The 68814-nt window shown below is 54.1% G+C and overlaps 3 protein-coding genes across 9 annotated transcripts in view; 2 read left to right on the top strand and 1 right to left on the bottom strand.

Moving 5' to 3' along the window:
• The window catches only part of UBE3B (ubiquitin protein ligase E3B), a 50322-nt gene extending 33382 nt beyond the window's left edge, over window positions 1-16940 (top strand). For all 6 annotated transcript variants that reach the window (XM_032847424.1, XM_032847425.1, XM_032847420.1 and 3 more), the window contains 10 exons: window positions 354-473; window positions 4408-4584; window positions 4699-4809; window positions 6976-7113; window positions 7430-7495; window positions 9222-9280; window positions 11647-11829; window positions 12353-12464; window positions 15449-15541; window positions 16517-16940. In XM_032847424.1, coding sequence (XP_032703315.1) covers window positions 354-473; window positions 4408-4584; window positions 4699-4809; window positions 6976-7113; window positions 7430-7495; window positions 9222-9280; window positions 11647-11829; window positions 12353-12464; window positions 15449-15541; window positions 16517-16708 — 1251 coding nt within the window. In that variant the 3' untranslated portion in view covers window positions 16709-16940. The remainder of the gene's footprint in view (window positions 1-353; window positions 474-4407; window positions 4585-4698; window positions 4810-6975; window positions 7114-7429; window positions 7496-9221; window positions 9281-11646; window positions 11830-12352; window positions 12465-15448; window positions 15542-16516) is intronic.
• A 16016-nt stretch (window positions 16941-32956) lies between these two features.
• Window positions 32957-45131, bottom strand: MMAB (metabolism of cobalamin associated B). The gene is made up of 9 exons (XM_032847395.1): window positions 44978-45131; window positions 43774-43835; window positions 40596-40689; window positions 38719-38776; window positions 36637-36709; window positions 36311-36408; window positions 35938-36002; window positions 34505-34564; window positions 32957-33101 (listed from the first exon to the last, which is right to left on the bottom strand). The coding sequence occupies exons 1-9, from the start codon at window positions 45091-45093 to the stop codon at window positions 33002-33004; spliced, it is 726 nt and encodes a 241-aa protein (XP_032703286.1). The 5' UTR covers window positions 45094-45131; the 3' UTR covers window positions 32957-33001.
• A 310-nt stretch (window positions 45132-45441) lies between these two features.
• Window positions 45442-65594, top strand: MVK (mevalonate kinase). 2 transcript variants are annotated; one of them, XM_032847394.1, is made up of 11 exons: window positions 45442-45446; window positions 46361-46452; window positions 47339-47486; window positions 50695-50839; window positions 52729-52884; window positions 56164-56267; window positions 56781-56826; window positions 60180-60270; window positions 60651-60767; window positions 64076-64229; window positions 65343-65594. In XM_032847394.1, exons 2-11 carry the CDS (start codon window positions 46375-46377, stop codon window positions 65492-65494), a joined length of 1191 nt encoding a protein of 396 aa, XP_032703285.1. In that variant the 5' UTR covers window positions 45442-45446; window positions 46361-46374; the 3' UTR covers window positions 65495-65594. The 2 variants fall into 2 exon arrangements, with proteins under 2 accessions (XP_032703285.1, XP_032703284.1); XM_032847393.1 differs by lacking the exon at window positions 45442-45446 and adding an exon at window positions 45475-45588.
• The last annotated feature ends 3220 nt before the right edge of the window (window positions 65595-68814 follow it).

Below are 68814 nucleotides of genomic sequence, written 5' to 3'. Positions count from 1 at the left end.
CAGCTCTGTAAAGCACCCTGGGTGACCTGTCCTGCCGCCAGGTTTTTGTAGTGGTTTATCAACTGAATGAGAACAATGTTCTCTCAGACCATTGTTACATGGACTCTGGCTGCAGCCAGACTGTTCTTTCTGTGACCTTTCTTCCTTGGCATATATTTAGCTATAATTTCTAATTCCCCAGATTTTGGGGGAACGTCTCCTGTTCTCCCAAGACATTCCTAACCTGCAGCACGTATCAGAGAGTCTCATTCCGCTTGCCTCTTACATGACTGGTTTCACTAATCTTGTATAGTGTGTCTACGGGAATCATCAGTTGTTGACCCAGTTTCTGGTCTCACCTTTGCTCATTTCAGAGAGTTCTCCTGTTTCGAAACATGGTCACCAAGGAGAAGGAGAAGCTAGGGCTCGTGGAGACCAGCTCAGCCTCTCCCCACGTAACTCACATCACTATCCGACGGTCCCGGATGCTGGAGGTGAGAAGCCCATCCAGAGAGGTGGACTTTTCAGTGCATGATCTGTAGCCTCCAACCACTCTTATTACTCCTTGATCTGATAGCACTGAAGTCAAGGCTTGGGGTTGGAATGGGGCCGTTGGTCCTGTCGTGTGCTCCAGAGAGCTGCCTGATTAAACGTGACCTCAGTGCTAGGGACCCATAGTATGGTATTTCCCTGCCTTTTCCCCATGAGGGCCCCAGGGCTGGAACATCAGACACTGCGCTCTTTGCAATGAGGACAGGAAGTGCTGCATGTGGGCGTTCTCATGTCTGTGCAAACTCCCTTTGCCCTGGGAGACATCTTGCCCAGACTCCCAACTGTGAATGTGGGGGATGGAGTGTAGGTAGCAGGTTTACTGAGTCATACTGCAGGGGCGGGTGCATTTACTGCACAGCCAGGAGTTCTTTGTAGATGGGAACTTTGGAGAAACAGGGAAGTGGCCTGCCTCAGCCAAACCCAGTGTCCAGTGTGACCTGCCTGTGACAGGTGCCTGTCTTCAGAACACTTTACCTCTTTATGTCAGAAAATCATAATAACTGAATGAATTTTTCAGAACACGACACTGACTACCATCTACTGGAATGTTGTTATAGTAAATGTATTTGCCTATGAGGTTACTATGAGCCATTTCCCAACCCCCCCCCCCAGGGTTGTACAGTGTGGAGCCCACCCAAATGTGCTGAGCCTGCCAGTGGTCAATTGGTGACTGAACCTCAAGTCCACATGTCCAGGAGAGGCTGGACTTGATATAGTTGCCCCTGCTTGCTCTTTGGACCTTCTCTCTGGCTCTAGCCACAGCCCCTCATTAGCACATTTTGCGGCATAAGGCAGTCATGGGATCCCGGGACGGCACATGGCCACATAGCCAGACACCAGCAAATGGCACTGGCAGCAGCCCTTCCTCCCCCTCCCCCACAATTTCATTTACCTCTTGGGGCATTCACACTCCTTCGCTAGAGAGCTGCTTTTAGTTCCCCTGAACCTTGTCGATTGACACAGGGGTCTGCTGGGGAGAGGCAGTGTGTGGTAACCGGAAGTTTTTGACATTCTTAAAGGTAGAGAGAAGAGACTTAAGTGCCTCCAGGGACCCTGCTGGTCATGGGAATGGGTCAGGCTGGCTGAGTGTGTCCGTGCAGGAGCATCTTGTTTGCACGCTGAGCAATACGACTTGCACTGCTCCCTCCTGCTCTTCTTGAAACACAGCCTCAGTTTAGATAACTGCTTAAGGAGGAGCCCTGCTCGTGAGCTGGCCGATGATACCTGACATCCAGCCTCAGAGCTGGCAAGCAGTAGAGAGGGCTGGGCAGCTGGGAAACTCGTGCCCCCACCAAAAGAGACCACCTGCTCCTCCCGTCCCTTACGGTCCCCAGTCCCTTTCAGACGTGGCCGGCACCAACAGGAAGGCTGGGGTGGTAGAGATGGGTGTGTGTCCTGAGAGTGACGGAGTCTCTGGCTCCCTCCTCAAGTGTCGCTGCTTGTGGGAGACTCACCGCATGTCCCGGTTACCCTGGGCCTGCTTCCTCAAACACAGCCCTCAGGGAGTGTCGGTCTGTTCCTGGCCAAGTCTGCTTTTTTTTTTTTTAATATTCCCTGAGAGTCCATCTTGTCATGAAACAGATTACTGTTGTTCCTTTTGAACTAGGAGGGGGGAGGTTCACACACTCAGTTACCCTAGTTCTCGTCACTTGCTGGTTTGGTTGTGAGAGGGGAGCCCAGTGGCATTTGCTTGATTTGGACACAAGGGGGCATCAAAAAACTGATCTTAGATACTCCTGTGTGATTCTGGCCTTTTATCCAGTCTCCTCCTCTGTGTTTTCACTGAAGGTGGTGCTTCCGCACTGTCCGTGCAGGTGTTAGTCTGAAGTCTTGCATGAAGGCTTTCCCTCACAGAGGGTAAACTGGGGCCGGGACCCTGGCATCTCAGGACTGGGAGGAACCATAAACCATCCTCTGCCCAGCCCTGTCCCCGCAGTCATAGGCGGAACTGGGATTCACAGTCACGCTCACGGAGGTCTCAGTGGGAGAGCCAGTCTCATCCCCAGGTCAGAGTCCTCTGCCTCTGCTCTTTGAGGTGCAGGATACCCTCCTCCCACTCACCTTCCAAAAGGAAGGACGCAGATCCAGTTTTCGTGTACTGACGCTCGTGCCCAGAGGGTGCAGCAGGAAATTTTGTCAGAGGAAGCAGCTGGCACATTCTGCTCTACAGCTCTTCAAAGAAAAGGCCAACGTGGGGCTGATAAAGAAGTAGGATTCGACTCCAGTGAACATTCCTTAAGCACCTGCCTTGCATGTGGCCGCGTGCTAAGTGCTTGCACGTAACACCGTCTCATTTAATCGGCGTGATCCTGGCACCCCTGCCAACATGAAGTCAGCTTAGGGAGGCATCATCTCAGAGCAGAATGGAGGAAATCTGCAGGCAAGCAAGAACGTGCTGGAATTCTCCACCCATCCGTGACTCCGTGCCAGGATAATTACCATAAATGCAGGCAGAACGGTTTAACCATTCTGCTGCAGCTGCGTGCTGACATCCTGTGTTCTGTTGCTTTTCCTCTCACTCAGTGGTTCTCAGGCTTCCACTTCTCAGGTGCTTCTCGGGACTGTGCACCCAAAGCCTCTGCCTTCCAGAGTTCGTTATTATGGGCTCTCCACTTGGGAGCTTAACCCCAGGATAAGATCAGAAGCCACCAGGGATAGTCCTTTGCATTACGAGGGGAATATGATCAGCAGCAAGGTGGCAAGAGTTCCCCAAAGCAGTTCTTGCATTCCGGCCCCGTGTGCTTAGTGATAAGGGACCAGGCCAGCAGGCAGGTGGCTGCCGTGGAGATGGTCTGTCTCGTGTTAGCAGAATGTCTGACGGCACCACGGCTGTGACTGGGAGGGAGACCCATGGGGCGGCCTCAGTGGGGTATTGCAGTGGATTTCCTCCTTACACAACAGTATCTAAAGAGCTCGGTTGTACCCCCAAGATAGGGCCTCTCGTCTTGGACCAGAAGGCTCCTCCCTGGCCACGGTCTTGTTCAGCACTGCTTCTGACGGTCACTTCTCAAAAACAAAAACCTAAACTAAGCTTGCTGATGCCAGGAACACGTTAGGTGACAGAACCAGGAGCCCGAAGACCTCAACAGATTAGAATCGGGAGGCGCACTAAACAAGATAATGGAGTGCAAGAACATTAAAGTGTCATCCTAGGGTTCTGTGTGGATGGCTGCGTGCCTTGCGGGCTGGCTGCTGGCCAGGGGCTGTGCGGGGCTCCTCGCTGCTCCCCCTGCCTCATGTGGGCCCAGCATCACTCCCACACCCTTGTCCCTGCCATCTGTTTGCTCTGCTGCCAACAAAGATCTTTTGGAGAAAGTCCGTCACATCTCACCCTGCCTGGACTCTTCTGTGGCCCTCCACTGCCCTCCAGGTGGACCCTGAATTCCTCAGCCTGACTCACTCAGGCCTTTCATGACCTGGGGAAGGCTACCAGGAGTTGATGGGGGGGGGGGGATTTTCATTTTTCATCTTGTAGGGGTTTGACTGAGTTTGACTGATTTTTATCATGAGCTAAATAAGCTAGTCTTTGCATTAAAATGGGTGGGGTCTTGTCCCAGTTACTTCTGTCCTTTGACAGCCAAGAGCTTGTCACAGCTCATCTTGTCTGCCTTACCCACCTCTGTCCTCTGCATTGTCTCAGGGCGGCCTCCCCTTGCCATGGAGCAGTGGAGTCACATCCCCAAAATGAGTTTCCCTTTTAACAGGCTCATTTAAAAGCGGGTGAGAACTGCCTGTGCCCGTACCCTACATCCTGACTCGCGTGTTTAGTAATGATGCCAGGAAGGCTAGACACGGGAGCCAGAGCCTTGGAGCAGCAGCCGTGAGTTGGGCAGAGGGCCTCCCCCTCCTGACGGGTTGCCATTCTGCCCTCGGCAGGACGGCTACGAGCAGCTCCGGCAGCTCTCCCAGCACGCCATGAAGGGCGTCATCCGCGTGAAGTTTGTCAATGACCTCGGCGTGGATGAGGCAGGTATTGACCAGGACGGCGTCTTCAAGGAGTTCTTGGAGGAAATCATTAAGAGGGTGTTCGACCCGGCGCTCAATCTATTCAAGGTACTTAAGGGGCACAGGAGCGGGGCTGACGGCAGCCAAAAGCTCCGTGAGGAATGAGAAGCAAAGCACCAGGCCTGTGGGCTCCCTGCCTCTCTCTGTTCTTCTCCCTTGCAGACAACCAGCGGGGACGAGAGGCTCTACCCCTCGCCCACGTCCTACATTCATGAGAACTACCTGCAACTCTTCGAGTTTGTGGGCAAGATGCTGGGGAAGGCCGTGTACGAGGTAGGCACGCGCAGGAGCGTCGCACCGGGAGGGAAAACAAGATGCTAGAAGTCCCGGGGACTTGGTGCATGGTGTCCTGGCTGGACCCAGCCACATAAAGTCCCTGTCATTAGGATGGAGCCCAAGAAAGAGGACAGGACCCAAGATTACTGAACAGAAACACTGGGAGCTTTCCATGTGCTGTGTCATTTCATCTTGCCCGTCCTGTGGCCTGGCTGCCAGTGTCCCACTTACCTGCCGGTGACAGACGTGAGGCTTCAGGAAGTCACTTGTCTAGAGTATCAGCGCTAGTTAAGTGGTAGAACCCAGATTCACATCCAGGCCAGCATGGTCCCATTGTAGGAGGGCAGCGTTTTGTGGGGTGTGATAGTCGTTACAGCTGTTTTCTTATATCCTTTGTTACTTGGGTGAGTGCTTCTGAGCAAGCCACAGGCATCTCGGTGTTGCCTACGAACCAGAGCAGGACAGCAGGTCGAGACCGGTCTTCCCTGGCTAGCCGGGAACTGTGCGAGTGCGGCCTGTTTATTTCTGTAGGCCCTCGTTCTTGTCAGGAAGTAGGGACAATAAAAGCTGTGTTATTGGGTTGCTGCAGATATAAATGAGTTAAGACACCTCCTGTGCTGCTTGGCTCGTCGGTCTTGTGGGGTCAGGGCTGCGTGGACTCATGTAGGCAGCAGGAGCGGTCCACCCAGGTCCTGATCCCCGTCCATTGCAAGCCAAGCCAGCAGAACTCCCTCCAGGGACGCTTGGTCCCTACCCTAAGGGTCCTGCTCCCCAGGCCAGAAGGAAAGCTGCAGCAGGAGCTTGTGGCCTTCACAGTGGACTCCCAAACTGCCTGAGCAGTACTCCCCACTCACCCGGCACAAATCCTGGGGAAGGCAGAGCTGGTAGCTGGAGCAAATGGAGAGAGGCAGGAAGAGAGGCCATGTGGGGGCAAGCATCTGCATTCTTGGTGTCTGGCCTCAGTCCCTGCTCGGGGTGCTGGCAGATGCCCCATCTGCATCCCTGCCCAGGCTCCCTCAGGCTGCCTCCCGCCCTAGATCGGTTGCAGGGGCCTGGGCTCCTTTTCTGTGCTTCTCTTTCCACATGTGCAAAATGGATGCCATTTCTCAGTTGATTCCCATTTAGAAAAGAAATCCCATGAGGATGTCCCTGGCCATATGCCACATTTCTCTTTTAAACATGTAGCTGTGATATGCCCACAAGAGTAGGACCAGTGACTTCTGTGAATGTCCTCCCCTATTCCCCTGGACCCAGCGTCTGTCTCCTCCCTCTGCAGCAGTAACAGTGCAGAGAAATTAGGACATGCTGGGCACCATGTGAGGAGTAGCATGCATTAACTCACGTAACCCTCGCTGTCCTCTGAAACAGGTCATCATCGAACCTGAGCCCCTGTCCCTTCTAAATCTCTCCGACTTACATGCTTCCCTCCACCTGGAACAGTCTGCCTCTTCTCCCCAGCATTCCACAGTGGTTTCCTTGCTGCATCCCTGCCTCCTATCTTCCTCCTCTGGTCCATTCCCCATGCCAAGTATAACCTGGCACGTCCCTGCCTGGAGCTCTCCTAGGGCTCCCTGCTGCCCTCCAGATAGAATTCAGACTCCAGGAGCCTCAGGAGGCCCCTCCAGATCTGGCCCTGATCCTTCCCTTCCCCTCCCTTGCACGCTGTGCTGTGTGCGGAGAGCTCTGTGTTCCCTCCCCGGGGCATCCCTGTGGGGCTTGTACGAGAGGCCTTGTGCTGCTTAGGTCCAGCTTGGATAGGTCTTTCTCCTGGAGACTACCCTGTCCTGGATCCAATGGAGAGCCAATGCTTTGCATTCCTCTCCACCCTGCTCATTTAAACCTTAAAATTGGGAGGCTGTGCCAGTCCCCATTTACAGATGAGAGATCGACGGCCTGTAGCCAGGCAGCAGCGCAGCTGGCTGGGTCCCTGAGCGGCGCAGCTCCGAAGCCTGTGCCTTTACCTGCTATGCTCTGCTGGCCCCCGTAGGTGCTTGGCAGTGTCCTATAGTTGGGAGGTACTGGTCTCCGCCTTGAAAGTTTAGGAAGCACCCAGCGATGTCCTTGGCACCCTCAGAGCTCCTCTGCAGCCCCAGCCACCCCGACAGGGTCACTGAGATGGGATCCTACATGGCAGACGGCAAGCTCCTATCTCCTCTCTTGTAGGGAATTGTGGTGGACGTGCCCTTTGCATCCTTCTTCCTCAGCCAGCTGCTCGGGCACCACCACAGCATCTTCTACAGCTCTGTGGACGAGCTGCCTTCGCTGGACTCGGAGTTCTATAAAAACCTCACCTCCATTAAGGTCAGTGTGACATGGCAGGTGTAGCTGCAGGCTGATGTCAGCTCGGTCAAGTGAAGGCCTCACGGTTCCCATGTGGTGGGAGCGATTTCCTGCTCTGGTGCAGGGGCCACTCTGTAGCTTCCGGAGACTCCCATGTCCCCTTCTGGGAATTCCTACCTCCTTGCTCACAGTGACGAGCGGCCTTTGCCTTTGCTTCAGGCCCGGTGGCGGCCATGGTGGTCCTGCCCACGCAGTACCGGGTAGGACGGGATGTGGTACAGGCTTCAAGGATATGGCCTGCTGGGTCCCAACACTTGCCCCTTCTCTGTTGCATTAGCGCTATGACGGGGACATTGCTGACCTGGGCCTGACTCTCTCGTACGATGAGGACGTCATGGGTCAGGTAGGTCGGCCTCTATGGCTCAGCAATTCTTTGCCTCCCTCCACTGGCTTCCTGGGACCCACCCCATTCTTGGTTTTCTCCCCGGGAGGTCCACAAACCAGGGCTGCCTGTCCTCTGGTGCCTGTCCCCCTCGCCCATCCCCCAATTCCTGCCTTGCCAGCAAGGGGGCTGTTCCCCCTTTATTCCCAGTTGACCTGGCCTTTGCTTGCTGGGCCCTCAGAGAGCTCCCCACAGAGACCCCGCGTTGCTTAGATTGCATTTAGGGTCATTCCTGATGGGAGCTCTAATTCCCCATTTGTAACATTGCTTTTCGTTGCCATGGTGAGGATTAGCTATCACACATGGAGGCTTGTGATTTGCAGAGGGGAAGAAGCCACTGGAGAAGTGGCTCGAACAGAATCCAGTCCTTGCTCCGGCTCATCCCATAGAGCAGAGCAGGGAGAAAAGACTGTCGACACTGACAGCAGAGGCGTCCCTTCCCAGAGTTTTCCTTTTGGCTTTTACCTGAAGTGCCCTCCGCGCCCTCCAGAGATGTCCCAGCGGACACCTGCATGAGCCTCTGTGCGCCCGTGTTCCGAGCACTGCAAGGAAAATCGGACCTAGAGCTGCATAGTGCAAAGCTGGCTTCTTGGAGCCGAGCCCGCATTGCCTCCAAGAGGTCCGTCAGTCTCCCTGAGCCCTGCTTCTCTGGGACCAGCGTGATGCTGTGAACTCCCGTAGGCCGCACCCTGCAGAGAGCCCCTAGCACGCTGGTGTGGGAGCACTCTGACCGGCCTGTGAGGGAGGAGCCTCAGCCTTCCCCCAGAGTGGTTCTCCGAGGTTCTCCAAGTAATAGCGCATGGACCAGGCGCTCCCTAGAGCCCTGTCTGGGAAACACCAAGCTGGGTCAGAGGCCCCAGCTTCAGAGTCCTCCGATTGCCCCAAGGTGTTCACAGTGGTGGGACTAGAGGCCACGATCGTTCCTTTCTGCATCATCAGAGACCCAGGATATCCTATTAGTAGAATTTCTGCTAAAATTAGCTTTGAAATTATGCATTCTTTGATTTTTTTAGGTGACCCCCAGAAATGCTTGAAGTTGAGGAAAATACTTGAGTCCGCAGTTTTCAAATCTTTAATCAGATTTTGAGCCTTCCTCCTGAGAATTTTCTCTTCTGATGATAGAAACAATGCAAACTGCTAACCACAGATTCCACTATAAGATGAGCACAGTATCTGAAAAAAACAGTTAGAGCACCAGCGCCCAGAGAGCACTGCTGTTAATGTGTCATCTGTGTGTTTTCAGAATTCTCTCCTGGGGCACCTGTGTAACTTTTTTTTCCCAGAAACGGTATCATACCATGCGTGTTATTATAATTTTTTTTCCCCACCTTCTCAACAAATGCACGTTTTCATCATATTTTTTAATAGCTACACATTGCAGGTTACGGTTGTACCAACATTTATTTAACTGTGCTCCTAATGCAAACACGGTCCTCTCCACAACATTTTGAAGCCTCAGTATGAATGTTTTAATGAGGATCAGATGAGAAGAAGGCTTCCATATTGATTGTGCAGGGTCTGCTTGTTGATAGTTAAGCCCTGGCTTCTTGTGAAAATGATTATTCCAAAACATGTCTCATCTTCATTCTGTTATTATGGACATCAGTGGCGGGCCCTTTCATCTTCAGGAAGCCTTATTTCCCCGGTAGAATCCTCTTGACTAATTGCTCCCCATCTTCTCCCCTAGCTTGTTTGCCATGAACTGATTCCTGGAGGGAAGACCATTCCTGTTACGAATGAAAATAAGTGAGTATAGCAATTAGATTTTTAAGGTCAGCACTTGAAAAGACTTCATTCTGGCTTTCCGGTCTTACTTTGAGAATTTATTAAGATAGATAGAAGTAGAAAGAGGCCATAAATATCATAATGGAATTTACTGGTTACAGTTCATAGGCCAAAATTGTATTAAATTCGATTTGCAAAATAAGAATTGACAATTTATTTTTTGCAGTAGCACATCTAAGGTCAGAGGCACCCAGGCCATGGTGTTCCTAGGAATTTAATGACGGCTCGAGAGGCAGACAAATGGATTCTGAGCCGTGCCAGGCACGTAGTCCTGAACCCACAGGGCCCAGAGGCGGAAAGACACCTTGGAGGGGCAGATCATTTTGGAATGATAGCATGTGGCAGTTGTATGAAATGCTGTTCTTGAGAAGACACAGTGATGAATTCAAATGCCACAGACACATCCTTAGATGGGGGGGACTCAGAGGCCCAGCAGCTATTGTCACAGATAACGGGCTTTTAGAAATCTGTCGTAAATGTCAGCCTCTTCCTCTTCGGTACCTAGAAACAAAACTCCTCAGTGCACTGTCTCCTCCCGCACTGTTCTCACCTCATTAAAACAGAAGAACCTGGCATGAGGAGTCGATACTGGCCCTTTTGTCAGTCTATCAGTCTTCTCCTGCCGCCAGGCTCAGCTGAGCATCTGAACTGTTAATCTGAGCGTCACTCTCCCAGTGACAGGGGAGAGCTTAGTCCCACCTGGCGAGTCACTTGGATCAGATGCACGTTGCAGCCCAAGCGTCCCTCTGGGGTCAGGTGGGGGATCAGTCCCGCCTGCTTGCGGAGCTTTCATTTAGATGGTCAGTGTGGTCAGAAGAGCAGGCCTGATTCTCCTCGTGTTGGAAGGACAACAGTTTTGACTCCTAGCCACAGGGCATTAGTTGGACAACTGAGAAAAGAGCCGGGAGCCCAGGTTGGGAGGTGCTGCCTGGGGGTGTCAGCAGGGCCGCGTCCCATTGCTCCCTGCTGTGTGCTTATAACCATCTCTTCAGAGGGCTTCTCTGAGCTCATGAGTATAAAATACCTTTTAGGATGTCTGGTTCAGATGTCTGGTTCTCTAATGAGAGCAGTGAATGTCACCAGTGTCAGCACTGTGACATGTCTCATAGACCCCCATCACCCCCAGATTGGTCGTGTTTCACAGCATGGGTCACGGCCAGAAGCAGCAGGCCGACACAGCCTGTGCTGGAGTGAGACTCCTACCCTGCCTGACCTGTGTGGAAAGCCACTTCACAAACTCTTATATGTTCTCAGCAAAAAAGCTCGGCATAAGGGCAAGGGGATTCAGTTCCACAGAAGGTCTTAAAAGGCCTGTCAGGGCTGGTTCTGCCCTCCTCAGGAGTGATATTTGATCTCACGCTTCCTGGTGGGCATTAAATGGGAAAGCCCTCCAAAGTCCCCCTCTCTCTTCTGGTAAAATGGAACAATAGCAGCACCCTGCCTCGCAGCGTGTATGAAAGGGAAATCTATCATGGAAAAAGTCGTATTTAGTGTTTCAGTGTGCAAGTCTGCTGCTGGATAATTTTTTTTAAATAGATGCATTTTCAAGGTCAGAAACTCAGTTCTGAGCACTTTGGGGTAAAAATTTTTATTTGGACTGTGCTAATTTGGGGTGCTAATTTGGGATTTGGAGAATCATACCTGGGCTGGGCTCATCATCTTTGCTAAGAAATCCGTCATGCTAGCAAAACTGGATTTAACCTGTTCAAAAGGTTTGTGTTGTATTTTACACAGTCGTGGATGAGGTCACTGTGCTCAGAAAAGCAGGCCCAGAAGACCGTCTGCTCAGAACCATTGTTATTGCCCTGACTTCCTGTCTAACTTAAGTGTAAGCCAGCTGCTTTTGGTCACAACTTTTCTCAGGCTTGCTTTTCATGACTTAGAGTCTTGGCCCAGATTAGTATGGCTTTGATGGAGGTTTCCTCATGAAACCATTTTTTTCTCTGTTTTAAAGTTTACTGAAGGCCGAAATTCTCTCTTAATTGGATGATAGTAAATAAGAGTCCAAAAAGCACCCTTTGTACTGAGAAGGGCCCTCTCCTTACCTGGAGAATGTCTCACTTGGGTTCTTGGTATAGGGGGGTGTTTCCTGATGTCTGACCCCCGAGTTTTGGGGGAGGAGTGAATGAGGTAATGCCCTGAACACATTAGGAGGGCTAGCTAGCATCACTGTCATCTTCGTCATCAGCATCATTCTGGTGAAACACCCTGGTACCGTTGGTGTTTCTGTGAAGTGGTCTCAAAATGACTGGACTCCTCTTTCAGCCCACTGGTAACAGCCCAGCCTGGCCTATTAATTCCCACTGTTTTGTTCCTGTTGGCAACAGGATTAGCTACATCCATCTGATGGCGCATTTTCGGATGCACACTCAAATCAAAAACCAGACAGCTGCCCTCATTAGCGGATTCCGCTCCATTATCAAGCCCGAGTGGACCCGGATGTTCTCAACCCCTGAGCTACAGCGTCTCATCTCTGGTGACAATGCTGAGATTGATCTGGAAGATTTAAAGTAAGCAACGAGTGGTTGGTTGGTTGGTTGGTTGGTTGGTTGGGGCCGGGGAGTGGGGGTTGGTGAGTGAAATCTTTGGCCTCCTGGGAAGCAAGCTGTCCCCTTGCTGGGCTCCTTCTATTTCAGGAGCCCACCTCCAAGTGTACTCCTCCCTGATCCCTGGGCGAATCGCTCTGGAACAGAAGCTCCCCCACTTGTCTGCCTAGAGACTCAGAAGTGGAAGCAGAGACTAAGCATGTGTCAGGGACTGCTGGGCTCTCCAGAATTCTGGGAAATGGCAGGGCAGGACCTCCTGTTAGCTCTTGTTTGCGAGTCACAGGAGTGTACAGCTCTGGAGCTCCCCACCTGTTCAGCTTCCAGGGCTGTGGGTCACGAAGGCATGAGCATCTTCCTTTAAGAGAAGTCGGGAGTCACCCAGGCCTGCCAGAGCTGGCTGTTCCACTTGGCTAAAGTCCATCCCTGCCTGGGTCTGTAAGTGCCCATTGGAATGTGTGGCTGAGCACATTGTCTGCATTGTTTTCAGGAAGCACACGGTGTACTACGGTGGCTTTCATGGAAGTCACAGGGTCATCATCTGGCTCTGGGATATTCTGGCCTCTGACTTCACACCCGACGAGAGAGCCATGTTTCTAAAGGTATTTTTTTTTTTTTTAAGATTTTATTTATTTATTTGAGAGAGAGAGAGATCACAAGTAGGCAGAGAGTCAGACAGAGAGAGAGAGAGAAGCAGCCTCCCCGCTGAGCAAAGAGCCCCACGCAGGACTCGATCCCAGGACACTGAGATCATGACCCGAGCCGAAGGCAGCGGCTTAATCCACCGAGCCACCCAGGTGCCCCTAAAGGCATTTTATATGTTACCTACATGTGCATTCATAGATACTCTCATAAACCTAGAGGCCACTTGATGTAAAAATTTACACTGGGAAAAAATAAACCTTACCAAGAGGACCTCCTATCATGAGCGTATCCTCTCGTGTAGGCCACCTCCATGATGGGTCAAGCAGTAACCAGACAGGCCAGAGGTGAGGCTGAGTCACATGGGCCCCAGAGCTGCCGCACACCTCTCTGCAGAGACAGGCCTGCGTGGACGGGAGCTCGTTGGCCTCAGCACTCCGTCTTCCCCTTCGCTGGTGCTGGCCTTGCTCACATCTCGTTTCTTCCTTCCTGTATAGAAGCAAATGGTGTTTACTACCTTAAGATTACAGACAAGCAATTTTTTTAAAGCTTTGTTTTTAAATAATTTCTACACCCAATGTGGGGAGTCAAACTTCTAACGCCAAGATCAAGTCACATGCTCCACCGGCTGAGCCAGCCAGGCATCCTGAGACAGGCACACTTTTGAATCTCTGTTCCTACTGTCCCCGGACTGCCTCTGTGTACCCTTTTTCTGAGTGGTGTAAAACATGCAGTGCCACACATACAGTGTGCCCGTAAAACACACCATGATTGAGTAGGCTGAGAGCAGTGTGTGTTTCTGCAAACAGTGGCTGACATTAACCAGTTCCCTTATACCGGTGTCTTTGAAGTTGTAAACGTTCAGAACATCCCCCCACACCGACGCCACTGTGTTGTTTGCTGTTACGTTGGCGAAGCCTTTCATGGGACGATGCACACTTGTCTGTATTTGTTACACACGTGTACATGTTTATAAAGATGGAATCTTCACTTTGCCACCCGCTCTCCTACTTGATATTTTACCATGAACACTTTGTCATATTCTGGGGGTACATTTAAGTGCCTTGAGCTATTTTCCATTGGACATTTGGGTTTCAAGAGTGGTCTCCGGTGACCTCTGTTGTTGAGTCAACACAAACAGTGTCACCAGTTGAAAAGGCAGCAGGTTTTCTTTCTCCTTTGTTTGTCATTCTGAGGAGAGTTCATTCCCATCAAGGAGGTCCCCACTCGCAGACGCAGAAATGCCCGGCTCGTCCCCATGGGTTTTGAAGGACTTGGGGTAGGCAGGTAGACATAATTCCAAAAATTCTCAAGAGAATCAAGTCTGATTTTCAGCAGCACCTCTTATAGGCAAAACACCCCCGTTGGCCTGTAGAGCCGCTCCTCCGTCTCTCCTAGAAAGAGGAGAGAGCCCGTGGTTCCTGACTGTATGCAGTCTGTCCCACACAGCAGGCATGTTCGTGTCTCTGGAGAGCCGGTCCCCAGACCTGCTGTTCCTGCAACCAGGCCCCGGCGCCAGGTGGAAGACACACCCGCTGTACGGGAGTGGCCCTGACTCTGCTTTCTTCAGATGTCACGCCAGCAGATGGCAGATTGTGCCCTCTGCTCCTGCACCTCCCGCCCCAGGGGGATGAAAGCCGCACTCCCTCCATTGACCAGCCCCGGCTTGCGGCACGTGGCAGGTCTGAGTGGCCTGAACTGGGATAGGCATGGGCTCTTCCGGGTCTATCTCCTCATCCCTGAAACAGCGAATCACTCAGCTCCCGAGGAGTGACGCAATGAGGCCGGGTCCCAGAGCGCTCAGTGCGGAGCTCAGCCCTGCTTTCTTTGTAGGAGCTGCTGCTGTGCTTTGGTTGGTGGAAAGTAAACCCTGCTGGGTAGTAGCATCGGTACTTGGTATAAAAACAGTTTTTGAAACCTGCTGCACAAAAACTCTCTGGTTGCCCTCAGGAATCTCACAGCCATTTAAAACACTGTTTCAGTGGTAATGGTTACATTAAGAGCCAAACACGCAGCTTGCAGTGAAATTTTGAAGCACAGCTTGGCGTTATGTAGTAGGTCCAGTAGTAGGCCCATACATCCCCTGGAGAAGGGAGAGCGTTTCTAGCTGATACTCAGTTCTAAAAAGCGAGTGCTTTCTAAGACTTCCTCTGCAGGTCTGTTGCTCGGATTTCTAAGTCAGTCTGGTTCCCCTGTGTAGACACGAGCTGCACGTGTGGGGAGATAACACAGGTGCTGCCATCTGGAAGATGCAGGGAATCCCAGGAGTGTCGCAAGGGCGCATGACTGGCTGCCCAGAGGCTCCATTCTCGGTGTCTGGGGCATCAGTGCGTCCCCCTCAGCCTTGCTGGTGCCAGACGCCTGATCATTGTCTGCGTGCTGAGAGCAGGTTTGTCTGTCAGGGACAAAGCTCACAGAGACTGCTCCATGACCCAGCAGGCCAGGGTGCTCAGGTGAGCGCACCTGCACACTGTCCCCTGGCTGGCTAGGAAGCCGAGCAGGAAGCCAGGTGTGAGGGGAGCGGGCCCTCTCTCCTGCGCCATCCTTAGGGGCACCACCATCTCCCTCTGCCCAGTGCTCCTGTGCATGGCGTCTCTCTACGCAGGGTCCACGTGCCAGGCCCACTGAGATTGGTCCCGTGAGGGGAGTTTGTGTTGTTTCTGAGCTGTTCAGCTACACGTTCTCTGCCATCGCCTGGGTTGGTGCGCACAAATGACTGGTCACATCTGCTGGTGTGGCTTTCATGTGTTTTAACCTTCAAAAACAACACCCTTAAGGGAGACATGAGACATGTACCAGTTCTTGGGCTGAATGCACGGTCACCTTCCACTCTCCAGTCATACCATGACTGGAGAAAGCAAAAAAGCGCAGCTCGCCTGCCAGGGGCGTGTTGCTGAGGGAGCAAGAGTCCCACTCTGTCCCCTCAACCTGCCTTGTGTTGCAGTTTGTGACCAGCTGCTCCAGGCCCCCGCTCCTAGGATTCGCCTACCTCAAGCCTCCCTTCTCCATCCGCTGTGTGGAAGTGTCAGACGATCAGGTACCACTGCCGGGGGGCGAGGCGCCCGCTCTTCGGGGTGGTTTGCTGTGCGCGCTGTGGAGAGCTTCACACCCGGTCTGGGTCCATAGGGCAGGCCGCGCGGCTCCTGGGAGCCGGGTGAGAAGGTTCCACAACGCTCCAGCCAGGAGAGCAGTTGGGCCCCTAGAGGATGCCCTGGGACTCGGGCTGCTCTGGGGCCTCAGCTCTCTTGGGGTCCCTTTCTCTTTCCTCCCTCAGGAAAGGGTACCTGGGGGGTGGTTTAGTAGCGGGTGGCTTGGCAGGGCTCCAGGCTGAGAGGCAGCTGGGGGAGGAGGTAAGGCTTAGGAATGGGGCAGGCAAGGGCTTGTGTGCTGGCCCTTGCTATCTGGCAGGCCGCATCGTTTCCTTGTCTGCAAGAGAGAATAAACGTCTCGGGTTGTCCTGCCCCATGGAGGGGTGCTTGAAGAGCAGCCGTGGTTCACTGTCTCAGCCCCTCTCCCCCGCCGGCAAAACCCAGCGGCCTCTGCGCATAGCTGCCTCTCAGGATGCTGCAGGCTGGTCTCCAGGTCTCTCGTGTGACGCTAGACAAGGCTCAGTCCTCTTAAGGAAGGCTGCCCCACATTGCAGTCTGCCCCGGGCCACGTGCTGGCAGCAGGAAGTGGGAGGCTGTTTTTGGACCTTAAGAGTGTCTACAGTAGTCTGGCTCTTTGGAAATTGGTTAACCGGTAACTAGCAGTTAACCCGAAGGCCCCCTGAGTGCTTACCTAACACAGGGGTTGCCCGTGCAGGACGGGGCTGCTTCTGTGCGCTCAGCACTCAGGGCCGGGTGCCCTCCGTTGGGGGGCTAGTCTTGGGCGGCAGCGTGCTCTCACCAGCCCAGCCGTTCTGCTCGACGCCAGGGGCTAGCCAGGCCCTCTCCTGGGTCACCCACTCTGGCAGCCCCCTGGGCTCCCTCGACAGGTGCCTCCCAACCGAGGCTGTGGTGTGTGCTTGCAGGACACGGGGGACACCCTGGGCAGTGTCCTCCGGGGCTTCTTCACCATCCGCAAGCGGGAGCCGGGTGGCCGCCTGCCCACCTCCTCCACCTGCTTCAATCTGCTCAAGCTGCCCAACTACAGCAAGAAGAGCGCCCTCCGGGAAAAGCTGCGCTACGCCATCAGCATGAACACGGGCTTCGAGCTCTCCTAGCTCCCGCCCCCACCGCCTGCTCTGGCCGGCTCCTGGGATCCCAAGGACCTTCAGCTCCAGGGGGCAGGGTCGCTCTGGGAGTGGGTGACCCACCCGCCAGGTGACCTCTCACTCTATAGCCATGAGACTCCCCTGTGGCCTCAACTACTTGGGACGCACCTGACAACTCCTTAGCGCTCTCCAGGTGACACTGATGGGAAGGGTGTTGAGAATAAACCTCCGGGTTCCGCCAGCGCTGGTCCTTTTCTCCTGCTTTCTGGGGCCTGAAGCCGAGGCCTGTGGTCACAGAGGGACTTCTCCTTTTGATAGTTTGGTTTTTTGGTGAGTCTTTTCTTTCCTGAACTTTCTGAATGAGCTGTGCATGAACAAGTGAGTGCCCGGAACTCCAAGGGTCCAGAGTGGTTTTCACGATACGGTCCTGAGTACACAGAGCCCACTAGGGCTGAGACGCTCTCCTTCCTTTTCTGAAAACTCTTTACTCAGGTAAGGCCTCGCCAAGCCTCTATGCACTTGACAAAGTCTCTGCCTCCGTCCCGTCCACAGCGGCCCTTCTGCAGACAACCAGGCCTGCCTGCTGCCCAGGGAAGCAGAGTTGCCGGCCAGGAAGGCGGCAGAGCCCAGGAAGTTCGGGGCACTGCCCCCACCTTGAAACCACGCATTCCACGGGCGGCAGTGCCCCCCCCAACGCTCACACACCCAGTCTCGCCTCAGATGCTCTGAGTCCTTAGCAGGTGGGGTTGCTTGGAGGCCCCCCACTGGCTTGATCCCATCTAATGTGTTCACACTGGCGGCCTGGCTTTGGGAGAAAGTACCTCTTGGCCCTTAAGAGCAGCTCTGTTTCCAGAGGGCGCTGGCTGTTCCCCCAAAGCCTGCTGATTCCTAAGGGGACAGCTGCCATCCCCCTGCTTCTTTGCCCTGCTCTTGTCTTGTAAGGAACACTATCTGAGTTACCCAGCCTGTTGGGGCAGTGGCTTCCCTCCACTGATGGTAAAATCCCAAGAAACTTGGGTCTTGCCCCTCATTTTTCTTTAGCACGGGGAATGGGGGCACTTTGCACTGACAGAAGCTCAAAGGGCTGAGGAAACGCTGGGCTGGGTTTTTTGGGTTTGTTTTTTTACTTCATTTTTCTCTTCCAACCCATTGTGCTCCTCTGCCCTTACCATGAGAACTTCATTCTCGATCCAGGGAATTGAGACAGAGGCCGTGTCCATGGTCTGTGTTGACAGCCATCACCCTTGCCCCCCTCGTCAAGCTCCTTAGGCATCCCCACCACCAAGACTGAAGCCAGGAGTGCCTGGTCCCTCCTCTGTTCTGTGGAGCCAGCTGGGGCCTTCCAGCTTTCTACCAAGCAGCAGAACACCTGCTGGCAAAAACCTTCATGTTGACGGCAAAGTAAGCAGGACTGATCTCCGTGGCCTCCCTCAGAGGTTGCCGCTAGGTGCCGTGTCCTGCCCGGGCCCAAGCCTGGCTACGTGAGAGCCCCTGGGCTTCTACAAAACAGAGTTTATGTTTTACTTAGATGGAAGGATGGCAAAGAATTTAAAGACAGGAATTTATTATTATTAAAGATTTGTAAGTAACCTCTGATTCTGTGGATTTGCCACTTTAAACACTCGACTCCTCTGAAGATCTCTGAATGTGTGTGCGCGCGCGCGGAGCGGGCGTTCACATTTATGCGGGGGGCCCAGAGGACCGTCAGCCCGCACGGGTGCTTCCATCTTGACTCCAATCACCTGCAGATCGGCCAGCGTGCTGCTGCGGAGAGCGTGGTTTCTAAGCACCGACACCAACTTCTTTTGTTCTTTTGATGAGGAGGGGTGGTTCGTAATTTCATTTAAATTGTTCTCTTCAGTAGCTGGAAATATTGCACTATCTAAACACTGAATCTATGCTCTTATGGCCGGTGTTTGTTGACACTTCGATGGCTCTTGATGGCTCTAAAAAATTGTGGCGGGGGGGCGGTTTGGTTTCATAGATAACCTAGGGATTAAAACGTGATCAAAGGCTTTATTAAATTTCTACTTCCACACACGATGGCTGTGTTCTGCTTTTTATCTGAAGAAGGAGCGCTTTAGGACCTTGGGCCCGGGCAGCTCACGAGGGGGCGCCTGCAGCTTAAAGGGCACGAGCCTCCCTCAGCGGAAGGGTGATTCAGAGGCAAACACAGCAGACCCCTAAGTCTCGCCGGCGAAGCAGTTGGCAGCTGACAATGTTCTTTCTGTTCACTTCCAGTTCTGTTTTGAGAGGGAGCACATTCCAGATAGAGCCCACGTCACCTCCAGCACCACCAGGCTCTTGTCCCTCCCACCCACTCTGCAGAGGCGGCCACCGCCCCGGATTCCATGTTTTATACCGAAACAGACACAAGCCCTAGATGTGTGTTCATTGAAAACCATCCACATAACTCACAGGCACATGAAGGCAGATTTTCCAGCTGCATCGGGGTCTGTGCGGCTTTGCGCCCTGAGGATTGTAGTGCGGGACACACAGCCCTGTGTCATCCTGTTCAGCCCACCTTTACGCTCAACAGAAAACCCATCTCTGACCGCCCGTGTTTCCAGCTTCGCCCTAGGTGGCTTCTCCCCTCACCCGCCCCTGCCTCTGGCCTGGAGCCCTCGGAGGGTCGGAGCAGGAGGCTGGCCTGTTGAAATCCAGGGACTCAGGAGAGATGGCCCTTTATAACAGAATGCATGGGCACCCAAGGGGAATTCGTGTGTGCTGGGTTTTCTCACGCAGAGCATCTGTACCGCCTCCCCAGAAAACGATAGTAGCGTCCAGTGACACACTCCCGCCTGCAAATCCAGAGCCTCGTTCTGTGACATCTCAGCCTTTCCAAGTTACCACAGCAAAAAGAAAGTTCTTATAACTAGGAAAAACAAGTGGGCTTCTTAAAAATTGGTTTAAATGAAGACGGTTTTAGTGCACTGACAGAACCTGCAAGTGCCTGAGAATATTGAGGTGGAACCCAGTTTGAGAAACACCGGTCTCCACCGTGTTTCAGACAGCGAAGCCGTCTGCATGTCCTTGTCCTGCTGACTTCGCAGAGGTCATGCTGCCAGAGGTGTGCAGCGGGGTTATGGACAGACTGGTTGTCTCTAAGGTTGGTTCACCTGGAGATGCAGGCCCCTAGACCTCAGACCTACTTCCTGGTAACTTTGTAGGTCGGTCAGAGGCGCTGAAGAACCGAACTGTGGTTTGTTCGGTTCAGCGAGGGCACAGGACCGCAGAGACGCCTGTGAAACCTCCCTTCCTGGCTCGGTGCCGGGCTCAGCCTATGCCTCCCGGGAATCTTGGCGCCAGCTTCAGGGGCTGTGGGGATTCCATGAAGCAACATGTGACCTGCACCCCACTCGGTTCCTCACACCAAGTCAGCATCAGACGTCAGTCTTCCTCCTACATTTGCTCACCTGCACCAGAAGAAAACAGAGCTGCCCATGGCCGGTCCGTCAGGCCCTGGCCCAACTTCTAGTAGCTTCCGCTGCCACCACAGTCACAGCACAGCAGTGAGAAATCCTATGGAGAGGTCTTGACCGTGGTCTCCCAGGGAACTTCTGCAGAATGGCAGGAAGGCACACTCCCTCCTCCCCCCTGCCTGCAGGGAACCAGCTGGGGCATTTCCAGGCTGGCATGGCCCCCAGCCACCTCACACTCACGGAGGCCCAGACAGGAGCCGTGGGTCCCTCCAGTCTTCAGAGTCAAGATGAAGTCACTTGCTCATTATAATCATCATGGGAACTAACATGTTTTATAAGCTCATGCTTGTGTCGTGACTGACTGTGGAGCCTGAGCCATCGGGGCTCTGAGCGCACTGGATAGCAGGTTTGGAGCCTCTAGAACGGAGTTCCCTTCCCAGCTCTGGTGCTCGCTGGCCAGGAGGCCGGGGACAATTCCCTGGCATCTCTGGGCTCTACTTCCCTCTTCCATTCAATAGGGATAGGCCACTCAGTGTGGCCTGAAGAGCCCAGCCTGTGCCAGGCCCTTTGTGGACAGTCGATTTGTGGCTAGTGTAATTGTCACCATTATTTTATTCTGGAGACCTAACTGATATCAGTCCTCTCTGGAATTACTTTTGTTTTTCAGGGTCCTTGCAAGGAAGACACCCCAAGGGGCTTCTGCTGGGCTTTACCCTCAGCCCCGGGTTTTTGGCTCCTTTGCCTGAGCCCCCACCATGTCCTGAGCTTCCACCACGCACTTCAACCCAGCCTCTCCCCGAGCCTGGGACCAGCAGCCACATTCCTTACGCGGTTTTCCCTGCCTGTGACAGTTGCGTGGTCTCTGAGCCCTAAGGAGACTCAGAGACTTGGGGAGACCAGGATGGAATCTGTGTCATTTTTCAGACCCTTCACCAAGAGAGCCAGACAGAACACTCAGTGATGGCAGGAGAAACCCCATGGAAGGTGTGACCCACCGCTCTGACCCCAAAGAAGCCTCCAGAGGAAATCAAAACCTGAGCTTCCCAAACATCCACATGTCTACGAGTCACCAGGGAGATGCTGATTCAGCGGGTCTGGGGCGCCCAGGGTAGAATGTAGGATTCCTGACTACTTTGCGCTGTACTGCAGACCACACTCAGGAGTCCGCCAGGGCCCGGTGTTCAGGCAGGTGGGGTAAGACCCTGAACTTGGCATCAAAATCTAGTTCGGGTCAGCTGAGTGACTCTGGACAAGTTTCCAACTCCCTGAACCTTCTTTTCTCATCAGTAAAATTACCTCTAATACTAATAACCCTCCTGATGGCCTCACAGACAGCTGGCAGCGGTGGGGTCACACAGACCTGGGCACCAAGCCCAGCCTCTCACTGGCTGTGGGGCTCTGACGACCTCTCCCAGCCTCGCTGTCATCTGGAAAACAGGCATAAGTCACATCCTAAAATGTGTCTCCATGGTAATGGGACAAGCATTGCTTCCAGGGCAAAAGAGAGGTCCTCTGTGTTCAGGGAGAAGGGGGTCGTAAAGGATGTGTTCATTTTTATCTGGAAAGAGGGTTTGCCCTTTTGAGACAGGAAGGGAGGCATTTGGGACGGAGGAAGCAGCCAGACCCAAGGTGAGGCGGTGAGCCGCGGGAGTCCCATCCCATCTGTCACTGAGGGCAGGAACGGGGGCGACCTACCACAACTAGTGCTCGTTCTCCAGACCTTCACCACAAGCAAAGCACTGTACTTGGCCTTCTGCACAAGTTCTTCACGATCTCCACCTGGGACCCTGGGCACTGGAGTAGAAGTGGTCCCGTTCTGCAGATGAGGATGCGGAGGTTCAGAGAGCTGGTCGCACTGGCATGAGACCACACAGCTAGAAAGCACCAGAGGTCGGATTCGGCTCTGGGTCCCTGTGATGACAGAGGGCCCCCTTCAACCTCCCCTAGCTTCGCTGCTGCGGGGAACCGTCACAGGCATCCCCTGTGGCGGGGAGCGCTAATGTGGAAGAGCTGGGGAGGGCTGGAAGTCATTGGGTGCGAGCCGAGACCAAGGGGGCTGTAAGAGAGGGGTTGGTTCCCCAAGGCAGGCTAGGGGAGACTAAAATTGAAGGCAAAGAGAAACGGGGAAGCGTATGACAGTGACGCTTTGTCTTCTCGACACATTGTCTGCTCTGGGCACCTGAACCAGACATCAGGTTCCATGAACCTCTCCCCAACCTGCTTGTGTCCTCCCAGCGACTCTGTGCGGGGAAGGGAGCGTCACCCTGTGTGGGGCACTGAGGGTCTGCCGTGCAGCCCAGGTGGCCTTGTCACCATCACAGATGATGCCCAATGGACCCAGCAGTTGGCAGTGTCCCAGCCAGCCCAGGGAGCCAGATTGCTAGGGAGTTCGGGCTTGCCTCTCTTCATCCAAAAATAGGCACACAGGCTGCGCCAGGTGCTAGAAGCACAGACAGGAGGAATGCAGACACCTCCCTGCCCCACCGCACTCACTCTCAGGTTGGCCGAAGAGATGCTGGAGCACATACTGTGATCACTCCCCCTAGTGCCACACTGTCCAGATGCCCACTTCCCAGCTCGGCAAACAGATTTGTTGACGACAAGACCCTTGTCCAAGGTCCTAGAGTCTGTCAGTGGCAGAGCCAACATGCAAACCCTGGCTTGCCGCTCACTCCAAAGCCCTGACCAAAGTTTGAACAGGCAGAAGAGGAGTGGGAGAGCCTTCTAGAAAATGGGATCAAGATTGAACAAAGCCCTAGGAGCTGTTCTGTCCCTTCTGCCACTGGTGCTCATCCCTGTCCCCTCTCCCCTTGAGGGGACTGCCAGGAACCCATCCTCATTCCTATCATGCCAGTCTTCAGGGAAAGGGCAGGCAAAGAGGAAAGACTGAGCAAGGCACTGATGTCATTCTCTCATTTATTCATTCAGTAAATGTCGTCAGGCACCTGCTGTGTGCCAAGCCCTAACTAAGCCCTAGGATGCGGTCGACTTTGGGAGAGACAGACACTAACAGGAAACCCATAAGATCATTTCTGATGTGTTGAAAAAAAGAGACATACACACACCCCTGTATCCTATTGGGAAAAGTAAATCCCCAAAAGGGAATTGAGGCATGGCTATGAAGAGAAGAGGGACTGGATGTGGAGATCCCCAAACTTAGCAAATATCCATAAGATGGTTCCTGCCATTTTTAAGACTTCGAAAGCCTGCTCGGGTGCCCAGGGTGGTGGCAAGGATTCGGGTTCTGGAAGTAGATTAGACTTCATATCTGGTCCCAGCCACTTCCTTACAATGACCTGGGGCAAGTCCCCTAAACTTTGCAAGCCTGCAAAATGGGGATGATAGGATCATAGGGTTGCTGTGAGGTCACACGAGGTCAGGCATGCCCCACGCCTGGCATGTAATGAGCACTCAGTTCAGTTTCCCAACCAAATACTCGATCACGTCCCATGTGTGGGATGTGGGGACACACACATGCAAGGTGGGTCGCTAAGCCAGGTCCTTGAGGGTGGGGGCTTTTTTTGCTGACCCTCCAGCATATTCCATCACAGCTTTATTCTTTTAAGTTAGATTGTTGAGTTTAGAGTTTTCTTCTTTTTTAGATTTTTTTTTTTTTCAGTAATCTCTACACCCAATGTGGGTTGTGAACTCACAACCTCGAGATCAAGAGTCAGGTGCTCTGGGGCACCTGGGTGGTTCAGTCAGTTAAGCATCTGCCTTTGGCTCCGGTCATGATCCCAGGGTTCTGGGATGGAGCCCTGCATCAGGCTCCTTGCTCAGCGGGAGCCTGCTTCTCCCCCTGCTTGTGCTCTCTCTTCACTCTCTCTCTCTCTCTTTCTGACAAAAGAATAAAATAAAATTCTCCTCCTGAAACAACCCACGTTTCCCCAGGGCGTGTGTGCGTTCTTGCTGGGAAAAGACCATCTGACGTTCAACTACGGGTGGGCACTTCACAGCCTTCAGTGGGTTGGGGAGGGGCATTGTGAACCATAAACCCCGAAGTTTCCCCCTAAACAAACTCTTTGCCTCCACTGAATGCAACACCACAGGGAGGGGAGCCGGACCTGGTGCCTGGCACAGCGGGAAGCAGCCCAAAGGGGAACCGAGAGAAGAAACGGCCAAAGGGATGTGGCTTTTAGGATACCTGCCTGCTGACAGAGTGTGGGCAGCGGTGGAGATGATTGTGGCAGAGGCTGGGGGATGGGAGGTGTCACACTATCTCTCACTGGTTTTAATCTTAACTTTAATGTGAAATGTAATTACAGATTCTGAATTATGGTGGCAAGCTCATGAGGGCTGACTCATCAATTAGCCAGATTTATACGCTCGGGGTTCTCAGAGATCTATGACCCTCATGTGTCACCTCAAAGCTGTGAGACATCTGTTCTGCCAGTTCACTCTCTTGGGGAACCGTGGGGTCGAGAGAGCCACTTTTAGGGCCAGCTTGGAGGGACAGCCTGACCACTCTCAGGCAGCCTAGAGACCGTACGTGCCTCTGCAGGCCCCACTCTTTGAAATCTGTGAGGGCCTTGGCCTGGGAATCCAGAAATGTCAAATACACATCTTTAGTCCCACTACCTCCATCGGAAACCATGCGAGACATCACGAATGGATTACCAACACCTGCTGAATCGGGACCCAGCCTCGGGCTCCTTCTTAATGCAGCCTTCCAGGCAGCCCCTACCAGTCACCTGGCTTTGGCACTTCTTTCGCACCCCTGGGATCAACCCTTGCATGGTCTCAGCAGAAACACAAAAAGGAAGCTGGGTTTTGATGCAGAAGGCCCGGGTTGAGTGCTGGTTTTGCCACTTGCTGACTGACACATTGGACTCATCATGGTACCCACTGGGGTGCCAGTTTGTCCAGGTGAAGGCAGGGTGAAAATCCATATAAGGTAATCAGTGGGAACGTCCTTTGTCTACTCTCAAACCCCATGCAAGTTAAAGATGGCAGCAACCAACAGAGGAGAAAGAAGGATGCCGACATCCCCAGCATCCTGCGAAAAGTGGGCATGATCCCCCTCCACAGCCAATCCTCAGTGGGGCTGTGATCAGCTTTCTGCCCTCCTCTGTTGCCCTGGAACAGAAGCCAAGCATCCACGTTCAGACCGCACAGGAGCTGCACCCCAGGCAGCCAGCTGGCTCTGACAGAATGGCCAGGGGCGTGTTCTCCAGCCTTCTATACTGGAGGGGCCCCGTGGCTTTGGCTTCCAGAGGGCCATCTCCCCTGACTCCAAACATCCCAAGAGAGGTAGAGGATTTATGAGAGGCGTGACAAGCAACTGTCACTTTGTTCTCTCTTTTGCCCTCATGTTTATTACACAAGTAAGCCTCTGTCAAATCCAACCCAAATACATTGTTTAAAAAAAAAGAGTGGGGAAATCCAGACAAACAAAAGTGAAAGTTACCACCGCCGGTAATCCCATGATTTAGAGGTACTATTAACACACAGAACAGGTCCTTGCATTACTTTTTTTCCTGTGGTGTATATCCACACACCTATTTCTTTTTCAGGAATTAAGTCATTCTATACTATACCATTGTATAATTTGGGTTTGGTTGTTTTTGTTTTTTTTTCACTTAAAAGATGGTGAATGCTTTTCCATAGTAATAACTATATAGACACTATCTATTTCAGTAGTTTTGTGTTTCTTAGATCCCCTTACTGTTCAGAATGTTCCTTATTTGACAGTTAGCTCCGTATTGTTGGACCAGGCTTCCAGTTTTTCACTGTAATGAGCAGCTCTGAAAAAAAAAATCCCACTTGGCTTCACCAATGTATCTGCTCTGCTTCCTTCGGTGAAATTCTCGGACACAGGATCACCGGGTCATAAGGACGAACATTTCCAGGACTTCCATATCCCCCCGCCAAATTGCCCTCCTGAAAGGTCATACCTATCTCCGATCCCCCCAGCAGTGGAGGGTCCCCGTTTCTCTCTCCTTGTTGAAGCCTGCAGGTAGAGAGCCTCAGGCCCAGAACTCACTCCAGCTGCCGGGTCCTATGGCCGGACCCCTGAGGGTTCTTCCTCTCCCGCTCCGCAACCTGAAGCTGGCCCAAGAGAGTCCATAGCCAGGAGGGGGCAGGGTCCTGGTGCCACGTGGCGCAGCCACCCGCAGACCCTGACCCCCTTCCTTTCCACCCACACCCCCGGACGCCTTTTCTCGAGGCGGACTGCCCACACCTTGTGACGGGACAGCAAGCTTTTGAGCTATCATCAACCTTATCTTCCTTTACAGCTCCTATGGAGTTAACAGATGTACGCACGTCTGAGGCAGTCATGCGGCAAGAGACTTTGGGGCCAATCCTTCCCGTTTTGACAGTGTGTAATCGAGGTGAAGCCATAAATTTTATAAACAAGAATAAACGACCCTTAGCAACATATGTCTGCTCGACCCTTCCAAGGTGATCGTAAATAAAGGCACCTGCTTGCCGGGGGAGGGACATGGGCACTACAGATGGCCGTCAATGAAGGCTGAAGGCTCTGTGCCTTGGGAGCATCTGGTGGGGGACAGGTCACCCTGCCACCCCCAGGTCCTCAGTCAGCTGGATGCCTTTCTGCCATTTACTCAGTCATTCCTGCAGGCTGCCTTTGCCTCTATACTCCCCTACCCCCGAACTGGTGCCTGCTGCTCACCCTTCCCCAGAGAGGTAACTTAAAGCAGAGGTGGTAGGGTCCCCTCCCCCAGGGTTTACGATACCCTCTTCTCCTCCCCTCCCCTACTTCACTGTCAATTGTGACCTCATCACCACTGTCCCAAGCCAGCCCCGCAACGGAAATCTGAAAACTGGGATTCTCATCCCAGCTCCACTGCTGCCTGCAGGGAGACCTCAGGCAGCATGAGTCACTGTGGAGAGGTAAGAGTGTGCTAGAGGTGGACAGATCCAAGTTCAAGTCCGAGTATGGCTTCTTACTTGCACACCACCGGCCAAAGTGCTTTCTCCCTGGACCTCAGTTTCCGTGTTTCCTGCCTGAGGGGGCGGTGGGGGGTGGGCGGGACATGCTAAATGCACAAGCTGCTCTCGTATCACACCGTAGAATATTCCTCGTGTTGCTCGAGAGCTCGGTAAGCATCAGCCGTTTATGAGGATGTCATCATAGTCATCACGTTCCCCCACCCCCCAGCGGACCCTGTGGGATTCTGAGCAAGCGACCTCACCTCTACGGGCCTCATTGTCCTTACCTGTAAAATGGGGAGACTACGTGCACAGGCCTCAGTGGGTTCCGAGAAATAGGAGACATCGAGGTCCACCTGAGCATACAGCTGAGAGTTGAGAAAAGGTTAGTTGTGGTGGTGAAGGGCGTAGAGCCCTGACTTCAAGCCTAGCCCCACTTCCTAGAGCCATGTGACCTCGAGAAAGCCGTTTCTCCCAGCTGTGCTGGTTTTTCACTGGAATTTACAGATGACAGCGATGTTCATAGTACCACCTTCGTGGCCGGGTGGGAGAATTAAATAAGCCATTGCAGGTAAGGTATTTAGCAAGATTCCTGGACACAATCACTGCTCAATTTGTGGTCATTTTTAATATTTACTTACTAAGTTCTCTCTTGGCCTTAGTTTTCCCATCTGTAAAATGGGAATGGTGATCTCTGAGGTCCCTCCCGGCGCTTACCGCTCTGTCTGAATACTGGAGCCAGGGCCCCTGGTCTGACTGGGACCGCCCCGCCGCCAGAGGCCACGTGTGTCCCCCGGCCTCAGCAAGTCCAAACCAACGGGGGGCACTGCTTAGGGCTCTTTTGAGCTTCACCCCTGCCTGAGCTCCTTGGAAGTGCTTTAAAAAGGAGAAGACACAACTCAGCGATAGCTACATTTTCTTTCTTGAGCAGCTCCCACGTGCCAAACCCATAGGCTTATTCCCCGAACCATTGGAAGCTGAATCATCAGCCCCAGTCCTAAAAGATAAAAGGCTCAGCCTGGTCGAACAGTTTACTGGAGGCAGCTCAGCTGGGAAGCGGCAGGGCTGGAACCTGAATTCAAGTTGTAGCAACAACTATGAAAACAGTTAACTTGGGGCGCCTGGGGGGCTCAGTCAGCTGAGCGTCTGACTCCTGATTTAGGCTCAGATCTGGATCTTAGGGTCGTGAGATCAAGCCCCTTGTTGGTCTCCGCACTCAGCATGAAGTCTGGTTCAGGATTCTCTGTCTCCCACCCGCTGTCCCCTCTCACTCGTGCTCTTTCTCAAATAAATAAATCTTAAAAAAAAAACAAAAAAAACCCAGATAACTTGCTGGGGGTTATGCTAAATCCTTTTCTTTTTTTAAGATTTTATTTATTTATTTGACAGACATCACAAATAGGCAGAGAGAGAGGGAGGAAGCAGGCTCTCCGCTGAGCAGAGAGCCCGATGCAGGGCTCAATCCCAGGACCCTGGGATCATGACCTGAGCTGAAGGCAGAGGCTTTAACCCACTGAGCCACCCAGGCGCCCCCTAAATCCTTTTTTTAAAAAAAGATTATTTATTTTAGAAAAAGAACGTGGGGGGTGGGGTGGGGCAGGGGCAGAGGGAGAGAAAATCTCAAGCAGTCTCCATGCTGAGCACGGAGGCTGACTCGGCACTTGATCTCACAACCTAGAGATCATGGCCTGAGCCGAACCCAAGAGTTGGACACTGAACCGACAAAGCCACCCAGGTGCCCCTAAGTCCTTTAAAGTACCACCTTATTAAACTCTCTTAGTGGCCTCTGTCTATGGGGTAGATATTATCGTCCTTCCTATCTCACAGACGAAGAAGCGGGTCTGAGAAAAATGGAGTGAGCCACCCAGAATCATGAAGCTAGGAAGTTTCAGAGCTGGTCTTGAACCCGAGTCTGCCTGGGCTGATGCCCAGCTCTGTGTCTGACTGTTCACTGCCCTCCATGGTCTCAAGCATCAGAGACCTGGCCTCCCCAGCCTGCCCTGCGAGGCTGGAGCTCTGCGAACTCCAGAGGCAGGCAGTCTGAGAGTCGGATTGGCTCATCTAGAGTGAGCTGTGCTGGTTATTTTATTTATTTTATTTTTTAAAGATTTTTATTTATTTATTTGACAGCATGAACAAGCAGGGGGTAATAGCAGGCAGAGGGAGAGGGAGAAGCAGACTCCCCACTGAGCAGAGAGCCTGATGCGGGACTTGATCCCTGGACCCTGGGATCATAATCCGAGCTGAAGGCAGACGCTTAACCCATAGAGCCACCTGGGGGCCCCTGAACTGGTTATTTTATTTTATTTAAGATTTTATTTATTTGACAGACAGAGATCATAAGTAGAGAGGCAGGCAGAGAGGAGGAAGCAGGCTCCCATCAGAGCAGAGAGCCTGATGCAGGCCTCTGGGATCATGACCTGAACCGAAGGCAGAGGCTTTAACCCACTGAGCCACCCAGGCGCCCCTCCACTGGTTATTTTAAAGAAGCGATACAACCCCGGGACTTCTGTGGTCTGCCTCAAACTGTCCACGTCCTGTGAACGCGTGTGTGCGTGTCTGTCCTGAGAGAGTGTGCACGTAGCCTCTGTCAGAAGTGTCTGATTCTGTGGAATGGGAGAGAACACAAGGAACATCCCCAAGGCCTCAGATGTCCTCAGCCTGGCTGTCACCTGCCTCTGCTTGGGCTCAAGCATGGCCTTCCACGAGGGACTCCGGGAGAGGGACAGCACGCCCAGTCGGGCTTGCAAAGGTGAGTCCCCTCAGTAAGCAAGACCGGGACAGCTTGGGTCCAGTATTGCCAGGAAGACTCCCAAGCCCGGGCGAGGGAAGGGAGGGATGAGCCACAAATCCTTCCAGGTGCTGATTTATGTAGCATTCATGTGGAATTTATTATACAAGGAATTTTATTCAATTAAACTTGAAGTGTGTCTGGATTCTTAAAGGTTCAGTAGTGATAACTGGGACAGAGCGATCATAAAAGTGGATGGGCTGTCGGAGGAAGGTGTCGTGGGGGAGGAGGCGAGGGTGACATTGCAGCTGACGGGAGATTCGGAACCGGGACGTTTGTCATTGGGATGTGTTACAAGTTCAGGCTGAGAAAATTACTCGGTGAGAAACGCACATTAACAATAGCCAGGAGATATCAGTTAAGGGAAACTAGGTTGAGAAATGAGACAGGAGAATCTATTAGCGTCTGACATTGTTCTTGGCGGCCCAGGTCGTGATTAAAATGGCTGTCAAGGGATGCTGGTGGGGGGGCAGTCGCAAGGCCCCGTCCTGGGCTGGCTCCTTGGTGCTGACTTCCTGACTGACTCCCGCAGACAAGGAAGGGGCTTCCCTCGAGGCTCAGTCTTCTCCCCTGCAGAGAGTGCCCGTTTCGGGGTCGCTGTGAAGTTTGAACGAGCATGCGGTCTGTGGGGTCCCTGGTTCGGGGCCTGGCCGGCAGTAAACCCCTCCCGGGTGCTGGCTGGTGTGAGGATTCTCTCACTATCCAACCACCAGCGGGGGAACTAAATGTGTCCCCGCCCCGAGAGCCTGGCGAGGCAGGGGAAGGCAGGTGAGCCAGCATACTGGAGCGCCCATACCCCAGAAGTCAGGATAAATAGAATTTTCACATGCTATTTTTTTAAAATCCAAGTATGCAAAGGACCTATGATCAACAAGGACTCACACGTTTTTAACTTTTTTTTTTTTTAAGATTTTATTTATTTGAGAGAGAATGAGTGAGAGAGAGCATGAGAGAGGAGAAGGTCAGAGGGAGAAGCAGACTCCCCAAGGAGCTGGGAGCCCAATGGGGGACTCGATCCTGGAAGTCCGGGGTCATGACCTGAGCCGAAGGCAGTCGCTCAACCAACTGAGCCACCCAGGCACCCTTAATTTTTATATTTAAGTACGCTCTCTGCCCAACATGGGGCTCGAACTTACGACCCCACGATTGTCGCACACTTCTCCAACTGAGCCAGCCAGGCGCCCCGAGGCCTCATAATTTTAAGTAAAAGCAGCCCACTGTTTTCTTGCTGGAGCCTGCCCTCAGGTGCAAGGGGGCTAGATCTTGGAAGCTTTCCCAGCCTGGTGCAAACCTTCAGGCCCCCACGGGCTTTGTGCCTAGTGGTGTGTGTTGATGGCGGAGTTTTGCGTTCACATTTCCCCGCCAGGCTCCAGATACGGGAGGCTATTTTGGGGAGTACATGGAGTGGTGCGCAGGCTGCCTTTTTCTTTGGGCTCCGCAAGGCACCGCAGAGGAGCTAATGTTCCCATCCAGTCCATTCTCCGGGCCCGCGGAGCTGGCCTGCTGTTTTCCCCAGGCTGGTGATGCGGGGGGCCCCTCCCGAGCTGCCGAATGGGCCCTGCGCCCAGGCCATGTCTGGGGGCATGTCTGCGGGCCAACGCCAGGAGGAGGCTGAGACAGGGCCTGGGGACCAAGAGGGAGAAAGTCAGGCCTGTGATGGCTCCTCCCGGCAAGGGCTGCTGGGGTCCGGGATCCAGCAATAGGCCGACTGCTTTGTTTCGAAGGCTCCCTCGATGCTGTATTGGCTCACAGAGCTTCTCTTGTCCTTCGCAGGGTGTCTTACCATGACTAGGGGGTGTATTTCGGTAACTATGAGTTTCGGTAACTATGTCCTGCTCCTTCCAGCAGGATCTGAAGGGGCAGGCAGAACTGAATGAGGGGAGTGGGTCCCTGTCCCTTCGGCGAGCTCCTGCCGCCCCAGCCTGAGCACCGAGCCCCTCCTGACATGCTGGTGCCTTCGAGGCGTTCAGCTCTGCCCCCCAGCACTGAGCACCTGCAGTGTACCAGGCCTGGTGCTAGCCACTGGGGGGCCCTCACCCTCACCCACGCTCGCTGGGGCCTTGGCCACGCCATCTTGGCTAAAGAGGGTCAGTGTGTCCTGCTGGGAACCCAAGGACGGACCCAGCAGGACGCACTGTCCCTGTTCCTCCGGCAAAACTAGCAGGCACGTGGTGGTGGCAGTGAGAGCCAAAGTCTGCACGTGACTGATGGTCTCTGTGGTCGCGGAGCCGCTGGCCAGGAGCCAGTGTGACCAGGCTCCCTGAGCCGGGCTGGTGCCTGGCGCTGAGCTGGGGCTGCTCGGTGAGTGAGTGATTGCTGCCGGAGTTCACCAGGCGGCTCGGCCCTGACAGGTTCGCAAGAGCCTGCCCTTCCGGAGTCATTTCCTGCCATTAGCAGCGTGCTGTCTTCACGTTCTCGGGGCCGCCTCCTTGCCCTGCAGAAGTATCCCCTTCCCAAGGACACAGCTGGCACTGGCAGAGTTGTTTCGTGTGGGGGCAGGGGGTGCGGGTGCCGGGGTGACAAAAGAAATGAAGTACAGCCATGGCATGGATCTCAGAGGCCGAGACCAGCAGAGAAAGAAATCCTCTGCCGAGCAGTGCTGTTCCCTCTCACCAAGGTCTCTGCTCCTCGTCCCTCAGCACTCCCCCACCAAGGAAGGCAGGCTCCCCTCCAGGAGGGTGGTCGGTCTCTGGGCTTCCCCCGTGCTGTGCACACCCCTCGTGGGTCTGAACTGTCCCCCCCACGCCCCCCCCCCCGTCATGGGTGGGGATGGTGGCTCAGAGGCTACCAAACTGCCAAATCCCCTCTGCCTTCCCCTTTAGAAACGTGACATTTACAGTCTGCGTGGCCGAGCTAAATCTCAAGTCCATTTCCAAGGGCCTCCGGTTCCATTCCAAATCCCCACGGCCCCTGGGCTTGCAGCGGGCGCACACACGCACATGGCTCCAGCTTGTCCCACTTTTATTTTTTTCTACGTGGCTCTTCCTTGCAGCAGTCACTTGACCTGACTTTCGGCAATACTCCATTCATTCACTCCCACATCCTCTGTGACCTGGGAAAGGCCAGGGGAGCAGGCAGGAGGCTCGTGCAGCCCCACCCCGGCCAGGATCTTCAGGAATTGGGACAGGAAGGATACACCCTTCACCTGCGGGAGAGGTCTGCAGATCTCCCCACTTTGCGTTATTTCCACATGCCTCAGGCTTTGTCCGACGGGTCATTTTTCTTGTATATTTTTTCCTGATTCCCCTCTTTCATGGCCGCATATCTGGCTAACGTGAAGAGATAGTCGCTGAGTCTGGAGGGACAGAGAGAAGTCAATGGGATGATTTGAAATGAGAGATCAATGCTAACTGGGTCCTTCCCATGTTAGCCTTCAAGGAGGAAATATAAATCAAGCCCTAGGAACACTGGGCAGGACAGGGGTACGCAGCCAACTCGGCCTTGATGGATGGCCCTCCAGGCCCTCTTCTGTGACTCAGGTGACAGGGCTGAGGCCAGTGCTGCTGGACGAGGCTGCTACCCCCACCCAACCTCACAGGGCTGATGCACCTAATGGCTGGTTCCTGCACCTGCCAGCAACTGGGACTGAGACACCCCAAACTGGAGAGGCCCAGCCTGCCCTTAGGATGGCCGCAATGAGTTCAGAAAGCCGCCTACCTCTCAGTGGTTCCCCCACTTCTCCTTGTTCCCATGTTGAGCACTGACCACCACGCTCCTCCTCCTCTCCCGCCCCAATCCTACTCTCTTGAGGCCAGCTCCGTGCCAGGTCCTGCTGGAACCTTCCCAGACCCACGTTCCCACTGGGATCGTGCCCCCTCTGCCAATGCCTGACTGTCTCTCTGGGGGTGGGGGTTGGGACCAATGGAAGAGATTCTGCTCTGGGGGTCCCCCCCTCCTGGAGGGTGGTGACATACTTTTATCTCACGTGCTCAGTGCCACTTTCCTTGCTGAGGGAATGAACTGGCTCGGCCCACACACTCTGGACTATAATGTTCCCCAAAGATCACTGCCATGATGAGGAATGGAACCTTCCTCATTCCCTTCGGGCCCACCCACTTCCCAGGAAGAATGGAGCTGCTTGGGTCATAGCCCAGTGGGAAGAGTGACCACAGCAAGGGGCCAGACCCTGGCTGTGAAGTCACTTTCTGGACACCCAGGACAGCTCCCAGGGGCCCCTGGGTTCTCAGCCTGCCCCTGGGCCCCCAATTGCATTAGCCAAGGCTTTAACAGAATCTGGTGGAGCCTCCTCAGGGCCAGCCCAGCTCACCGAGTCCTGTGCAAGGGGGCCCTGGGCTCGGATGGCCCTGAACCCGCTTGGCCGTGCTGTCTCTTCTCAGTTCACATGGCCCCGGGGCCTTGCAGGGAGGGGCTGAGAGATCCCAGCCTGAGCTCCCTGGTCCCTCAAACCTGAAAGTGGGCCCCTTGCTACACACTGTCCCTTTGTTTTTATGTTTTGTGCTGCCGGTTTTTTAATAGCCTCTCACAGTGAAATCGTCACCTCCCCAGGGAAAGGGACGGTGCCTGCCTTGTTCTCAGCAGCATCCCTGTGGCTGGCCCAGCACCCAGCACGTCGCAGACCCTCCATGGGTATGAAAGGAATGAAGGAGCATGTGGAGCCCCTGGCCTTATTGTTACTTGCCACAGTGGGCCTAGTTTTTCAGAGGGAGGCCTGGGATGCCCCAAATTCCATCTGAGTACCTGTTTAAGAACTTGGCCACGTTAGCGTCCGTCTCACCCATCTGGACAAGGGGCACCACACTGTAAGGAGAGGAAACACCACATCACGTGCACTCCGGGGTCCCGGGGCTGGGTCCCACGCCAGCTGCTCCTTGCCGGTCCGGGTGCAGACGTACCAGACAGTGGACTGCCATCTGCCCTTGCTAGGCCCCTCCTGCACGTCCCCTCTGCCGCAGAACACTTGCTGGGAGGTGCTCCCCCCAAACCAAGGCTCTCCGTCTGTGGCCCCTGCCCAAGTGGCTTTTCCATCCCTTAGGCATGTCTCTACCTCCCTGTCCTATGTACCGAGGACCCATCCTCCGTAGGGGGCCCATGGCTGGGCCTTTGGGTTTCTCCAATTTTTTGCTATTATAAGCACTGCCGAGGTGGCTAGTTTTGTACAAATAACTGATTTGTTCTTTTGAGGCCGGAGCTCTGTTACCCGGGAGCTCTGTTACCCAAGATCGCTCTGGCCAACTGCTTGGGCCCAAGAACCTTCCATGAGTGAGGAAAGTTTGATGATGGGAGGCTGTGGACAGAGCTCAGCTCGGGAGCAGCTGGCTCACCGCCCTGGCCAGACGTCACCTCTCTGAGCTCCAGTTCCCTGACTCCTGTATGCTGGGGGCTGCGACCGCCTCTCTGCCAAGGTTATCACGTGGCACCAATGAAATAAGGAACAGGAAGTGCCCAGCACAGCCCTGCCGACTCTCCAAGTGGGGCTTTCCTTCCACTTCTCTGGAAAGCTGGCTGGCAGCTGCTCTCCGTGTCCATGGAGGCTTTGCTGTGAGCTCTTTTAAAGTTTCTCTGAAAAGGCTGTTGGGAGCTCTTGGGGGACCCCCCCACACCTGACTCCACGTCAGAGGTGTCGGCACAGTGGCTGGTGGGTCTGTGGCGAGCTTCCCCCTTAGGCCCCCCAGAGCCACAGGGGCTCCTCTGGGTTCTTTTCTACCCAGCAGCCGGCAGGGTCCCTTCATGTCACCCCACGGCCTAAAACCCATCATCCATGGCTTCCTGGGGCTCTCAGGACAGAGGCAGACCCCTCTGCACCGATGAGGCCCCGCAGCCTCTGGTCTCACTGTGCCCCACACGTTCTCGCCCTGGACCCTGACACTCAGCTTCCTTTGTGTCCATTCTGCGCAGGGTCACCTCTGCCCCGACTATCCCCTCACACCGAGCACTGCCCCTCCCCACCCCCCACAAGCCTTCAACTTCTGCCTCACAAGGCATCCCTGTGCCCACACACGTCCTTCACAGCCCTGCTGATGGTGTGATGTCCCCTGAGGACAGACACCTGGTCTGGCTGGTGGCCACCTGGTATGGCAAAAATGGCAGGCGAAGGTCTGTCCACTGCCGGCTGCAAGGCATGGAGCCAACGCCCCCGGGGCCTGCCCCGTCCTCTCCCTCGGCCCCCTTACCGTCTCTCTGCTCGGCGACACACAGCCCGGCAGAAGTGCAGCACAGAGCTGCTCTTGCCTCCCGACTGCAAGGAGAAAGTGGGTGTTGGCAGGGGTGGAGGAGGTGGGAAACCGGTGTGGGGGGGCAGGCGTGCCCACAGCAGCCAGATGGGCTGGCAGATACATAGGGCCCTGTACCAGTGGGCAGTGTTCTGCTTCCAGGGGCCCTGCAGGGGTGGGGGAGAGACTGGTGAGGGTCTGGAGGGGACTCGAGAGGCTGGGGGGCGGCTTCTGTCACCGGCAAAAATTAAAGAGAGGACTCAGTCAATGTCTGCGTTTCCAGGAACACGCCTGGCTGGCAGCCACCCTCTGGGTGAGACCCCGCAGTGCCCACCGGCAGGATGAAGGCTGTGAGTGGGGGCAGCTGGCTGGAGTACTTGTCGATCCACTGCTCCAGCTCCAGGATACACCCTGCCTCGAGTGCGGCGTGTCCTGAGGGATGGAGAAGCAGAAAGACACGGCCATGACATCCACGGCCCGCCAGACCAAGGAAACCACCCCTGCATCCCTTCTGCCCAGATGTTCTGCAAACCCCTCCCATGGGCTCGGGAGGTCCTTCCTTCTCAGGGTGTAGGGGCCAGGCTGCCAGGGGACCCAGGGGACACCCAGGACAGAGTCCCCCCCACACCACCTCGGGCCCTCCGAGCACAGAGACATTACTTAAGTGAGCCTCCCTGGCTGAGGAGCGTGGCGTGGCCAGAGCAGAGCCGACATCCTGCAGCGAGCACTGGATCTGGGGAAGCAAAACAGGGCGAGAATGAAGATCCACTTGCGGCAGGCCAAGCAGAGATGACGGGCTCCGCATGCAGAGGTGCTCCCTGGGCGGGCCTGGCGGGGACGCTCCGATCCCTTAGCTAGCCGGCATTTGGAGGCTGATGAATTAACAAGGTTGGCCTGAACCCTATGCACGCCAGCTCTGCTGAGCGGGGCCCTGGGTCCCTCAGGGATACCTGGGTCACACCAATGAGGAGTGACAAGCACCCAGTGACGGCCCAGTGACAGGTATCTTCTCAACCTGTCTTCACCTCCCTCGTGCCTAGGGCCCTCGAGGTTTTTCCCTTTTCTCTAAACTGACAGCTTTGGTTTTCCACTGTAGGACAGCTGAGCCAAGACCCCAAACATGACAGTGCTTTCTAAACCACGAAGGACGAGCATCTGGGAGAACGTGGTCAGCCCCTGCATGACAACGAGCCACAGGCACCCGTGCCAAGGACACCCGCAACACCACCTTGGACCCCGTGCCTAGCCAGAGTCCACTCAAGCTGCATGGAGGGCTGTCGGGTGGGTGGGAGCCTGCGGCTTCTGTGAACACAGTCACGGTGACAGCCTGCCAGGAGCAGGACATGGTGGAGGAGAGCAGAGGCCGCCCACCCAGCAGCGGACAGGAACCCTCCTTGGGCTGCGACTTGGGTGAGTTACTTGAGTGAGCCTGGTGTCTCTGGGGCTTCCGGGGGGAGGCAGGATAACAATATTACCCCAGGGCTTGGCCTCCTGCAGCGTCTGCCCCTAGGACTGGAGGGAGCTGGCACCGGTTTGGGACTAGGACCCCAGCTCTAGTTGATTCCTGACCGGCATCCCCATGCAACATGGACAATGACCTCCAGCTCAAGTGCTTTTGCGAGGAGGGCAAGGCCCAGGCAGCGCTCCTGGGTAAAAACTCACAGGCTGCACCCTCAGGGGGCCCTGGCCAGTGGGGAGACAGACGGATAAGACCATCTCACCATCTTGGTGGTGCCCGCGGGGGGCCAGATGAGTAGCCCAGGCCCCAGAGGAGGTGATGTCGATGCTGTGACCCAGAGGACAAGGGCCTCAAGCACAGGTCAGCTCATCATGTCACTGGCCCACCTTCCCAGACTTTTCCCTCTGCAAACTCTGCTCAGAGATGAGCACATCTAGAAATGACCACAGGGGATATGGGGATATGACCATTTCTCCATTGTGAGGCTACAAACTATCCTCCAGTGCACAGAGGGGCCTTGTTCATAGAATGTTCCAGCAATTGAAGCCTCCCATCCTTCTGCAGCCCCCTCACTACCCTCCATCTGTTCCCAGGAGCCTAAGTGAGCTCTGGCCTGGCCTGGAGGACTGCAGTAGGCTTAGGGCTGACCTGCAAGGAGCAGTTTCTAGTCTCGGGTCACCCTGTAGACTGTAACCTTGTCTTGCATGTTTGGGGGTGGGGGGCGTGTCCCTCTCCACTGCCGAAGGCCTGTCTGGGGGCCAGAGCCTCTATGCTTCCTAAGTTGCATAACACGAATACTAACAGCCACAAAGTCCGAGGGTGGAGGGCTTACTGAAGCTGGCCTTCCTGGCTTTCTCCAGCCCAGAGGCTGCTGATGTCCGGGCCCGGAGCACTCTCTGGTGTGGGGGCTGTCCCATGCACTGTAGGATGTTACCTGCGTCCCTGGTCTCTGCCGCCCAGATGCCAGGATCGCCCCACCTCCACTTGTAACCACCAAAAATAACAATAGATGCTGCTGAGCATCCCCTGGGAGGGGGCAGAATTGCCCTGGGTCAAGTCCACGGCACATGACACTTGCCCCCCAGGTACTGGCCTCACCACCTGCCTGGGAGGGAGGATGGTGTGTGTCCCTGTTTGGCAGGTGGAGAAACTAAGGCTCCCAGAGAAAGAGCGATTAGCCCCGGGTGGCAGAGAGAGGAAGAAATGGTCACATGGCAAGTGCGGTCACGGCCGCCTGGCCGCACGGATAATAGCCCAGTGTGGGGTGAGACGGTATTACTTACTTTCTGAAGCTCTTCAGCAAACGGGTGGCCTTTCTCAGTGATGAATTCCAAAGCAAACCTATGAGGAAAAAGAAAAGAATCTACCTCTAACAGAACGTGCCTGGGCCCTGCCTTACATGAGGCAGCCAGTTTGCTGGGGCGGGTCACCCAGCTAATACTGCTCAAACACATGGGGTAATTTTCTTGCTGACAAGAAGAATGTCAGAACCTTTCACTTGGTTAGCAGACGTGTGTTGCTCAAAATGCCTTTTCTCATACCCATTACTCAACCAGTCAATGCTTCCATTTTCCGTGCCAACTCCGGCCCAGTCCAGGCAGGTCTGTATGAGCGCAAGGGACACAGGCTCTGTTCGGCAGGACAGGGAGATGACTGCATGTGAACTGAGGTCAGCACTCCGGAGGAAAGGGCCGGAGTCCTGTGAGCCTGGCCTTGGCTGGGGTTCAGGGAGGGCTTCCTGGAGGAAGCAGTGCTAGAGGTGGGACTCTGAAGGCTGAGTAGGAGTTCCCTGGGAAGGCAAGTGGGACGGGGAAAGCCAAGCACCCCAGGTGCAGATCAGGACCCCAGCTCCTGTTTCCCTCCAAACTCTGCACCCTCTCTCTGCACCAGGCAGAGTCCCGGCAGGGAAAAGTCAGCGGTGCCTTCGCAGGATTCCTGGAGGAAAGGATGGCAAAGGGACTATCAATAGAGTATGGGAAGAGTTCTGGAAACTGACACTGGGTGGCAAAGATGAGGAAAAGTAGGGGCCTGAAGGGGCAAGGGAGGGTCAAAGGTGTCACCACCCCAGGAGAGCTGGAACCCCAATGTGCAGCTGGCTGGGCGAGAGTCGCTGGGGAGCAGGAGCAGAAATGCTCCCACACCTGCCTCCACTAATGTCCCATCTGCTGGTGCCTCCCATTGGCTGGACCCACCCAGAAGCTAAAGAATGAGGGGACTGGGGCTGACAGTGTTACCACATGATGCAGGCCACGTCCTGGGCACACCAGCGAAGACAAGAGTGAACGGCCTCCGAAGGGCCAATGAAGAACCCCCAGGGCGCCTCGGTAGCCCATCTCACAGTGAGAACTAAATAGACATATGTGTCATTTATCATCTAGTGTGGGACAGCTCTGTAGGCTGGACACGTCTGCCCTGGGCACAGCACTAGCCTCCTGCCTGGCACAAAGCAGGGGCTCATGTCCCTACGACACAGGCCAGACATTGGCCCCTCCTAGGAGGTTAGCGGCATCAGGCCCCCACTGCCTGCAGATGTCCCTCTAGTGTCTGTCTGCTCCCCAGCCCCAGAGCTGGGCTCTGGGAGCATGGGCTCCATGGAGCACTGGGGCTAAGGCGCTCTCCTGGGCATGCCTGGCACATGGAGATGCTCGTTCACGTGCTGACAAAGAAGCCACCGCTGAGGCATCCCCGGTCTCCTGCCCACACGGACTGGGGGCTGATGGTTTGCTGAGTTGCTTGACTCAAACTGTGGATGCACACCTCACCATCCTACCCCTCGGCCCACATCATCTGGTATCTGCCTCTCCCTGCCGCCCTCACACACAGACCAAAGCGTCTGCCTTCTCTACTCTGCTGGCCAACCGTCTGCATCTGCCATTATCCGTCCTGAGCACCTCACCTAGTACTCGCCTGAAGAGTGGGGGAGCTGGGGGTGGGGTGGGGCGAGGCAGCTTCAGACAGGAGCAGGCAGGGCAGAGGGAAAGGAGCCTACAGCCCAGGAGCCTCAGGGACCAGAACACAGGCCCTGCACCACCAGGCCAAGGCGGGTTCCTTGAGGGCTGGCAGCCCGAAAGACCAGCCAGCACTCTTGGGAGCTTCGCGTGAATTACGCAGACTGAAGCCAGTTCAAAATCAACCTCAAGGCCAATCCCGTTGGCCTTACCCAATAGCTGAACTTAATTCATCCGTTGTTCCCACAGCTTCAAACACTTGGTCATCTTTCGATCTCCTTTCTCCAGTGAAGGTGCTAGAAAACCCTGTGAAAAAATGTTTAGCCACTCAAGTGAAGATTTTTAAAATTTTTTTGATATGCTCCTTTTAAAAAAATTTTCCAGTAAGTAAATAAAATTTTTTTTTAAAAAAGAGGGGGGGCGCCTGGGTGGCTCAGTGGTTTAAGCCTCTGCTTTCAGCTCAGGTCATGATCTCAGGGTCCTGGGATCAAGCCCCACATCAGGCTCTCTGCTCCACGGGGAGCCTGCTTCCTCCTCTCTCTCTCTGCCTGCCTCTCTGCCTACTTGTGATCTCTCTCTCTGTCAAATAAATAAATAAAATCTTTAAAAAAATTTTTTCCACCTGAAGTATAACATATACGCTGAAAAGTGTTCAAACCGTAAGAGCACAAGCTAGGGGCATCTGGAGGGTGCAGTCAGTTAAGGGTCTGCCTTTGGTAAAGGTCATGATCCCGGGGTTCTGGCATTGAGCCCCGCGTTGAGCTTCCTGCTCAGCATGGAGTCTGCTTGAAATTCTCTCTCTCCCTCTGCCCCTCCCCCCGCTCGGGCTCTTTCTTTCTCTCAAATACATAAAATCTTAAAAAGAATGAAGGGTACGTGTTGAAAAATCGCCACTGCCTGAATATACCCGTGATCAGCAACCACATCGAGAACTAGAATAGGATCAGATCCCCACAGCCCCCATGGACCCCGTTTCTGTTGCTACTCCTAAGGGTAAACCCTACCCTCACTTCTTTCCTGATACACTTTTAAGCCCCCCAAATCATGGACGAACCATCCTGCTAAAGAAATGAGACACAGAGGGACATATTATGTATACATCATAATTATATTTCACATAAAATCGAAGTCCTCTGTATCTCTGCCTAGGTCACAATTTGCCTGTTCTCTCCTAACCACAGAGAAAGAGCACACCTGCTCCCTGAAGCCGGGAGCAGGCCTGGCACTCACAGGCAGGCTGTGGTGTTCTCCTGCTGGAACTCGGATGAGTTCAAGGAAAACCATCTTACCGAGGTCCAAACGAGAGCCTCCCTAATCATGTCTGAGCCCAGAACACTGCCCAAACTGTAACCATGACCAAACATCCCCATTTTCTGGCCAAGGCGAGGGACCACTCTTTCTCTATTATAGCTGTAGCCTCTCTTTGTCTCTCCCACCTTCTAGCTCAGAGTGATTTAAGAAATCCAACTATAAAATTAGCCTTGCTTCCTACAGCATCCAATCCAGAGCGAAAGCCCCACTTCCTGGAACTCTCCCACAGTCACCTACCATAAGCCCGGTCCTACAATGAGGTCTTTCCAGTATCTTCTCACTGAGCCCACGGTGTGCTATGCAAGGAGCTAAATGACCCAGCTTGACTGGACCACATTGTCCTTCGGGGTCTCTGCTGGAGGGCATCAACACTACCTTCTGCTTGTTGTCTCTGGGCACATTTTCTTTCCCCTTTTTTTTTATTGTGATAACATATATGTACACAAAATTTACTGTTTTAACCATTTCTAAGAGTACAGTTCAGTGGCATTAAGTGTCTCCTGTACATGTTCACACTTTTACTACATAGGCATAGACCCACCAAAATATACATACACTAGTAATCTGCACAGTTTTAAACTTTAGAAAATGTGTCAGACTGACATGTTCTTCCACATCTCACGTTTTTTTCTGTATGCTACGTTCCCGTATTATTTTTTTTTCAAAGATTTTATTTATTTTTTTTAAGATTTTTATTTATTTATTTGACAGATCACAAGTAGGCAGAGAGGCAGGCAGAGTGAGAGAGAGGAGGAAGCAGGCTCCCCGCTGAGCAGAGAGCCCGATGTGGGGCTTGATCCCAGGACCCTGAAATCATGACCTGAGCCAAAGGCAGAGGCTTTAACCCACTGAGCCACCCATGCGCCCCCAAAGATTTTATTTATTTATTTGACAGACAGAGATCCCAAGTAGGCAGAGAGGCAGGCAGAGAGAGACAGAGGGAAGCCGGCTCCCTGCTGAGCAGAGAGCCCGACATGGGGCTCAATCCCAGGACCCTGAGATCATGACCTGAGCCAAAGGCAGAGGCTTTAACTCACTGAGCCACCCAGGCGCCACTGTTTATTTTATTTTTTAAAAAGATTTTATTTATTTGTCACAGAGAGAGGGGAGCAGCAGGCAGAAGGAGAACAAGGCTGCCCGTTGAACAGGGAGCCCGATTCGGGACTCAATCCCAGGACCCTGGGATCATGACCTGAGCTGAAGGCAGACGCTTAACCAACTGAGCCACCCAGGCATCCTGTTCTGGTATTGTTTAAATAATCAAAGTAATATCCGCTCATTACAAACAATAATAGGATAGAATAGAAGTATGTACCATAAACAATGAAAACCCTTCTGTTCGTTCCCTCTCAAAACTCAATCCCTCTCCCAGGTGTAAGCTTTCAGACTATTCTACGCCTATCTGAACACATACATACATACACACACAACACAGTTTTATCGAGGTGGATTCAATTACTTGGATTGTTCTGCAACTGGCTTTTATCACTTAATATATCTTAGGCATTATCCTGGGCATCTAGGGCACTTGGGTGGCTCTGTCAGTTAAGCGCCTGGCTCAGGTCATGATCCCAGGGTTGTGCAACTGAGCCCAGCACTGGGCTTTGTGCTCAGGGCAGAGAGTCTGCTTCAGATTCTCTCTCCGTCTCCCTCTGCCCCTCCCTCCCACTCGTGCATGTGTTCTCTCTCTCTCAAATAAATAAATCTTTAAAATATATATATTTTATATAGGTCTTAGGCATCCTTCATTTCATATAACATTTAATATTTATTGAGATCCATTACATAATTTTTAAGGACTGGGAACAATTTGGCAAAACTTTTTTTTTTAAGATTTTATTTATTTATTTGACAGAGACACAGCGAGAGGGGGAACAGAAGCAGGGGGAGTGGGAGAGAGAGAAGCAGGCTTCCTTTTGAGCAGGGAGCCCAATGCGGGGCTCAATCCCAGGACCCTGGGACCATGACCTGAGCTGAAGGCAGACGCTTAATGACTGAGCCACCCAGGCGCCCCAACAAAACTTTAAGATGGAGCTGACTTTTTTTTTTTTTTTGGGTGCATGTTTCACTTGCCCCTACCTTTGTCTCCTGTTTTGGTGTATATCTTGGGGATCTTGGGTGTCTTCGAGGAAGACTGCGGCCTGAGGAGAAACAGACATCAAGACATGGTGGGTGGGAATGGCTTACCCAGTGTGACACCACCCTCAGTGGGTCTCATCTTGCTGCTTGTAGCCTTAGAGGCAGCATTTAACCCTCCTCTGCTGACACCATTCCCCTCTTTCTTCCTAGTTCTACCCTTTTGGGTGGGTTCTGTGTCTTGCCCACATCCATAACTGCAGAGTAGCTCATGCTCAATAAATATTCACGGAGTTTACTGATCACTTTCCATAGTCTCTCCACTGTGTTGGATTCCTGGCATTATCTCCTAGAATCATCCGTGGAATCTTTCCACAGCCCCAAACGTAGGAGATACCTACACCCTTCATTTCACGTGGAGAAAACTGGAGTTCACAGGTCGAGACCTGCCTTCCCAGATCACCCAGGAACACATAAGGCTGGGATTCATGCCCAAGACTACCTTACTTCCCCCAAACTCCTACTTCCACCCATCCAAACTCTTATCCTCTATTCCACAAGTCTCGGCTTCTCAGAGAGAAAGCCTATCTAGGCCACTAACATTCTGTGAAGCTTCAGGTACACTCAAAAATGAAAAATTGCTAAAACAGAGTCAAATTCTGGCATTTTCAAATTGCCACATAAAGCCTTTAATACAGGCTTCAACACTGAAACCCGCCATTGCGAGGTTGTTCAAAACGTTCCGTTACTGGATCTATGAACTACATGGATCCATTAATTCATGGTATGCTTCAGGTTCTGAGGTCCAGCGATGGGCTGCAAATTTAAAGGTCTACGATGACAGCCATCTTCGGAGCAAGTAGGTGTATCTCTGTGTCTTAAAGGAGAAACCGCCGCGGACATAGGTCAAAATCTGAACTGAGGCCCCACCTGACTGCAAGGCCTGGAACGATGGCCCTCCTGCCCCCCCCCCCTCGCCCCGTGGGATAGGCCCTGCCTGGACGCCTGAGAGCTGGGCCGCCTTCGGACCTGTGCAAAGAAATCTCGGTCTCAGGCTTCTCCTGTGCCCGCGTGGCCACGTGACCGCTTAGGCCTAAGAGAGGACGTCACGGGACAGCGGCGGCGGTGATCTCATAGCGGTGTGACGTCACCACAGCGACCACCATTCACGGCAGGTAGCCGAGCAGCCCGCCCATCAGGCACTCACCCGTCCCCGTCTTTCACGCCCTGGGGGCGGTGGCTCTGGAAACGGCGACATAATAGCCTACCGGCGCCGACACCCCCGAGCAGGCCCAGACGGCACCCTAAGCCCCACACGGCCATGCGCCAGGCAGCTAGTCGGGGGCTGACCCCGCCAGGCTCCCGTCCAGGTCTGGGGTGACTCCACCTACCTCAGGCCGCGCCACCGTCAGCCGCCATTTTCCATTGGTCGGCGGCTCTCGACCGAGGGCGGGACACTCCCAGGGGCTTGTTTTCCATTGGTTTACTGAAGGGGCGGGGAAAGCCATGACTGAGCGTGGTCCCCACACCTATTGGCCAATGTTCAAGCCAACTGGTAAAGGGACGCCCCGGTCGCGCGTTTTTATTGGCAGAGAGGTGGACGAGCCCCCGCCCCCCACGGGAGGGCGGTGCTCAGGGACTAGGTCCTGAGCAGCCAGAACCCGCGGCGGAGGCAGGTGAGAACCCGGGGTTGGGAGTCGGCTGGGGAGAGGTTCCGCCGGGCTCCCGGCTTCTCTGGCTCAGTGTCCCCTACTCTGGGGATCTGTCCCGAGCGGTCGGCGAGCTCCAATGTGAAGTGATTTGGAGCTTCGGACAAACGTAAGTTTCCCGGTTCCGAACCTCAGTTTCCTCCACTAAAAAACGGGATCACGGTGGTAACTTGGCTTGTAGTGCGGCTCGTGTCATATATTAAGGTAACGCACGCGAGGCCTATAATGGGTGGTAATTCTGCAGAGTATGTAAAAATCGAAACCGCGCACACCTGCAGAACCACCCAGCAAGTCACTTTCTAGGACTCTGTATTGTGGAGATCCTGGCTTACGTTTGCAAGAAGGGGTTTGACCTCTGTTTTCTACAGCCTATGATTTATCATCGTGAGGCTTTGGAAACAGCCTGAAGGTCCAGGGAAGCGTTCCTTCTGGCCCATGATTGCATTTAAATTTCTGCCTTCAATAGTAGCAATAATAAAAGCTGCAACTAAGAACAGAGCCCGTAACGATAAGTAGATCAGGAATAGAGTGACCGTGATGTGCCAGACATTGCCAGGTGTTCCTCTTGCATTATGTAAGGTAAACTTTCCTAAAACCCACTGAAGTAAGTAGGTTCTTGTCCCCACATAGCATGAAGAAACCGAGATTCCTAGCCACTGGAGTAGGTGAGCGAAGATGACCTCACTGGAGAGGGGAAGAGCTCTAATTTGAACCTAGGGCTTTCTGTCTAGTGCGTTGACTCACTGCACAGTCTTTGGGGCGCATCGCAACTGCTGAATGGTAGCTGCCTATTTTGTTCGAATGATGAGTTTGAACTAGGCATTCTCTTAATATACTAAGATCTGGGGACTTTTCATCCTCTCTCTGGCTTTTTCCTTCAGGATTCTTAGGACCCATGCTGTCAGAAGTCCTGCTAGTGTCCGCTCCAGGGAAAGTCATCCTTCACGGAGAGCATGCTGTGGTTCATGGCAAGGTAAAGTTCCTCAGAGCCTTTGAGAATTGGGTACCTTTTCTCCCCAACCCTACCCTTAAGCCAAAAGGAAGCCTGGAGGCATAGCCTGGGAGTACGTAGGAGAGGAGATCTGTTTGTCTGCAGCGAAGCAGGGAAGAGACAGGCCTTACGTCCATTGAAGGGCTTCCCTGGCCTCACCCAGTAAGAGAGCACAGAGTTGAAATGTAAAGTTGTGCAGGTGGAATGACACAACCTGGAAGGTGGGCTTCGGTGGAGAAGAAAGGAGGTTGGAGCCCTGAGCCTGGGGGCACCCCAACATTCAGAAGTGGGGAAGATGAGGAAGAAACAGCAAAGAAGTTTGAGACCTGCATTATCTCATTCAACTTGTAGGATGCCCTCCATGGTTAAACTTTGATTATCCCATTTTGCAGATGTGGAAGCTGAAGCCTAGGAGAAGCAGCTTGACCAAGGTCCTGTACACCTTAGCAGAACAGGGAATGAACCTAAGTCTGTCTGAACTCACAGCTCATGCTTTTTCCACTCCTGCGCTCCTCTACTCCTCATCATTCTTTATGTTCCTAGCTTACATTTATCTTTGCTGATGTGGTGATTGTGGGGAAGCTGTTCGATGGTGTGCAGGACCTCTGAAGTTTTGCAACAGGAGGGCAAACATCAGTAGATATTAGTTCCTAACTATTGGTAGAGGCTGTGCCACTTAGTGGGAGAGCATGCCAAGGTTGATCAGCGGTGTCTGCCAAGGGCATGTGTGGGCATGTGCCCTGTATGCTAGTATGTGCTCTCTCTCCTCATTGACATTGACCCCTCGGTTTAAGACTGGAGCCAAACTCTTTGTGCCTACCCCCACCCTCCATGCTCAGGCTCGTTGCTTTTGCCCTTTATTCTACAGGTAGCACTGGCTGTGGCCTTAAACTTGAGAACATTCCTCCGGCTTCAGCCCCACAGCAATGGGAAAGTGTGCCTCAACTTACCAAACATTGGCGTCAAGCGGGCCTGGGATGTGGCTGAGCTTCAGCTGCAGGATACGAGCTTTCTGGGTAAGTGCAGCGAGGAGGGACCAGGTGTGGGAAGAGCCTGGGCCCTGCCTAGAGGGGAAAGGGGATAGACAGCTGGGTAGTTATTCTAGGCTGTCTCTGAGAGGGGCAGAGACTAGCCACTCTGGGGGTGTTTTCTTTCAACCCCATAAAATTAGCTTAACTCACTTATTTGTTTTAAATTTAAGAGCGTCAAATGATGGACTGCATCTGTGTGGGCTGTGGTGGACTGATTGTCACCGCCTGTTGTTGGGTGAAAAACCACAAGATGCAAATAGCATGTATGTAAGGAAAGACCCAGATTATGTACCAGTACATATGTACACGCAGGGATGATTAGTGACCTCTGGGTCCTAAGGTCTGAGAGTGGACAGAGGGTGCCTTCCTTCTGTAGGATGGTTTTGACAAGGAGAAGGTATTGATTGGCATTGGGTGTCATTAAAAATAAAAGTAATGGGTGCCTGAGTGGCTCATTTGCTTAAGTGACTGCCTTTTTGGGTCAGGTCATGATCCCAGAGTCTCAGGATCGAGTCCCGCATTGGGCTCCCAGCTCCACGGAGAGTCTGCTTCTCCCTCTGACCTTCTCCCTTCTCATGATCTCTTTCACTGTCTCTCTCTCAAATAAATAAATAAATCTAAAAAAAAATAAATAAAATAAAAATAACATACTTATTAATTGGAAAACAGAGTCAATAGTGAAACACCATCAGTAATGAAAAAAAGTCACCTGCTACCACTGCCCCCTGGCCACCGCCCCCTCCCCCTCCGTCCGGCCCATAACTCTCAGCATTTTGGTGTTAATCTTTCTGGATTATTTTCTGCAGGTAGATAGTTAGATTGAGAGAGATGGGGGGGATATCTTGTCCCTTAACCAAAATCTGATCGGGCCATACAAACTTGTCAGACATGTGTGTTTTTTTGTTTTATTTTGTTTTCTTCAGTGTATCAGGACTTTCTTTCCTTGCCAATAAATAAAGTCCCCTGTCCTGATTTTTGATAATACTGTGAATCTTGTGTCCCCTCCTAAGCAGGCAGGGTTTTTCATCTGCACAGTTGCTCGCCACCCACACCAGAGCTGAAGGGTGTTTTCTGTCCTCCGTTCATTCTTTGTTTGCTATCTCCTTGCCCAGCTGATGCCTCATTGTTTGGAACAGTGTTTCTCAGCCAGAGTGAGACAAGTGGGAGTGCTCTGGGGGTATTTTCCTAACTGCTCCCTATTCCCTGGGAGGATCAATCCCCAGCAAGCCACTTCCAAATATTGCAGGAAGTTGGGGGAAACCAGCGTAAAGCCCCATTTCCCAACCAGTCAGGCCTTGGGATCCCCTGGGGAGGTTTTCATTGTTGTTAATTGTTCTTAACAATAGGGACAGATATCTGATCATGCCCCTCTCCTATTAAGAATGGGGGTCATGGTGGCAGGGGACTGGGCAGGTGAGGTTTGTTTTTTTTTTTTTTTTTTTTAAGATTTTTATTTATTTGACAGAGAGAGACAGCCAGAAAGGGAACACGAGCAGGGGGAGTGGGAGAGGGAGAAGCAGGCTTCCCACTGAGCAGGGAGCCCGTCGCAGGGCTTGATCCCAGGACCCTGAGTTCATGACCTGAGCCAAAGGCAGATGCTTAAGGACTGAGCCATCCAGGTACCCCCAAGCAGGTGTATTTTGAAAGAAGCTCCCTGGGTGATTCCAGGAACATCCTCAATGAGGACTTTTGGAGCAGACCCAGACCCCTTGCTTTCCATGGTGCACCGGGCTCCCCTTCCCGAGGTTGGAGATGTTCCCTTGCCTGTGTGAGCCTGGACAAGTCATTTAACCTTCAGAGCCTCCATGAGCAGAGTCCTGTGGCCTGGGAGGGTTGCTGTGAGGATCCAACTGGATAGCAGGTGGCCCAGGGCTGGGACGCAGTATGTAGTATGTGTGTGAGAACTTGTGAGTGATTTCCCCAAGGAGAAAAAGGAATATGGAACATAAACCTTCAGAGACATGTTTCCTACTAGATTTCCAGGCTCTTCTGTCTTTTTCTTTCAGCGTTCTCTGGTTGCTTCCCAACAGTTACAGAACACCAGGAACATTTCACTGGGTACCCTTATGTGTGCCAGGCACTGGACCAGTATGTCATGGTTGTTGGTGCTCTTAGAATCCTCCAGGCTGCCCTGGATGCAGGTGGTGGTATCCACCCCATTTTATGAATGAGAAAATGGAGCTTCAAGGGCCAAGTGGCTCAGGTCACACGGCACTGTCAGGGATGCAGAAAGGATTCACACCCAGATCGTTCTTAACTCTCCAAAGTAGTCTTTTTTTTTTTTCTTTAAGATTTTTATTTATTTATTAATTTGAGAGAGAGAGAGAGCATGAGCACAGGGGGAAGGGCACAGGGAGAAGCAGACTCCCCACTGAGCAGGGAAGCGGGGCTCAATCCTGGGATGGTGACCTGAGCTGAAGGCAAGCGCTTCAGCTGGTGGCTCAGCTGGCTGAACCACCCAGGCTCTCCTAAACTCTCCAACGCCTTCATGAGTCATCCCATTTCCCTCGCAGCACTCCGGAACGTCCGTGCTCTCAGCGACACTGTTAACTGGCTCGGCTGCCTTTAGCGTGTTGTTATCTCATGGCATACATAGGACTTCTTGCGTAACCTGCCCTAACGCAGCCTCTCGCTGCTGCCCACACCAGTGTCAGCACGTCGCGTTCTCGGGTTTCGAGTGTCCAGTTCTTAAGAGTTGTTGGAGAGGGATGCGTCTGGGGATTAACTGAATACTGCCTTTGGTTTAGGTTTTGTACCATGGGGGTCAGACCCAGACCTTCGAGAGGGGGAGCTAGCCGGCACTCTGTGTGTGGACGTGGGTTTCAAGACGACCATTAATTCAGCACGTACTACACACCAGGAGCTGTGCCGTGGGTTTCATGTCCCTTATTTCAGGTTATCTCGGAGGAGGTACTGCTACTCTCCCCGCCTACAAAGAAGGGGAACTGAGGTTCAGAGAGGGGAAGTCATGTGCTCAAGGCCCCAGAGCCAGTGAATGGTACTGTTGCGATGCACGCCCAGGTCTGCATGCCCACAAAGCCCGAAGGCGCCTGGCAGATGCGGCCCTGGTGCTAGGGCCATGCATCCCTGTCCTCAGATGCTGATCTCACACCGGCTCGGGTTTCTGTGTTCTGTTGTCTGTAAGCGTGTCTGCGGCCCTCTCAACCCAGCCACCTGTGCTTGCTTGTGACAGAGCAGGGTGACGCCACAGCGCTCACTGCAGAGCAAGTGAAGAAGCTCAAGGAACTGGCTGGCATCACTCAGGACGGCGCCAAACCCGAGGGCCTGGCTGTGCTGGCCTTTCTCTACCTGTACTTGTCCATCTGCCAGAAGCAGAGGTGCGTGCATGGTCTGGGGAAGGTGCGCATGAGGTCTGGGCCCAAAGCCAGGTTCCTGCCCCGGCCACATGGCTTCTCCCAGGCCATGTCCACAGAGGCGGCCCGCTGCACATCCCGCCAGTGCCAGGAAACTCTACAAGGAGCAGAGTGAAGACTGTGTCTGCTCCACCCCTTAAGATAGGATCTGGGCAGTCTCCCTTCAGGGAGGCCAGCTCCCCAGGGCTGGCGGTGCTGTGGAGGCCGTGTCACGTGGTGATGGAAAACCAGACTTGGGGCCAACCCCACGGCGTCTGCTTACCAGCTTCCTTGAGGTTCTTACCCTCCCTGGGCCTCAGTGTTCGCCTCTGTAAAATGGGAGTAAGTGAGAGTCCGTACTTTATAAGCTCCGTGGGAGGGTGAGTGTGTTTATTTATCTAAAGTGTGTGACACAGAGCTTGTCACCCAGCTTGAGAAGTATGAGCCATTAATATTCTCCTAAGAAAACTATCGGAGAGTTAGCAATATTATATATGAAGTGAGCCTAGCTCTGTCCCTAGCCCACAGTGATTTTCACTGTGGTTTTTTTTTTTTTTTTTTTTTTTTAATTTTTTTGGTCCCAGGCCCAGTGGGAAAGCCTTAAGGGACAGCTCTTTACTGAGACAGCAGGTACTGGTTGAGCAGGTCCCAGGGACCAGGCACGGTGCAGTGGGCACGTTCACAAATGTCCCAACTCTTGCTGTCTGCCGTGGGATTTTCAAATTGAGCGAGGGGGCACATCCCTTTCCGGGAAGGGGTAAGCGTTTCAGAACCTCCTGTTCTGAGTGGGGTGGGCATGTGTAGTTTGAAAAGCAGATTTGGCACTATAATTTTTTTTTTTTAAGATTTTATTTATTTATTTGACAGATAGAGATCACAAAGTAGGCAGAGAGGCAGGCAGAGAGGGAGGAGGAAGCAGTCTCCCTGCTGAGCAGAGAGCCCAATGTGGGGCTCGATCCCAGAACCCTGGGATCATGACCTGAGCCGAAGGCAGAGGCTTTAACCCACTGAGCCACCCGGGCACCCCTGGCACTATAATTTTATAAATGGAAAAGTTTATAAAATTTACAAAAAGTTTATAAAAGTTATAAATTTTATAAATGGAAAATCTTATTAATGGGAAATACAGAACGTGAAGTTTAACAATAGTCCTTGCTTGGAAATACAACAGGGGAAGCATCCCAGAGAAGGCCACGGTGGGGAGAGGGGCTCAGCGAGGGAAGCTAGGAATGGGTTCTGTGGGTGGCCAGGAGAAGCTTCCCGTGGAGAGGACATTTGAGAAGGGTTTTGCAGGATGGGTAGGCATTTGCCTGGGGGAGAAAGAGGCACAAGGCTTTCCCAGGCAGGGATACAAGTAGACAATGGCCACGGAATTTTCCTGAGTAGGGAATATTTCCACGGAATGTTCCTGTGTAGGGAACAGGAAGGAATTTAGAGAAACGGTCCATTCACAAGGGAACCTCGTGCTTTAAATGATTCTGGTACCTCTTTCTTTTTTTTTTTTTTTTTTTTATTTGACAGATCACAAGTAGGCAGAGAGGCAGGCAGAGAGAGACAGGAGGAGGCAGGCTCCCTGCCGAGCAGAGAGCCCGTTGTGGGACTCTATCCCAGGACCCTGAGATCATGACCTGAGCTGAAGGCAGAGGTTTTAACCACTGAGCCACCCAGGCGCCCCTGGTACCTCTTTCCAAGCTGTCTGACTCACCATGACTTCCCGCCCATCCTGTAGGGCCACTTTTGGGGTCGGCATATGTCTCCGAGTTCGGAAACCTAGGCTGAAGGCTTGGAGTGAGGCCCTGCCAATGTCCAGTTCTGGGCCTCGACTGCTAATTTGATCCAGGGGAGTCATGCTCTGTACCCCCACTGTGTTTCAGGGCCCTGCCCAGCCTGGACATCACGGTGTGGTCACAGCTGCCCACTGGGGCCGGCCTGGGCTCCAGCGCCGCCTACTCTGCGTGTATGGCCGCCGCTCTCCTGACCGCGTGTGAGGAGATCCCAAACCCGCAGAAGGACGGGGTGTCCACCAGCAGGTAGTCTCCGCCCTCTCCCTGCTCGCTGTCCTTTCCAGGCGCCAAGACCCAAGTGTGGGTTCTCACTCAGAGGACTCCCTGCCAGAGGTGTCATATGGCCATTGTACAGATGGGGAAACCAAGGCACAGAGGCCAGAAGGCGGGCCCAGGCTACGCAGCCAGGGATGGTAGAACGAGACTTGCACCCAGGCAGCCTGAACCCAGAGTCTGACCTCTTTGCTCCTTAGCTAAGCCACTTCAGGTCCCCGCCCCCTCACCCACCTTGCCTCATTTGGGTTCAAGCGCCCGTGGTGTGGCAGAAGGAACCTGAGCCTGGATGTAGGGAGCCATTGGGCCCACTTCTGCCATCAGCTCACTGTGGGACCTCGACCTTGGCCCAGCCGTTGTACCCCTCGGGGCCCCAGCGTCCTTATCTGTAACAGGTTGGATGGTTATACGAGAAAAGAAAAAGAAGTAGAAGATGCCAAGAAAGAAACACAGGGGTATTAGATGAAGGCATCGCCCTTTGTAAGAGCCCTTGTCCTCATTCCATGGAAGGGGCATTGCCTCTGCTGTTCCCACTGTAAGTCAGTGAGGCCAGTCGGGACACTCGCCAGCAGCCATGTCTGTCACCTTGAGCAGCCATCCCAGGCATGGAGGTGATGCCGTCTATCCTGGGCCCCACCTCGGGAGTGATGCCAGTCCTGAATCCAGCCTGGCAGCTTCTTGGTGAGGTCTGTCCCTGGGCCTATAGGGATCAGGGGGGCCCTCCCGCTGGTGGCCTTGGGTACCCACTGTGTGCCATGTTGAGGGGACCGCTGGCCGCGTCTCTCCTCCAGGACAGCTGGCCGGAGAGAAGGCTGCTAAGGCTGTACTGGGTGCCAGGACAGATGTGGCCGTGTGTTTGCTCCCAGAGCGGTGCTCCCATGCCCTCCCTGCCCGCTGTGGGGGCCCAGGCTGCAACAAGGCCACGCTGCGCCAGCCTGTGGTGGAGGACCTCTTTCCTCCTCCAGATCTCGGTTTGGAGGTTTCCTTCCTCTGCCCTGAAGATGCCGTGCTTTCCTGATGGCCTGGCCCCGCTGGGTGCCCTCTGGTCTGTTGCTTTCTCTTCTGACACATGGAGGTTAAAATACAGTTGAATTCACACTAAGGTCCCTTGGATCCTTGTGGCCATGGCGGATCCCGGGGGGCTCTTGATGGGGTGTGTCTGTCAGCATCCTTCACACTTGCTTTGGTTGGTTCCAAAGCAAGAGGACATTGCGTGGAGAGAAGTGGGAGGGGTGGGAAAAAGGTGGCTTTTGTCGGGGGAAGAATCCAGAAGGTGATGAGAGATGCACCAGTAGGTAACACAAGGTGATGGTTTTCGGGAATTTCAGTGAGGTTTGGCTGGTAACTCGCTGCAGGCCATTGCTTACCCCTTCTTCTGTCTGGGCTCTGTTTCCTCCTCTGGAAGCGACTCCTGATGGGCCTTTGGGGGGCCTTCCAGCCTTGATGTTTGGTGTTACCATGGTGCTCGTTAGCATGTGCTAATCACGGATTATAACTTAGATCATTGAAGGCCTGCTTGCCCTGGGTCCCCTGAATAGACTTGTATGTATGGGGCATCAGACCAGCTGTGTTGTTCAAAGGGCACGGGTGACTTGTGAGTGTGTGTGCGTGTGTGTGTGTGTTTGTGTGTGTGTGTGCATGGCTTCCTTACAGCCAGCTCTGCTGCCTCCCCTGAAGACCCAGTCTTTCCTTTCCAGGCCCCAACCCCTGCCCTGGCCCCAGCTTTCCAAATCCTACAGAACTAGAACCCAGTCTCCTCTGAAGATGGGGGTTAGAAATCTGAGCCCCTGAAGGATGAACAGTGCACAGAATGGGAAGGAGATTCACCTCTATGGAGACGGCCAGGTCCAGGGCTGGGTCCAACTGCCTCTTTGCCCCATTGTTCACTCGCTCTGCAGTTCCTGGAAAGGCCTGACTCTTGCCCAGTCCCAGCTGCTACGTGGCCTCAGTCTGGAATGTTTTCCTTGCACGTCTTGCCTTGCTGACTCTCCTCCACCCCACCCCTGCCGTCCCTCAGGCCCTCCCCTTTCCAGATGTGGCACACCCGATCCTCCCGCATCACATCTATCTCCTGGGGGTTGTAGTTAAATACTGATTGCCGCTGGGTACCCCCTGTCTGTGAGATGCCAAGCCTCAGGCTGTCAGGGGCCATGTCTGGTTCATCCCCTGTGTGAGCTTAGTCACAGGCCTACAGTGGATGCCCAGTAACTATGGGACAGACGAGGGAATCTTGTCGGCACCATGGAGCTCAGTCTTGGGAGCTTGGGCCCCACTCCGCAGGTGTGGTGCTGGTGTAGTAGTGAGTGGCACCAGCATCTGCTCTACCCACCTAAGTGTCGGTTTCCTCTTCTGTAGGAGGGGATAGTAACTGTACCTTCCCTGTAGGGTTTTCGTGGGATTCCAGGAGATGGCCAGTGGAGAAAGGCTTCAGCTCAGTGCTCAGCATTTGGTGATAGCTTTGAGCCTCTCAACTCACCATGCGAGTTAGGGGGCATCACATCCACATTTGGCCAGTGAGGAGAGAGGCTCAGAGGGGGCGACGGCCTTCCCTAAGACCCCACAGCAAATGAGCATTGGACAGGCACAGGGAAGGGGCTGACCATATTCCTTATTCAGTAATTCATGGACCTGGGGTCTGCTCACCCAAACTGCATGAGCCCGCACTTCTCCCGAGCAAGACAGCATGGCTGCATGCTTAGGAAAGATCCAGAGCTGGTCCATGCTCACGGGACCCACTGAGGGTGTCTGGGGCTCCTAGAATCACATTCCTGGTGGGCTTTGGGAAGGGTCACACGTCTGCTCCCTGGTCCTCACGGCAAGGATTCCAGAGCAGATGGGTATGTGGGGGTTTGTGACAGTGGTAACTACTGCCCGCCACTCGTGGACACCTTGTTTGAGACCTCTGCAGCCAGCCCTGGATGGGTGTGACCATCCTGCAGATGAGGACAGTGGGGCTCAGACAGGTTATGTAACGGTCCCAGAGTCCCTCGCTGCTAGGGCTGTGTGCATTCAAAGCCTGGTCTCACTCCACAGTGCCGGTTGGAGGGGGCTCCAGAGGCAGGGAAGGTACGGCACGCTCTGAAGTGGAGAGGTTCTAGGCTGTTCTATTTCTGCTTTCGAGGGCCCAATCCCCTCTGACTTTTTTTTAGTCTCCACCAAGCTTAACCTGTGGATCCTTTGCCCTGCTGCCCTTGGCGACACTGGGCCCGCACTGTCTTCTGAGGTACAGATGAACTCCTGTGTCTTCTCCAGGTGGGCCGTGGAGGATTTGGAACTAATTAACAAGTGGGCCTTCCAGGGGGAGAGAATGATTCATGGCAACCCGTCTGGAGTGGACAACGCTGTCAGCACCTGGGGTAGGGGCTGCCTCAAACTCATTTTTCTCTGTTTTTAGTATTTTATACATTCTTAGGACCATCGTAGACACCAGGCCCTGTCAGTTTGGATTCTGAGGGAAATAGTATTTTCCTGTTCGGGGGTGGGGGGTAAGAGAAATTTCAGGGCCCTGCCTCACATCTGAATCTAATCTCTGGGGGGGGGGGGTTGGAGCAGAGCCTGGGAAGCTACAGTTTCGGGGAGCTTCCCAGGAGGGTCCCTGTGGTAAAGCTACAGAGCCACACCAGCGGGACTCCACTCCGGTGAGGACTTATAAGACCTGGCCGCAGTCCAGGCCCTCCCTCCCCACTTGGCTGGTGGTGTGAGGCCATGCAGGCTGGAGGGCAGGCAAGCCTTTGTGCCCTCCTGGACCTTGTGTACCTGGGCCTGGGATGGGCAGAACTCTCATCCGAACCTCAAGCCCCGCTTCTCTGCCAAGAAGCAAAGATGTGTAACTTGGCCTACAGCTCTGACCCGCCTCTTCTTGTCTTTAGGAGGAGTGCTCCGGTTCCAACAAGGAAAGATCTCCTCCCTAGAGAGGTAATTCTAGGCCAGAGCAGCAGCTCCTGGCACGGCTATGGCAGTGAGTCCCAGGGCGGGGGAGGTGGGCCTCTAACCTCATGGTGAGGGACACTTGTGGGCCTCATGTCCCCGGGCTTTCTCTCTCCTCCCCCCTGAGGCCTCTTACCTTCTGGGCTGCTGCTCTCAGATCACCAAGGGCTTAGAGGGAGAAGTCATGCACGGCCATGAACGTTCACCTTCAGACCCCACACCCCCGGCCTCTCAGTCATTTAATCGATCCGCCCACGTGTTCATTTCGCAAACGAGAACTGACATCTGCCTGTGTTCCTGACGACTGTACTAGGGTCTGGGGCTCTAAAAACGAGATGACAACTTTTCAGCCCATTTCACATCCCCCTGGAGGGATCGGGATCACCACCGAGCGTGGGGAAACTCAAACACCCTCTCTTCTCTGTGGACTCAGAGTGGACACGTACAGGGGACATGGGAGCATGTGCTTCTTGGCAGTTCCTTGAGCCCCGATTGAGTCGGTTGGTTTTTGTCCCAGGGCACTTGGCCACCTTGGCGACCTCTCCGTGGGGATGAGGGTGAGGAGGGTTATTTGCATGAGCTGGCATGAGCTTCCATGTTCTTGCTCCCACCCGCTCCTCTGGGATCTCCCTGCCTCCGCTCTGTTGTCTTCCGAGAGCCGAGTCTGCCTTTCTGATGGCCGACATTAGGGTTTCTTTAACCTGGGCGCCTCTGACATTGTGGACTCGATCATTCTCTATGGCGGAGGGCTGCGCTCTGCAGCTTGTTTGAGGTGTTTAGCAGTACCCCTGAGCTCTCCCCCCACAAGATGCCAGCAACACCTCCCCCGTCTCCCAGCTGTGACAATTGGAAACATCCCCAGACAGTGCCGCATGTCCCCTGGAGGCCACAAACCGCTCTGCACCAAGGAGGAAGTAGGGCCATTTAAGAGAGTGGGACCAGCTTTCTCTGGCTGCTGTGTGCTCTGGGCCCTGGAGCCGGGGGGCCCAAGGGGGGAGGGGGGCTCTGCCAGGTAGACCGACGCCTGGTGCAGTGACAGCAGGAGTCAGAGTGAGACTCGAGATGCCAGAGCTGGGCCTGCCTGCAGGGCTCCTGGTCATCCTCAGACTGGCGCAACTTTCATCCTCAGAACGAAGGCATCCAGACAGTTCTGAAGATGCTGTGATAGTGAGGGGGGTCATAAGTCAGGGTACAGATTTGGGGGTGGTAACGTCTTACTCAGGGTTTCCTGAGAGCTCGTCGTACCCTAAGCTCCAAACTGGGCCCCGGGGAGAGAAAACCAGCCAAAACGTGGCGTGGACACATGCACATTCTCCTGGACAGATTCTCCTGGCTTTCCAGGTAGGAGGAGGCAGGGGAAATGGCCCCAGAGGCGTGTTCGGTGGCCAACTGGTGGTGTTGTGCAGGACGGAGGCTCTGGGGTCTGTGGGCCTTACTTGGGGCCTAGCTCTGCCACTCATGAGCCAGGTGCCCTTGACCAGTCGCTTTTCCTGAGGCAGACGTCTCCTGGTTTATGCAGTGAGGATCCTGAGCATGAAATCAGAAACCTTTATCTGTAGAGTGCTTTGCCCTTGGCCAACCAAATTTAATTCCACACATATTCCTGAGCAGCTACTGTGTGCTGGGGCCGCAGCAGGAAAGAATAAGGCCTGCTTTCAGGGAACTCACATTTTGTGGGAGACAGCAGCCAACGAGTGGCCCCGTAAGAGCATGGCTGTCATTTGGGTGCATGACCAGGGGAGCCTCTGATGAAGTGACATTTGAGCAGGGACCTGAATGGAAACCCGAGGGGGAGGGTGAAGAGGAGATAAGATTGAGGCATTGGCCAGGCCTAGCATGCATAGTCGCTTACAGAGCAGAGCCTGGGTGGTGGTCTCTGGCTGCCCCAGGGAGCCCGGGATTTTGTGGGGCTGGCGGGAGCTGGCAGCAAGTCTGCAGAGGACTTGCCTAATAAAGATGAAGACGAAATATTCAAATTCCTCCCACCCCGATGGACAGGAACACAGAGCAAACCGACCTTCACTGCGGGCCGCAGGGCGCCACAGAGAGCAGATGGCAGATTCTCTGAGAAGCCGGGGGGCCAGACTCCGCGTTAATCCCCACCAGTGGCTTCAAGAGGAACCCTTTCCCCCCAAACCACACATGGTGCTTCTCCATGAAAAAAAATGCATTGTTTGCGAAGTGGATCAAGATGCGGCTTCCCAGAACGCTGCCCTTTTGAGGAACGGCTTGTCTTTAAGGGGAAAAGAAAAGCCAAATAGAATGTTCATCTTTTGTAAAGTTAAAAAAAAAAAAGAAGCTGGCCTCCAAGGCTGAGAATCGATATTAATTTCATGGGCTTATGGGCGTCAAGATCAAGCAGGTTTCTGGCAGCCTTTTGCAGCCCTATTGGATTTTACAGTCTTGGGTTGTGAAAAGAAAAACGGATAAAGGTATCAGGAGGTCTGCATGTCTCCAGCTGTCTCAGGCCAGAGCTTGTCCAGATGCTCCATCCTCCATCCCCGGCCCACAGTGCTCTGCAAGGCAGCTTGGGGATGACAAGAAATGGGGCTCGGAGTCCCCAGAGGCTGCCAGCCATAGGACAGTTGCGATTGTGACTTCAGGAGATATTCTGAAGCTCCAGTGGTTTGGCAAGGGCAGCTTACCGTGGCCGCCCTGGGCCTTCTGTTCTCTTACCTGGGGCAGCCAGGCAGGGACTACTGACTCCCTCTAACCCTCTCTGGCTGAGCCAGGGCAGCAGGTCCGGGTGCCGTCAAGGCAGGGCAAGGATGGGCCCCACCTGCTGGGAACCCAGCACCCGCACAAGCCTTCCCACCCCTGGGCTCACTGTACCAGCCAACCTGGGCATCTTTGCTCCCTGCGTACACCCTCTCTGCGTGATCCACTCCAGATCCCGTTGCTTTTCTTCCTAAATCTCTAGACCCTTCCACTCCACCAAGGTGGGGTGGCCCACAGGACAGAACCTCCACCCTTTCTTGTACCCTTGGCTGCGGTACCTTTGAACTCCTCAAACCCCGTGAACTTGGCATTTTCTGCCAGCTCCAGGCTGAGCCAGGCCCCCTCACGTGTGCCCATCCCGTAGCAGGTGCCCCACTGAAGTCAGGTGGGTGGGTGACAAGCCAAAGGGAAGTATCTATCTGCCTGGGGGCTGGAGTATAGACGCAGCTGTGACTGGCAGCAGGAGCCTCCCGCTCCCCTCTTTCCCTCTCCAGCCTCCCGAGGACCCCTCCTTGGGCCTCTGCTTCCTCCTCTGTGACAGGGTGGGGTGACTTTGGGCTGGCCCCTGGCCCTGAAACCTCTCTTCTGTCCTGAGCTCAATGGGGCCCCTCTTCACCCCACAGGCCACCGGCTCTAAAGATCCTGCTGACCTACACCAAAGTCCTTCGCAGCACAAAGACTCTTGTGGCCAGTGTCCAGAGCCGGCTGCTCAAGGTGCCCTCCTGGTCTGCTCCTGGGCGGGGTTATGGCAGGGCCTCAGCAGCCAGGTCTGGGGGCTCGAGCCTTCCCTCTGCCCCATGGGTTAGTGGAGGGCTGGGATGGGCAATGGGGACCGGGGGAGGCAGTTGTGGCAGACAAGGAGCTGCTGTGTCATCGTCGCCACCCCCCGCACAGCTGGGAAGCAGCACAGGAAGTGTCAGGTGTGCCGGCTTGGTGATGAGACTCCCCCACTCATGTCAGGGTGCTAGGCAAGGCGGATACCTAGGGGGGATGGAGAGGGGGTTTCCTCGGGGGGGCAGGGAGTGGGCTGGGGGAACACCTCTCTCTCCTCCCATGACCCAGGCCTCATGGGCCCTTGCTTCCTCTCCCTCCAGTTCCCAGAGATCGTGACACCCCTGCTGACCTCCATCAACGCGATTTCACTGGAGTGCGAGCGGACGCTGGGGGAGATGGCTGTGGCCCCGGCACCGGAGCACTACCTTGTGCTGGAAGTAAGAGCCTATCTGCGCGGCAAAGGGCCTCTCCAGCACTGCTGTCAGGCAGGGACTCCCCATCGGCACTCAGGATCCCCCGAGCCAAAGCAGAGAGGCTGGGCCCAGGCCGGGGGTCCCGTGTGTGCCAAGGCCAGCAAGCATGCCTTCTTAATCCTCTTCCCAGGCAATTTAGAGCCGTGGAGGGAGTATGTGCAAAGTACAGAGGGCAGTGCCCAGCGCATACTAAGGCATGTGCTAAGTGCCAGGGGCCAGGCGAGGGTTCCTGCCTGTGGGGAACAGTGGGATTTTGCTGACACTGTCTTGTGTCGGTCCAGAAGTGATTTCTTGCTCGCCCCCCTCTCTTTCCTGCTGTTCCTTCTAACTGCATCTGTTCCTCTGGTGACTGTTTATCACTGGCATGCTTTGGCTCAGACATTTTTATTTATCTATTTTCAAGAGGGAGAGGGCAAGCTGGGAGGAGGAGCAGAGAGAGAAGGAGAGGGATAAGCAGACTCTGCACTAAGTACAGAGCCTGATGTGGGGCTCGATCCCACGACCCTGAGATCGTGACCTGAGCCAACATCAAGAGTCGGATGTGTAACCAACTGAGCCACCTAGGTACCCCAGTGTGGACATATTCTCACCCCATTCCTTCTTCACCATTCCCTCAACCACCACCCTCTGCGTAATTCTCGTGTAGAGACCTCACACCTTGGGTTTGATCAGGTCCCAATCCGAACCCCAGCTTCAACCTTGTTGGTCTCACCGGAGCATCCTAAGAAAACAGCAAGGCTGGGTGGGTGACATACAGTCCCCAGCACTCCTTAACTGCCACCCTGAGCTGCTGCAGGCTGTCTGCTGCCTCTCTGTCCCACTGGAGGCATTCGAGTCGGCAGCCCTTGTAGTGAACGGAAGCAGCTCCTAGGCCATGCCTTTTCACAAATGACTTCTCCCTTGATCTCTAGAACCACCTGCCTGGGAAGTAGGCTGTGCCCATTTTACAGATACAGAAACTGAGGCCCAAAGAGCCACTTTCTGTAACGTCCGCCAGCCAGTGAGTGGCCATGACAGGCATCCAGCTGACTGACTTGCTTGTCTCTTTGGCCAACAGATCTTGAATAAGCGCCCACCTGCACCAGGGGTGGGGACCCCCATTCGCTTCTGTGCTTTTGCTCCCATTTCCATAGCTGTCTGCCTCCAGTCCCCCGGCGTTTGCCTTGCTGGCTTCAATTCCTTTCACGTAGAAAGGAGGGAACACAGTCCTCCTGAGTAGGAAATTAATAATGATAGAGTACTGCCTGAAATATACCCTGTTGAGCCCCTGGAGAATGCCACGGAACAGCACGTTGATTATACATTGTGTATATTTTTGGCTGTGGCAGCCGCTGAAATGTGCAGCTCAGCTCCTGGACAGCTTTGTGCTCAAACCAGCGAGCTGTTCTCCTGTGTCACAACCTGTCATCTGATCCTTGACAGATTTTGGATCAGAATGTGACAGGTGTCTAAAACCTGCCTCTGCAACGTGACACCTGGCGTTCAGGCGCAGAGAGCAGCCCCCAGAAGTTTACCCTCATATCCAGCCTTTGGGGCTGGGGAAAGGCACCCAGGGCTGCCACCGGGCCATCACGCCTGTCTGCTCATTTGTCAGAAGTGCTGGCGGGGGGAGGGTGTGAGGCGGGCTGCAGGGGAGGGCTGACCTGAGCCCACCCAACAGCCTAGGGCAGGGGAGCCAGGTGGGCCTCAGCAGACAGCTCGGTGATTGGCAACCCTGCAGGCGCAAAGGCACTCCCCATCCCCGGAGCAGAGCCGCGCGCTGTCAAGCCCCATGCCACAAGAAGTAGGTGGCAGCCAGAATGCTGAGGGCACTCTGGGAGGTGGGGTAGATGGGAGCTTTGCATCGGGCAGACCCGGCTTCCAGGGCTGGCTTGGTACCTTACCAGCTCAGCAACCTTAGGCAAGTCACTTTCCTCCCTAAGCCTTAGCGTCCCCTGAAACGAAGAGGACGGTGATGTGACCATAAAGTACTAAGAGCAGCTGATGTTCCTGAAGCCCTCATCTCAGGCCAGGCATCATGCAAAACCTCACCTTGTCTTGGGCACCTGGGTGGCTCAGTGGGTTAAGCCTCTGCCTTCGGCTCAGGTCATGATCTCAGGGTCCTGAGATCGAGTACCGCATCGGGCTCTCTGCTGGACGGGGAGGCTGCTTCCCCCTCTCTCTCTGCCTGCCTCTCTCTGCCTACTTGTGATCTCTGTCTGTCAAATAAATAAATAAAATCTTTAAAAAAAAAAAAACAAAAACCTCACCTTGTCCCATCCCCATGACAGTGAGGCAGAGCCTCTTATGATGCTGGTTTTACAAGTGAGGAAACTGAGGCATGGGGTCAAAGCCTTTGCCTAGGACCAGGAGGTCACAGAGCTGGTGCTCAAACCCAGACCCCCCCCCACTCCAGATCCCACATGCTTAGCTTACCCGTGGCAGGGACGGTAGCTGGGTGCTCGTTCTTAGAGTCCCAGTGCCTAGCACGGTGCCCGGCATGGTGAAGGTGTTTGGCAAACACTGGTGGGGTAAATGAAAGGTTGTAGGGGGATGCCTGGGCTCTGCTAGCTGTCAGTTTTGTTGTTTCATCAACCTCCATGCCATTTGAGCCTCAGAAGAGCAGGAATTTGATGAAACAAACACATTTAGCTCTTTCCCCCACTTGTGACCTTGTTAGAACAATAAACCAGTTCTTAATTCTGAAAGTAGGTGCACCTAAGGCAGCTGTGGGATGGCAGAGTACTTCAGACTTCTGCAGGTGATAGAAATCCATCCCAACCAAGCTATAACAGAAAGGGAATGTATTGGCTCATAACTGAGAAGACCAGCAAGAACAGCTTTAGGCATAGCTGAATCCAGGGGCCAAAACAGCTCAGTCTGAAATCTCTCTCCATCTAACATATAATCTCTGACCACGTGCAGGGCAGGTAACTCTGGCGGCTTACCTCTGAAGTCAGCCAGTTTTAGCACTTCCAGGGCAGAGGCAGCGAAAACCCCAGGAGGGCTGCGGTTGGCCCAGCATGGGTCACAGGCCCTCTCTGGACAGTCACCATGGCCAGAGGCTGCTTTGGACAGGCGTGGGCCATGTGTTCGCCACCAGCTCCGTCCCAGCCCCTTGGGGAGTCCTGTAGGAAGGAGAGGTTCTTTGAGCAGTGGAGAGGGACGCGGTGCTAGCTTGTCTAAGCTATTTGCCATCCCAGACCAGTGACCGTCAACATGGGTGGGGTGGGCATGGGACCTTGGCTTCAGGCACCCCAAGTGAGAACAGATGAAACCTTCTCCTCTTCCAGGAGCTCATCGACATGAACCAGCACCATCTCAATGCCCTTGGTGTAGGCCATGCCTCACTGGACCAACTCTGCCGGGTGACCATGGCCCATGGACTGCACAGCAAGCTCACTGGCGCGGGCGGCGGTGGCTGTGGTATCACTCTCCTCAGGCCAGGTAGCTGGGGGCTGGGCAGGTTTGCCAGCCAGGGGTCAAGCAAACATTCTACTCAGGCAATTTGTTCGGGAGGAGGAGGACGCTGGAGAACAGCCTCACCTCTGCTGTGTGGCCTTGGTCAAGTTAATGAACCTCTCTGGGTCTTTGTGTCTGCATCAGTAAAATAAGGATGCTAACATCTATTTTTTAAGATCGTTGTCTAGATTCGAGGAGAAAAGTGCATTTAGAATGCCCAGCATAGGCCTGGGGCTCCTACTGGGGTGGCTGTCCCTACCGTGTCCTCACCTGCCAAGTCTCCCACAAGCTCGAGAAATAACCAGGACATTGTCATCACTCATCTCCCCTGCTGTCACCTCTCGATGCAGCCAAGATGGGACTGACCTTGCTACAGAGCAAAGGGCTTTCTCTCCCTTTAGCATCTGGGGAAAGAGCAAGGCTGGGTAATGTGCCTGGGGCCAGCAAGGGACTCCTGGTTGTGCTCAGTCAACATACCTGCCCTCAGGACCGGGCCTTCAGAGCTCCCGCCTCCATTGCCTTTCCTTTGCCCCCACCTCCTGGTCTTTCTCTCCCTTTCTTTACCTTCTCCTTTCTCTTTTTGTCCCACCTTTCTCTGTTGCTTTGTGGTCAGCCCACAGTGGCCCCAGCGGCTCCCCTCAACCTTAGTGTGCCTCAGCATCAGGACGTCAGCACAGCCAATGGCAGACTTTGACTGTTGGCTCCAAGTTCAGGGTCGGGGATGGTAATGAGAGAGAGGGCTTCTGGGGCGTGTCTGCTATGCCAGGTGCCTTATCTGCATTCTCCCATGTGAGCCTCACAGGGACCCTGCAGGGGTAGGTATTAGCCCCATTCCCAGATGAGGAGACTGAGGTTCAGAGAAGGGAAGTCACTTGGCTGAGGCCCCGTGGCTGATCCATGACAAGGCCAGGTCTGTGGGCCTCAGGAGCCCATGATTTTAACTGTTGGCTCTGTAACCACCCCCCCGTCCCCCCTCCCAAGGGTGCAAGGCTTGACATTCCAACAGGAAGACCTGGTTGGTCCCAGGCCTTTCCCTGGATGGACAGTCTCTAAGGGAGCAGACGACTGTGGGGTGACCTGCTGCTTTCCCTCCCCCAGATCTGGAGCAGCCGGAGGTAGAGGCCACGAAGCAGGCTCTGAATGACTGCGGGTTTGACTGCTGGGAAACCAGCATCGGGGCCCCTGGCATCTCCGTCCACTCGGCCGCCTTCCTGGACCCTTCCGTACGCCAAGCCCTGGATGGTCTCTGAGATGAACCTGTGCTGCTGCAGCCCCACCAAGAAGCCACTTCCTGGGGTATTCTAGGTGCCAGAGTCAGCTTCTGTGCTGGCCAGTGGGCCCCAAGGCCCCGTGTGCTGGCCTTCCCCGCGGCCACACCCCTCCATTCCCAGCGGTGTGATCTGGAACCAGCACTGGGCTGGGGTCCCTGGAAGACCCGGCCTGTGTCCTGCCTTCTCTTGAGCTGCCTGGGCAGTGGGGCCATGTGGGGTCCTCTGTAATGTGAGGGGATTCCTTCCTGTCCTCCCTGAAGCTCCCACACACCCATCTGCTTTGGGCCGCTGCCGCCTTCTCAAACCCTCTGTCCACTTGGTTGGACACTTGGATGCAGTGTGCCTTCTCCCTCCCTCTGCCTTTACCCTTCCACCTGTCTCTCAGGGTTTGGTCCCTCCCACCTCCTCCGGGAAGCCTTCCCTGACCACCACCAGGATGACCCTGGTCCCACCTTCCTCCTTGCACGCCCTGCCCTGTTTGAATCCTTCAGCATTTCGTGTGCTCTGTGCTTCTCTCCAGCTAGACCATGGGCCCCCCAGCAGTTGTGTAGGTGGTGGTCTTTGCCTTCTGTCCTCCCATCCCAGGGCTGGCTGAAGTCATGGTTAATGTACCCAGTTTCTGCCAGTCTGTACCCACAGATTTTGCAGAAAAGATGGCAGAAAGGAAATAAAAAGCTTTTGAGTAAACCAGGGCTTCCCTGGGAGTCCAGAAAGAAGGGTGACAGTCGGATAGAGTCTCCAGCTCACCCTAGCCTGCCTCCTTTGTCCCTTCTCCAGCAACTTTCCCCGTAGCGCTCTTAAGGAGTTGAAGGAAAGAAGGGCTTTGGGTCACTCGGTTTTGTGTCTCCAGGACACTGGGGGTTTTTTGTATGGCCCTCTGTCCTCTGGGACAATTCCTACCTGCTTTTCCAGAAAGGGGAGTTTTAAGCTTCCTGGCCCCTGGAGCTTGAGCACCCAGCAAGTTCACAGACTTTTGTGAGCCCTGGAAACAAAAACCTGTAGATTCTGGAATCTTCCTTTTTTTTTTTTTCTGAAATTGACTGTGTGGGGAAAAAAGACTCAACTGCTTGTAAATCCCAGTGCCTGGCACATACCTGGCCCTATTTGAACTTTGTATTAACAGTCAAAGCTCCTTCTGAAATGGCAGAATCCATCAAAAAGCTCCTGTCGGTAGCACAGTGCCTCGGGGATCTCCAAGACCTGCGGGAGGCACCCAGGGAGGTGGGGGCTGGGCAGGGAGTTCAGGATGTGGTTAAAATGGCCCTGCGCTTCTGCCCTTGGCCACTAGGGGGCAGCGGGTGCCTTTCCCAGGGTCTTCACAGGGAGGGTGAGCGGGAGCAGGCCTCAAGAGCAGAATCCGAGCTACACACACGGCCCCCACCCCCAACCCCCGCCCGCCATGCCAGGCCTCTCCGGCTGTGCCTGGGCTCACTGCCAGGGACGTGAGGGCAATATGGAAGATGCCTGCCCCGGCCTCACCAATGGGGGTTGCCTGCTTCTCTTCAAAACACAAATAATGCATAAAACAATAATGTGAATACTGAGCTCTTCCGTCGTGCTGGGCACTGTTCTAAATCTTGTAGATCCATCATCTCCTTTCATCTGCCTCGGACTTGGAGAACAATTGCTAGTCTCAGCCCCATTGTAGAGATCAGGAAACTGAAGCTCAGAGAGGTTGAGTAAGTCCTCCAAGGCCACACAGCTAATCCACATCAGAGGCAGGATTCCCAGTCCGACATTGTGACTGCAGCTGCTGCCCTCAGCCCCTGCGTGCTTCTGCCTGGACACAGGCTGGGGCGATTCTTGCTGCTTTCCACATGCAGGCTCATTATTTCCTCTGGATTCGCCGTACTTGGTCCGCCTGGGCGGGGCCGGGCCTGGGTATTTTCAAAAGTCACCCACATGATTAGAGCATAATATGAGCAGCCGGGACTGAAAAATGCTTTCTTGGGGTGTTGCTTGACCACGTTTCCCCGGGAGGCTAGCCTAGGAGCTCCCCGGGGTACCCAAAGATGCCCATGGCAGGTTTTCAGAGGCTGAGACTCACCCTCCTGAAACTAGCTGCTCCTTGAGACGCCCCTTTCTCACTCCCCGGGGGATGTGTGTCTGTCCCAGAGCAGAGGCCAACCCATTGCTCATGTCTCAGTGCTTGCCACCTGCATGCCTCCACCCAGTACAGCCTTACCCCAGCCACCACCTCCCCGCTCCCCTGCCACTGTATGGGCCTTGTGATGCCCACTCTTGGCCATAGATCTCTTGCAGGGAGCATCTCCCCCATCCTCACCTTCTCCTTGCCTGGGGTTCTCACTGCCTGCTACATGGCAATACCACCGGGGATGCCTGTTTTCCCTCAGTGTTTGGATAGAATGCATCCCAGCAGAACGCAGCCCTGAGTAGCTTTCAGGAGCTTCCAGGTGATTCCTCTAACACTGAGTCAAGGCTGAGGACACTGAAAAGAGATGACCCCAAAGGTCAATTCAGCTCCCTCCTGGCTTCCGGTCCTCTCCACCACCCACTGGCCATGTGACCTCAGGCGAGCCAGTTCTACCTCCGGAGGCCACAGACCCCTCCCCTGAGAAGGGGGACAAACTAGTGATACCCACCTGAGAGGGGTTTCTTGAGGACTGAGTGTGAAAGCACACATAGACCCTGGGGCACACAGTAAGTGCTCATGAGTGATCATCACGGCATCCGTCCATGCTGAAAGCTAGAGTGCTTTCTCAGAGCGCGGGAATTTCGGAGCAGTGCCCAGAGCCAGTTAGAAGCACCCAGCACAGTGTGTCCAGACCACCTAGATGGGAGAGCGCCCCCCTCCCGGGGGGGCGCGGTTGCTGCTGCAGAAACACAGCTAACGCCTGATGCCTTTCCAGCCTCCCTCCTGACTCCCTCCCCGAGGAGGGGGAGGACCCATGAGCACCAGTGCCCGCTTTGCCAGCCGGAGACGAGCAATCTCTCAAGTCAGCATTTGGACCGCTCCCAGCCTCTGCTGCCTATAGTGGATTTAACACCCACCGTCACAGCCCCAAGTTCACAGTTTCTGCGGGCTGCCGGAGGTCTCACGTGGAGAGACAGGCAGCAAATATTGTGACTCATGGCAGACAGAGTAGCTGCTGCGGTTTGCACCCGGGCTCCCTCTGTCGGGGCGGATTGGCTCTCCATGGACGGATGGACAGACGGCTGGCAGCCCAGGGAGGTAGGGAGGGGGCTGCAGGTCCCGCCCTGCCATCCCAGTGTGCTTGGACCAGTCCCTCTGCCCAGGGGTTAAGCACACCTTAAACATGCCTACAATATGTTTGCAC

This window comes from Lontra canadensis, unplaced genomic scaffold, assembly GCF_010015895.1.
Source record: "Lontra canadensis isolate GAN:19392208 unplaced genomic scaffold, GSC_riverotter_1.0 scaffold187, whole genome shotgun sequence".
Classification (NCBI taxonomy): Eukaryota; Metazoa; Chordata; class Mammalia; order Carnivora; family Mustelidae; genus Lontra; species Lontra canadensis.
Note: the sequence above shows the minus strand (reverse complement) of the source record. Positions and strands in the feature narration are given on the sequence as shown.

Coding starts and splice junctions, on each gene's coding strand:
- MMAB (XM_032847395.1), bottom strand. CDS start 45,093: ATGGCCGTGTGGGGCTTAGGGTGCCGTCTGGGCCTGCTCGGGGGTGTC. Junction 36,710..38,718: donor TTGCTGAAGAGCTTCAGAAA/GTAAGTAATACC, acceptor TTGCTTCCCCAG/ATCCAGTGCTCGCTGCAGGA. Junction 36,003..36,310: donor TCACAGCCTTCATCCTGCCG/GTGGGCACTGCG, acceptor TTCTCCTTGCAG/TCGGGAGGCAAGAGCAGCTC.
- MVK (XM_032847394.1), top strand. CDS start 46,375: ATGCTGTCAGAAGTCCTGCTAGTGTCCGCTCCAGGGAAAGTCATCCTT. Junction 46,453..47,338: donor ATGCTGTGGTTCATGGCAAG/GTAAAGTTCCTC, acceptor TTTATTCTACAG/GTAGCACTGGCTGTGGCCTT. Junction 56,827..60,179: donor AAGATCTCCTCCCTAGAGAG/GTAATTCTAGGC, acceptor TTCACCCCACAG/GCCACCGGCTCTAAAGATCC.